A 70,379-nucleotide genomic window follows, 5' to 3' on the forward strand; every position below is an offset into this window, starting at 1 on the left:
TCAATCCAAGTCCAAGTGAACCGAGGGTTGATTATGTTGTTGTTTGGTTTTGGAGCGAGATATGAAGGACCATGGGCCTTGCAGAGCCATGGTGCTGCCTGTTGCAGGGCTCTTCATATTTAGATATATTTGGACTTATATGTGTGCTCCCGCTTAGGCAAAGCATATAGTCTTGGTTTTGCGTGGTGCCTTGGCACACGACGCCCGTAAGGCTCGCCATGTATCAAACATATGACATCCCCACGTGGTGCCTTATTGGTCTACCACGTGGGTGGAGTTTTGGTGATGTGGCACCTATGGGGCTTGCGGGCTTGATACAAGTACCCACAACAATACTATGAATTTAAGCAAAAATAAGTAAAGGAAAATGAAATAAATATAGAAAACATAATTAGAAACTAAAACAAATAAATTTGATTGCAAAGAGATCTCAGAAAAAGATCTAGTCTCAATGGAGATTGCAAGAGAGAGAGAGATGTCCGTTTGCTTTTTTAACCTCAATCATTGAGTTCCAAAAGCTATGAATTGTTTTCTACAGATTTCATTGCAAACAAACAAAGCAAAACACATGAAAAATTCAAGAAAGGCACTCACACAAATTACAATACTATGAATTTAAACGAAAATAAGTTAGGAAAACAAAACAAAATATAAAAAAAAAAAAAATTAGAAACTAAGAAAAAAAATTAATTGCAAAAAGATCTCAGAGAAAGACATAGTCTCGATATATCGAGAGATGTTCATTTTCTTTTTTAACCTCAATCATTGAGATCCAAAAGTTATGAATTCTTTTCTCCAGATTTCATTGCAAACAAACGAAGCAAAACACACACACACACACACACAAAACAATTGGAGAACCGCACCGATATAAATTACAATACTATGAATTTAAACAAAAATAAGTAAAAGGATATGAAACAAAATATAGAAAACAGAATTAAAAACTAAAACAAATAAATTTGATTGTAAAGAGATCTCGAAAAAAGATTTAGTCTCAATGGAGATTGCGAGAGAGAGAGAGAAAGATGTTCATTTTCTTTTTTAACCTTAACCATTGAGATCCAAAAGCTATGAATTGTTTTCTTCGGATTTTATTGAAAAAAAAAATGAAAATCAAGCAATAAATAAAACAGAAAAAAGGAAAAAATTATAAAAGAATAATGAAAATATTGAATAAAGAATTGTGAGACATGAATAATAACTACAAAAGTCCTGTAATGTAGACAAAATTACCAAGTAACAAAATTAGAAAACCATCACTGGTAAATTTGGTATGGGTTGATCTCATTGTATTTGCTTGAATTTTCTTCGCAAACTAGATGAGGGGCTAACTAGAGCTACACACTCCTATGCCAATTCCGTAAGACCGGCATGTGATACTTGACCAAGACTAGTAGAACCTCTAGGGCCTTTACCAATGTGTCCTACAGTTGCCATGATACGTTTAGATCTAACTGCTTAACGTAAAAAAAAAAAGTTTTTTATCAGCCCCCCAAAGATAATAAGATAAGTAAACTCAACTTGTGCCATAATATGCCTATTTTCTCAAACTACAAGAAAACAGTCAAACCACCTAACATCTATAGACTTCAATACAAAAATAAATAAAACAAACCTAATATGACTATATGGTACAATATTTTAAAAATCATTAATATGGGATTCCAAAAACAAAAAAACTTACATTCAATTCTAGTTTTGTTCTTTTTTTGCCCTAATTTTTCTCTTTAATCCCAAATTAACACAAGCCTGTAAGCAATAGACATCGGAATAGCAAGTACCAAATCATATAATCCATGAATATACACAATAACAAACACAAATAGATACGAAAGCGCAAAAAAACGAAGGATCAAAAAGGGAATAAGGCAGAGAGGGACTGATCAACTTCTGGAACACAAAAAAGATGAAAAGACTTCACGGAAATATATAGGGCAGGGGAACTTCTATTTCCACACACTACTTCCTCTCTTTCCACACACTTAATGATCATTTTTTTTAATTATATTTTTGACCTAAAATTAAATTACCAAAATATCCCTTTCCCAAAACCCTAACTCTAACTCTCTCAAACCATCAGTTTCTACCATCACCATCCATGGTCGCTGCCTCTCCCCTCCTCCACTCTTCATGTCGCCTCTTCCTACCACTGCGACCCTCCTTTGCCTAAGAAAAAAATTAGCGCACCACTGTGATCTCCCTTCGCCTTCATTGCCCACCACCGTGATCTTTTTTTGCCTTTGTCTCTCTCCGCCGCCTCCACTTTCTGCCCCCTTCGTGACTGTGAGAGAGAGAAAGAGAGAGAAAGATCGATCCCAAGGGGAGAGGTTTGAGGTAGCGATGGTGGTGCCGGTAAGAGTCCTACTTCGCGATTAAGAGAGAGAGGAAATCAGAGATTGATTTCGGCGATGGTCACGGAAGTGGCGCCGGTGAGTGGAGGGAGTGGTGGGGGTAACAACTGGAAGTGAAAGGGAGTAAAAGAGATGCTGCCAGTGGTGGCAAAAGCGCTGGTGGCTTTTTAGGGTTAGGGTTTCAAGAATAAAGATGGTAAGGGTATTTTTGGTATGGTAGGATGTGTATTGAGTGAAAGTTGATAATTTAAATTTATTTAGTATGTGTATTGAGAAAAGACGTGAAAAGAGAGGAAGTAGTGTGTGAAAATAGAATTTCCCGTAGGGCAGGGTATGGTAGGGTTTCCACCGCTTTAGAACGTTTAGATTAAATTACAAATACTGCCTTCATAGGACTATTTGGCATGATCTTAAAAAATATGTACTTTTTATCTTTTTATTTTTTTAAGTCATATTATTTTTCTATTTTTTTATAAAAAATTAAAAAATATATTTATTTAAATCATCTCAAATATCCTCTTAACATACGATTTATCTCCTTTAATTTTTAAAATTTATGTTTTGTCTCTTGAATTTATAATTTTATAATAATGGCTCCTTTTACTATTAATGATGTGGAAAAATTATTTCACTTAATAATTCATGTACTTTTAGAACAGTTAAAAATTTTAATTTTTTAATTATTTTTATTAAATAAAAAATTCTAATAAAAGAGTATTTGTAATTTTTCAAATTATAATAGGTAATCTACATTTTAAGCAAATCTTAAAAGATGTATTTGTAATTTATCCTAACATTTATTATATTATTTTCAAATATCTCATTTATATCCAAATCTGTATCCGATCCAATGTTCTTAATATGCTTAATTGTCATTAATTGACAAGTTTTTTTTTTTAATAAAAGGATTAATCACATTTTGGGACAATTAAAATAAAATATAAAAAAAATACTTTAGCCTTGTAAAAATATAAATTTCAAAATTTTAATTTTGTAATTTAAACTCTTATATTTTAATTTATTTTCAATCTAAATCATTCACTTATTTTCATTAAATAAAACCGATGGAAATAAATATTTTAGTTATTAAACTCAATGCAACTATTCATAAAATGTCTAAAATATCATTTTCATTGAGTTTAATGACTAAAATACTTTTTTCCTATTGATTTTACTTAAGGAAATTAGAAAAATGATTTACATTGAAAACAAAACAAATTTGTAGGGTTTAAAATGATAAAATTTAAAATTCAGGGTTTAGTTTATTATAAAGCTCAAATTTTAAGATTTTCTTTGTAATTTCCCCTTACATTTTTGGGCAAACTACACTAACGGTCTCTATAATTTGGAGTTTGTGTCACTTTGATCCATGACTTTTCAATTATGACACATTTGACCTGAATTTTTAATCTTATTCTAAATAAGGACAATTGAATATGTCATTACTCAATTTCAAGGGTAAAGTCATCAATTTGATAAAATATGAACTAATTTGACAAAAATAAATGTCAAAAAAATGTTTTTGAATTTTTAAAAATTATTTCTACCCACCAAAGATAAAATTATGTAAAATTGATAAATCTTTTACACATTTATTTTTTATTTTTATCAAATTAATTTTTATTATTTGTTTGGATGATGATCATGTAATGGATGGTTGTTTTTATTTTCATTAAATTAGTTTCCATTTTTTTAAAACTCAAATAAGGCGACAGCTTTAATATCATTATTAAATCAACCCATTAAATCAAAAAATTTAAAACTAAAAATATTTCATATATTAAATATATTAATTACGCATTAAAAGTCTAACAACCACATATTACATGGTCATCATCCAAACATGTAATAAAAATTAATTTGATAAAATAAATAAATGCGTTACATAATTTTAACTTTGGTGGGTAGAAATAATTTTTAAAAATTTAAAAATAATTTTTTGACATTTATTTTTGTCAAATTAGTTTATATTTTATCAAATTGATGAATTTGCCCTTAAAATTGAGCAATGGTATCTTCAATTATCCTTATTTTGAACAAAATTCAAAATTCATGGCCAAATTGTCACAATTGAAAAGTCAATAACCAAAGTGATACAAACTCCAAACTATAGGGACTGTTAGTATAATTTATCCTACATTTTTTACCCTTTTAAATTTCAATGTTGTCCCTATAATTTTAATTTGAACAATTTGGTCTCTATACATTAAATTCAATTTTCATTTAGTCCTTCTACCTAAATTAAAGGTTAAAATTAATAATTTTAGAATACTTACCAATTTTTTAAAATGTACCCGTGGAAGTGTAGTTTCACTTTGATTCTTCCGCCAAAATTGAAAATTAAATATTAAAATTAATAATTTTCGGATACTAATTATTATTAGGATTAATTACCTAAAAGTCCTATCTACATATTTAGCAGTAGCTTAGGTCCTGTTAAAAAGTTTTTGAACCAATAAGTCTCATTTACAGGTAAAAAGATTGTCACAACCCAAACCCGCCCCTATGGGTTAGGTATCGTAACCGGCCAGTAATCCGTGATTACCAAAGGCCTGCTTAACAGTAATGACAGTAATACAGAGTAGAGAGGCTGGCGGAAGCCAAAATAGTAAATAAAGATGTCCAATGAACTGTGACATTCTGTATGCAAAAAGACTTTTATAAACAAGTCACATTCGTAACCAAAACACATTAACATATCAGATATACATACATACAAGTTAGGGATTCAATCCCTATGCCATAACTGTACAGTAGGAGTCTATAACATCTATTACAAAACAGAAACAGAAGGGTGAATCTGGACACCCCAAAACAGCCGTGGCTTGGACGGACTTGGAATCTCGAGGTGAGGCACATAGGTTGGCTTGACAAAACAAGAGCTAACCCGACGCTCCTAGCTCCGATCTGGTGCCTGGACACCTACATATATATATGTATACATATATAAACAGTGAGCTAAAGTCCAGTAAATAACAGTTATGTAAAGAGGTTAAGAATGAATGTCCTTCCAGTAATTAAACAGTCATATCAGTCACTTAGAAACCATAGCAGTCATATGTGGTACATCCAATAGCAAAACAGTACAGTAGGTCCTAACAAACTGAACAGTCAGTTGGTAGCCATCATAACAGTAACAGTAGTGGTTCCAAACATAGAAACCGACATAGATCTCTGTGTCAGTAGCAGTAACAGTAAATTGCTATAGATGCCACAAATACAGTTCACAAATAGGACAAATATTCATTCATTAAACAATAACGTTTCAGTAAGCAGAACAATTAATCATTCAGAAAATAATCATAATTGAACATATCTTTACAATATTGTTACTCACAGAGCACTGGGCTATAAACAGCTAGTGGGCGATGCCAACCCTACACAGTTACAGAACGAACACACACTAAGTTACACACTCGGGAATCAACAACTTAGTCCCTATCTTGACTCGGTGTGGTTCTACATCAATATCCTCATTAAGATGCCTTAAACATGGCCTAGGAATGCCTAGGATGAAAAGAGGATGCAAGGATGCACTTTAAAACACTTTTCAAAATTTGCTGAAACATGGGTCCACACTCGAGCGTGGTTTCTACGCTTGAGCGGACATGCAGACAAAGGAGCTCTGCTCGAGCGTGACTTCCTACGCTCGAGCGGACTGCAAACTTCACGAAAAGTATTGGATGCATGCAATTCACTCTCGACGGACGCTCGAGCGTGAGACTCAGGTCCTCGCTCGAGCGTGAACTTTCTCGCTCGAGCGGACTGTAAAACACATGAACTTCTGGGCATATGCATTTCACGCTCAAGCGTGACTCCTACGCTCGAGCGGAAGTGCATGTACTCAGAGTGCACGCTCGAGCGTGAAGTCCTACGCTCGAGCGTGGGTCCAAAATCTGGAATTTCCAGATTGAACCTCAAGCATGAAATTCAACTTTTAAAGCTTCAAATTCGACCCCCTTGGGCTAATTTTCTGGAAAACTCTTGGAAACTCATAGTATAACATGTCTTTGATGATCAATTTGTAAAATCAAGCCCAAAGGTAAGCAAATTGACCACAAATTCAAAGGAAACTTGAAGAACGATGCAAAAATCATACATGCATGAGTTCTCATGAACTCTAGTGTTTCAAAACAAGATCAAAAGCAATGTTGAGCTCAAAATCATGATGAATTCATGGACTATAACATAAACATGAACATGCATGTGGAAATTCATGAAAAACAACCTCAAAATTCAAGAATATATACATGCATGCATGGATTAAACCTCAATTCAACACTTTAAACCAATATTTGACTCTAACCTCCCTTAATCCCATGAACCATGCAAGAATAACTCAAATGTACAAATGAGAGGATGAAGTCTCTACCTTAGGTCTTGAATTCAAAGTACATAAGCTCAATTTTGCAAATTCCCCTCAAATCTTCTAAGTCTCCAAGCTAAACTCTTGATGAACTCAATTTCTTCTACTCTCCCTCTCTCCCTCGGTTTAGTCTAAGAAAGTGGCTGAAAAAATGATGTATAAAGGTGCCAAACAATGTTGTAGAAAATGGCCACTCAATGGCAATTTGGTATTAACGCAATCTAATATAATTTAACATTATTCAATCTAATTTAATCATTCCAAATCGGATTTTAATTAAACCTACCATAAAATCACATAAATTCTAATTAGCATAAAACACTAATCAGTTTCTGATTCGTCCGCCGATAAGGCCTTCAATTTGCAATTCGAAATTAAAACGTGAACAGATCATATAATGACAAACAGATAGAAATGCAATTAATGCAACACACTCATGCAATCAGTTCAGAATTTCAGCTTAATCAGTCACTTATCATGCTCAATCACAGATTAACACTAATCAGAGGTGAGGGTTGTCACAAAGACGTTTTTCCCTTTAAACCAAACAAGTGTATATATAATAGGATTGCCAAACATCCATTGTTGTCTTCATTCTCTCTCTCTCTTACTTTTACACCCACTCCCCAACAACAACCACCAAACATCCCCTTCTCTCTCATTTGTCTTCTCTTTTTTTTTTCTTTCTCCATCGCAAATGGTTCGAAAGATTCAATCACGACAACTCACGATCTTTGTATATCTACAATTGTAGCAACCACAACAAAATTTCCCTTTGCACTCTTGGAATTCCCTTTGGTTGGTTTCTCTTAAACCCAACAAAACCATCCGAATAACCCGTCAACATTCGATGCTTCTAATCTCAAGAAATCTGTGCCTCCCGAATATTTGAAATTCATCAGCAATTTGGAAAATGAGATCCTTAATGTTTCTATGGAGAAAGAGACGATGATGCTTGAAGTGATGAGGGCCCAAGCCATGATTAACATTCTTCAATCGCGTATTGATCTTTTGAACAAGGAAAACGAGGACTTGAGAATCTCCCTCATTTGTCTTCTCTCTTTTTTTCTTTTTTCTTTTTTTTGGTTTCAGACTCTCTCTCTCTCTCTGTGTCATATAAAAAATGGAGCCAAAATACATTCGAAGTGGTCAAATCATAATTTTGTGCTCTCTCTCATATTCTTTCCCAAGGACCATTTCAATGGCTTTCGAAGAACAAAGCAGCCCCCAGGTTGAGAATGTTTGTAGGTAAGAACTGAGACATTCTCAGTTCCAAAACTGAGAATGTTCTCAATTTAAAATTGATAATGATTTTAGTTTACAAAAACATCTAGTAAAATTGAGAAAATTTTCAATTTTTCTGTGTTAAAACTAAGAATATTATCATTTTTTCAATTTTAAACTGATAATATTCTCAATTTTAAAACTATAAAAAATTGAGAAATTTTTCAGTTTACACATATTGAAATCATGAAGCAATGAAGACTTCTGTTTTTTCAGTTTTTGCATTTACTTCTATATGTGGTCCATGGTGGAACAGTGCTTTTTGGTTATGTGCTATTCTACTAGTTAATAAACTCCTTTATGACATGCGACCTGTATTTAGTCCTTCTGTTTTAATTGAGATGATTAGACCTGACGGCTCATCCACAATCTCTGTATTAAGTGGTGAATCTCTATCTACTAAGTTGGCTCATGGAAAAAGTGGTCAACGGCACCGGCGAAGAAGGCGTCGTCGATGTTGGTGACAATGATACCATGGCGGTGGCAGGCGGTGAGGTTGATGTGACAACCCTCACCACTGATTACTGATAATCCTACTGATTACTGTTAAACTGAGACTGATTATAATAATTGACTGAATTAACTGAAATCACTAAACTGATTGATTGATTGTGCTAGTTTGAATGCATATCTATCTGTTGACTGTTAAATTATTTATTCATGTTTTATGCTTTAAACTGCAAATTGAAGGCCTTATCGACGACCGAATCTGAAATTGATTGATGATTTATGATAATTAGAATTTGTGTGATTTTATGGTGTATTTATCTGAAATGTGATTTGGTATGATTTAATTAGATTAAATAAGGATAAATTGCAATAGTTGGCTTAATTACCAATTTGCCATCCTAGTGGGCCACTTGCTAGACACTTATGAAACTTGGTCATATACATTGCATATCATTTCTTCAGCCCTTTTGTGAGCTATAGCCGACTAGAGAGAGAGAGTGAGAGGAAAAGAGTGATTTCAACAAATTTAGCTTGGTGACTTGAAGAAATTTAAGGTTGATTGCATAATTGAGCTTCTAGTCTTGTGATTGGAGACCTAAGGTAGAGAATTCAACCTCTTTTTGATGTATTTGTGTGTTGTCATGCATGATCCTTGAGAAATTAGAGATTCTAGCTAAGAGTTGGTTCATAATGTTGAATTGAAGCTCATTTCATGCATGCATGCCTATATTGATGAGTTTAAAGTTGTTTTCATGAAAAATTGTCACATGCATGTTCATGTTAATGTTAAGGACCATGAGTTCAACATGTTTTAGAAAGAATTGGCTCATTTGAGCAAGTATTTGAAGCTTTGAATTGGGTTAAATTCATGCATGTACATGTTTATCATGTTCTTGAAAGTTTGGTTTGAAATTGAGTTTAATTGAACTACCTTTGGGCTTTGATTTCTCAAATTGACCTTTGAAACATGTTATACTATGGGTTTTGAAGTATTTTCCAGAAAATTAGCCCAAAAGGATCGAATTTGGTATATTAAAACTTGGTTTTGAACTTGAGGTTCGAATCTAGAATTTCCAGAATTTGGACTTCCGCTCGAGCGGGGTTACTGGCGCTCGAGCAGGAAAATTATGTTCCCAGTACTTTACACTGTTTTACAGTCCGCTCGAGCGGGGAGTTGTGTCACACACTCGAGCGTATTTTTTCACACATCCAGTATTTTTTCACACATCCATATTGTGTTATGAGCTGCGTGTTCAGAATAAGCAGTATGCCGATACGAGCTGTGTGTTCAAAGTGAACAGAATACTGTGTTGACTGTTTCACTATTTCAAGCTAGAATGGTGATCAGAAGTGCTCTCCCTGAGTACCATTCCCCGCGAGAGTAAAACGGTTTACCGCCACTCACTCCATGAGGTGCTTTCCAAAGTGCCGCTTTGTTTGCTTATTGCATTCCTTAAACATCACGCTCCGCATTGCTTGCAACATGTATCGTATCATCACACTTATTGCATTTATTTGCATCTTGTGTTATCTCTTATTGTTTATCCTTTTACGCTGAGCAGCGTTTAGGATCGTTGTCCCCCGGGACTCAACTTAGGTTGCGTGGAACACGCTCCCGAGTTGTTTACCTCTTCTCATGGTTTCAGCGTGGTTAGAGTGTTCTTTTCCTCACACGATTTCAGCGTGCTTGGAATTTATCCCAGGTTGCATTGTAGACGCGCTGGGTGGGTTGTCTTTGGACCTCCTCTCACGATTTCAGCGTGATTGGAGCCTCCCCTTCCTTACACAATTTCAGCGTGTTTGGAATTTATCTCAGGTTGCGTCGTACGCGCACCTGGGCAGTTGTTGTTTGGACCTCCTCTCACGATTTCAGCATGGTTAGAGTGTTCTTTTCCTCACACGATTTCAGCGTGTTTGGAATTTATCCCAGGTTGCGTTGTAGACGCGCTGGGCGGGTTGTCTTTGGACCTCCTCTCACGATTTCGGCGTGGTTTGAGTGTCCCGTTCCTCACACGATTTCAGCGTGTTTGGATTTTATCTCTGGTTGCGTTGTGTGCGCGCTTGAGTAATTGTTGTTGGACCTCTTCTCACGTTTTCAGCATGGTTAGAGTGTTCCGTTCCTCACACGATTTTAGCGTGTTTGGAATTTATCCCAGGTTGCGTTGTAGACGCACTGGGCGAGTTGTTTTTGGAGCCTCCCCTTCCTCACACGATTTCAGCGTGTTTGGAATTTATCTTAGGTTGCATGGAACGCGCTCCTGATTGATTTTCTTTGTTCTTCCTCCACTCACAAGTCCAGCGTGGTTGGCGTGTGTTCACCCTTTCTATTACATCACATCTATTACATCGTATCTATTTTACTGTCTGGTCTAGGAGACCTTAAATCCTTCGGTCTAAGGAGACCTTAAATCCTGCATCTTTATTCGCACTGTCTTGTGCACTCCCGGGTCTAGGAGACCTTAAATCCTCTAAAGGTGCAATTCCTTTGGTGTTTGTCGTGCCCGAACGACTTCCAGTGGTCTGGTATAGCCACCTGCCTGTGTTAACAGTGAGTTCCTAGGAGATCAACTGAAACGGTGGAAACTAGAGTTCGAATGACTCTTGCCTAGAATGCAAAGGTTCGGGATTTCCGAGACTAAAGTCTGGTTTAAATACCCAGAGGTATATCCTCGGCTTGAAATCTGTATGACAGCCCCATAGATTGAGATAGCATGTGTATGCGCCTCAATTCTGGATACTGAACCAACCTAGTCTGTCACCCTGTTGGAGAATAAGGAAAGCTGCGACCATAGTCAGGGAGAAAAGTAGTACCTATGGCTCAATCAAGAAGAAGCGAGAGATCCCCAGCAGCATGAGGCACGATATTGCATGTACGGTTCATTTGAAGCTAGTGCAACCAGACGAATCGCACAGGTATTGTATCTTCTCCGTGTGAAACGTGGCGAGAATCGAACAATTCTCCGTATTCTTAACTGCATGAAATGTAGTTGTTGCTTTGCATTCTTGCTTAAAACTGTTGCATCTATTGTGAATATGTGCTTCATTACAGCTTGCTGCATTTGCATGATCATTGAGATACCTTCGGCTTCTTGCATTGTCGTTTGCATTTTGCCCCTGCCTGCGGGCATGCCTGCGGGCACATCTCTGTTTGTCTTGCCTGTTTGTCTAAGTCTTCGGCCTTGTCAAAAATGGGTCGTCTCTGGGCTTTGACATTCACTTCCGTCACTAATGACTTCTGAGTTCTGTCAAAGAGGGGCAACTGTAGACACCCCATTTTTGAACGACCTTAAGACTCAGACGTCACTGATTGAACGCTCGGTGATATTGCATATTGCGCTCGTTCAGAAGTTTCAGAGTCCCGGCTGCAAGCCTTGCCTCCGGACTTCCGGACTCTTTCGTGTCTTGCCTTGGTTTGCGAACTAGGCTCTGTTTTCTCTGTTTTCTCTTTCCGAAGTGAGGGAGAGGTCTCGTAGACCATCTCTCAGTGGCCGTAGGCTACGTTTCGCGGTCGTAGGCCATTTTTCCCGTTTGAAGCCCGGTTTCCAGTTTTTCAGAGCCGTCAGCCGTGTGCCTCAGTTCGGGATAGCTTAACCACCTCCGTTTGCTCCGGTTTTTGGCATACATCTTATTTCCTCCCTTTTGAGGGACACTGGGGTCCGAGAGACCAACTTCGTGGTCAAACGCCACCTCCGGTGCTTAACAGTCAGTTTTTGAGGCCCCGGGCCGCGCATTTCGGTTCCTTGAACCTCCGTTTTGCATCCGTTTTGGTCCATTTTTGGTGGAGACCTTATTTTCATTGTTAGGAAGCTTGTAGGAGGGTGGGAGGCCAACAATTGTTCTGAAAAGCCAGCTTTATTTCTTCATCCCTCTCCGACGCCCGTTTTCCTCACTTGAAAGCCAATGTTGACCACCTCGGGGCCACTTTCTTGAACCCTAAACCCCATATTTGTGTTGTACACAATATTTGGTGGCCGATCAGTAATTGTGCCTGACCCTTTTGAACCCCTCTAAAAAGTGGGCTTTTCTCTCTCCTGGTTCACTTTCTCTGGGTTTTGACTACATAGTTGTGTTGTGCACACATGGGAGGCCACCTTTTTGAGGTGGCCGACCAGCAATTGTCATTGACCCTTTTGACCCTTGGTCGGCCGGCCATGGGAGGTGGCCGGCCGGCCCCCTGAACCTTCTGAACCTGGCCGGCCATGACCCTCTCACCTGGTTCCTTACAGCTGCACCCTCTGTTTCCCCCCAGATCCTGTATCCGATGGGGGGTCTTTTGGGGGGAAATTTCAATTTGATTTTCCCCCCCTTTTTTTCCTCCACTCCTTTCCCTATAAAACCAGCACTTCCAGCTACATCTTAAGGGTTACAAAATTGGTTTTGAGCCTTTGCCTACAACTCTCACTCTCTCTCTACTTCAACCCTCTAAACCCTAAAAGCCTTGCACCATTTACACTACAACAAATAACACAAGACCTCCACACTCCATTCCAGCAACTTGAGGCTGTTTTTCAGAGGATAGGAGCACCATTTCTTGGTCCAAAAGCTGCTGTGTTGCTGCTCTACAAAGGTGAGTCTTCTTCCTCCATTTTCTAGCTTTTTCTTGGTTCATTTACAAGCCATACTTGCTAGCTTTTTTGGGCTCCGACCCAAACTGTAAATAGTCATATTTTGAGCCCCTTTTCATGTTTGATCAAGGATCTCCTACTGTTTGAGGCCAGCAGCTATCACTTGCCTCTTTAACTCTCTTTTAGGCCTATTTTTGCATAGTATTTTAGGCTTATTTGTGAGCTGTTTTGGACTTTGCCATAAACTGTGAAATATCTTATTTTGAGCCTCTCTTCAACATTGTTGAAGGGCTCTCCTCTATTTGAGGCCAGAAGCTATCACTTGCCTCTTTAACTCTCTTTTAGGCCTATTTTTGCATAGTATTTTAGGCTTATTTGTGAGCTGTTTTGGACTTTTCCATAAACTGTGAAACATCTTGTTTTCAGCCCCTCTTCAACATTGTTGAAGGGCTCTCCTCTGTTTGAGGCCAGAAGCTATCACTTGCCTCTTTAACTCTCTTTTAGGCCTATTTTTGCATAGTATTTTAAGCTCATTTGTGAGCTGTTTTAGACTTTGCCATAAACTGTGAAATATCTTTTTTTGAGCCCCTCTTCAACTTTGTTGAAGGGCTCTCCTCTGTTTGATAACAGAAGCTACCACTTGTCTCTTTACCCCTCTTTTAGGCCTTTTCTTGCATGATAGTTTGGCCTTATTTGTGATTATTTTCGTGGCTTAATATAAACTGTAAAGTGCCTTGTTTTGAGTCTCTCTTCAACTTTGTTGAAGTGCTCTTTGTCATTTGGGGCCAGCTGCTGTCCCTTTGTGTTTAATCTCTCTTTTAGGGCCATTTTTGCATGATAGATTAGCCCTATTTGTGTTCATTTTTTAGACTTGTTATAAACTGCAAATATGCATGTTTTGGGACTGTCTTGCATCTGTCTTCATGCTTCATGATCAAATAATGCATGCTTTGTATAGCTGTAAGTCATTCCATGTGCCTAGTTTCGAATTTTGGGGTTCATTCCATGCATCGGGTGCCATGTTTCCATGTTTCGGGGCTGTTTTGTATCATATTTCAGCGCTGAAATTCGCATGTTTGCATATCATGTTCCATGCCTTGCCATGCTTTGGGTAGAGTGGCATTTGATGCCTTAGGCTCGGTCCTCGGTTTGCGTGTATGCATGCGCATATTTCGAGAGTCTCTTTTTCATCTAATGGCTACTGATGTGAGTGTGGCTGAGGTCCACTCATGTTGGTGTAAGTCCATTATGCATTATGTATGCCATTTCATTTCATAGCATTGCGTATGCAAGGTTGTATGTTAGAGCATTGTGTATGCCTCGTTACATCGTGCATTGTGTGTGCCATTTCATAGCATTGCGTATGCTAGGTTACATGTTAGGATTGCATTCATGCATGTCATGCATATTGCATTGTGCTTGGGATAGGAGTTAGCCCAAGCACGGGAAACGAGGGACGTTTCGTACTCCGAGTGACGGAACGTGTCTCAATTCCCGGTCGCCGACACTCCGGATTACCCATGATGGAGTCTAGACCTTGTTGTGTCCATATGTGCATTCATTTCATATTGAGTCATGCAATTCGACTTCTCGGCTATCATGCATCGAGATGCGTGATTGGTGGCACGAGGATCAAGGACTACACTCCCCGAAGAGTAGTCGTGCATATATATGTGAAAATACTTTGCCATGCCCCTTTGTTGCTCTCTGTTGCAGCAAATCAGAAATCGGCAGCCTTCCGGAGCTTAGCACGCATTCCAAGAAACAATTGCAAACAGAGGCAAACCGGGACATCACAAGGGATTTTTCGACAAAGGCAACCGGAGCATGCATCATTCATCATCCGGAGCAGATGTGAGGCAGTCCCTGGCTTGCATGCCAATTTATTGCTTTCCTAATTTAATTTGTTAATTAATTAGGTTTTTGTACATATTTGGACTGTAATTATTCATTTGGGACTGTATATTATTTATTCGGACCCTCTGCGCGAGGGCAATGTTGTAATAAGTGTGCATGTGTGTGATGCATGTCTTCCAACCCCACGTCTTTCTCCCTTTTATTTACCCGCTTATGATGGTTAGATTAGGGCATGTTTCAATTAGCATACAGTATGATAGCATGTTTGCATTCATTCATCTGTCTTGCCTGCACCGGGCTCGGCGCATCATACTAACTGCATTTGTATTTCAATTCCAAGTTGAATACATGTTAGCTGTAGCATCATCATATGCCATGTTTAGAATAGCTGAGCCTGCTATAGTTGCATTTTTGCATGTGTTGTATTAGGCATTTCTGTATAATTAGGATCATACATGGATTTCTAATTAGCTTCTGTTTTGGCTTGGAGTACTCAGTAAGTTTTATGCTTTAGCATCCTTGCATGCGTGTGAGTGACTGCCATGATAGCATGCTTACCATGAGGCTAATTGCTTATGTGATATATCTGCCTGAATGCCTGTGGGTGAAGGTTGGGTTATTTGGATTGGAACAATTCGTTGACTGTGAGTTTTTTTAAGCCCACTAGATAGTGGCAAAATCATGTTTTTCTAAGCCCACCCGAGGGTGGCAAATCCACGTCTTAGCCTACTTGCGGGTAGCACCATCAAACCATTTTCAAAATAAACAAACATGAAACGTTTTGTTCCAATTCAGGCGATCGAGTATATACTTGTATGCTGTGCGCATCACATAGTAAATCTAGGCTAATAACCGGAATAAGAACGCATAAAGTTTTCAAAACTAGATATCATGGTTAGTAGAGACCGATCTTTGATCGGGTGAGCGGGGGTGCTCACGAAGTGACCTTCCCCAATCGTACCCAAGTTCCCGAGCCAAGGCAACTTTGGTGATGACGGACACGTGGCCTTAGGCAACGAGTCAGGGTTTCCTAAATTTCCCCAAAATAAAACATTTAGGTGGCGACTCTGTATCTGGAAAAGCAGTCCATGTTTGGCACTTCTTTCAAAAAAATATGTTTTCTCAAAACGATTTACCGGATTTGGACTATTTGGTTCAAATTAAGAACCGTGACAATTTGAGAGTCTGAACTGTAGTGACCCACAGACGAACAGAACGGGACTCGTCCTCCCGGGGCGTTCGGGGACGTCTACACTCATTGGGCATTGTCTATTTACTGTTTTGGCTTCCGTCATGCCTCTGTACTCTGTATTATTGTTTGACTGTTAAGCAGGCCTTCGGTAATCACGAATTACTGGCCGGTTACGATGCTAAACCCATAAGGGCGGGTTTGGGTTGTAACAGAGTGGTATCAGAGCGATACTTAAACCACGAGTTATACCGCACACACGTGTCCAAATGAGCTTAGGGCATTACATGAGGATGATAAGTGTGTGTGGCTAAGACATGAATATAACTGTTAATGTGATAATCTATCGAAGTATGCAACTGCCTATGTTTATAATTGCTATAACTGCCTATAGTGAGATGGACAATGCAAGGAATGTTGATGAAACTGAATCCTCTGAGGAAAGAATGGCAAGGTTGGAGAGAATGGTGGAATTACTAACTGAAAGATTAGAGTAACAACAGAACCAACAGCCCCCACCTCCTCTAGTACAACCAGAGCCACCTGTTAATGATGATATCATAGCTCTGACACAGAAATTTAGTAAGATGAAACCACCATCCTTTCAAGGAGGCCTCGAACCGCTAAAAGCTGAAGCTTGGGTTCTTGAAACAGAGAAATTGTTTGAAGTTTTTCCATGTTCTGAAGCACATAAAGTGTTGGAAGCACATAAAGTGTTGCTAGCTACCTTCACCTTACAAGAAGAAGCTAGAAGGTGGTGGATGTTGATCCGTGATACAAATACTGTCATGACCTGTGCTCAATTTAAGGAGTCCTTCTTCAAAAAGTACTTCCCACAGTGTGTCAGGGACAGAAAGGTGACCGAGTTTGAACAACCAAAACAAGGCGCCATGTCCGTAGGAGAGTATGAAACAAAGTTCACCGAACTTGCTAGATATGCACCACACATGGTGCACACTGACTACAAGAAGGCCAGGAAGTTTGAAGGCGGCCTCAATGTAGAAATCCTTGACAGGATCAATGTACTGAAATTACTGAAATATGTGGATGTCCTTGACCGAGCCATTATGGCCGAAGCAAATATTGAAGCACTGAAACAGACTGACTCACCCGCAACTGAGTGGCACGGGAAGAAATGGGGTTTTAAATTCAAGAAAGGCAGAAACAACCCACTGAACAAAAAGCAAAACTCAGGGTTAACCACCAGTTCCAGTCAGGGAAGTGGTTCCATACCGCCCTGTTCTAAATGTGGTAAGAAACACAAAGGGGTTTGTTATAAATTATCAGGTGCTTATTACAGGTGTGGCAAGGTGGGCCACATGGTCAAAGACTGCCCTTCGACTCCTCAGGGCAGTAGTAAAGCCACACCTAGCACAGCAGCATCAACAGTTGTACCAAAACCCAACCCTAAAGCGACTGGAAAAGAGCCTATGAGGCAAGGCCGAGTGTTCGAACTCGTACCGGGAGACGTACAAAATACCGAGACCGTCGTGTCAGGTATCCTCTCTATTTGTACTCAAAATGCTTATATACTGATTGATTCGGGGTCTACGCATTCATATGTATCGCATGCTTTTTCGCGAAAATTGAATAGGCCATTGGAACCCATGAGTTACTTGTTAGCTGTATCTTCACCTGTTGGGGGATCTATCACTTGTGCTTATATGTACCCTGCATGTGAAATCATTGTTGGAGAGGTACATTTGTATATTGATTTACTGCCATTGAATATAGATCATTTTGATGTGATATTGGGAATGGATTAGTTAACAAAATACCATGCTACCATAGATTGTGTAACAAAACAAGTTGTTTTCCGTCCACCCGGACTGCCTGAATTTGTGTTTAACGGAGTAGGGGTAGTACCTCCCCCTTATCTGATTTCATCTATGAAAGCTTGTAACTGATTAGAAAGAGGTGTAAAGGGTACCTATGTTCTGTATTGGCTGTACCTACTGATAATAATACTGACGTGAACAATATTCCTATAGTCAGAGAATTTTCAGATATATTCCCAGATGATCTGCCAGGGGATTTTATTGACAGGGAGATTGAGTTCACCGTTGATGTGATTCCGGGTACACAGCCAGTATCTAAAGCTCATTACTGAATGGCTCCGACTGAACTGAAAGAATTGAAAGTGCAACTGCAAGAACTATTAGATAAGAAGTTTATCAGGCCCAGTACTTCTCTATGGGGTGCACCTGTCTTATTTGTGAAAAAGAAAGACGGCTCACTGAGACTTTATATTGACTACCGCGAACTGAACAAGGTAACTGTGAAAAATAAATATCCATTGCCGCGTATTGATGACTTATTTGATTAGTTACAGGGTACTCAAGTGTTCTCTAAGATTGATCTCAGATCCGGATATCACCAGCTGAAAGTTAAACCAGAGGACATTGACAAAACTGCTTTTCGAATGAGGTATGGACATTACGAATTCCTAGTTATGCCTTTCGGAGTTACCAATGCACCTGCTGCATTTATGGACCTTATGAACAGAATTTTTAAACCATTCCTCGATGACTTTATTGTTGTATTTATAGACGACATTCTGATTTATTCTAAAAGTAGAGAAGAACATGAACATCATCTGAGACTTGCCTTACAGACCCTAAGAGAACAGAAACTGTATGCAAAATTGAGTAAATGTGAATTTTGGCTTGATCACGTTATGTTTTTGGGACATGTTATTAGTAGAGATGGCATTTTAGTTGACCCATAGAAAGTTGAAGCCATGGTAAATTGGCCTAGACCAACAAATGTGACAGAAGTCCGAAACTTTTTGGGATTAGCTGGGTATTACAGAAGATTTGTCAAAGACTTCTCCAAAATTGCCTTACCACTGACACAGTTGACTCAGAAGGGGATATCATTTGACTGAACTGGCCAAAGGGAATCAACATTCCAAGAGTTGAAAACTTGACTTGTGACTGCACCGATTCTTGCCCTACCTTCAGGTACGGATGGTTTTACCATTTTTAGTGATGTTTCTCATAAGGGTTTGGGATGTGTTTTAATGCAGAATGGGAGAGTTATTGCCTATGCTTCCCGACAACTGAGACCGCATGAAAAGAACTACCCGACCCATGATTTAGAACTTGCTGCAGTAGTGTTTGCACTGAAAATCTGACGTCACTACCTTTATGGGGCGACATTGGAGGTGTATACAGACCACAAGAGTTTGAAATACTTCTTCACACAGAAAGAACTGAATATGAGGCAACGTAAATGGTTAGAACTGATAAAAGACTATGATTTACAAATTTTGTACCATCTGGGGAAAGCTAACACCGTCGCCGATGCATTGAGCCGGAAATCGATTGGAAACTTAGCCTGTTTACTCACCGGATAGAAAGAGTTACTTTGTGACCTTGAGAAATCTGAAATTGAGATTGTTTTGCAAGAACAAGGTGGAATAATGGCTGTTATTTCTGCTCAACCGGCACTGATTGAAGAGATTAAAGAGAAACAGCAACAGGATGACTTCTTGAAGAAGATCATCGAAGAACGAGAATCCAAACCGAGGCCGGATTTCAAATTTGAGAATAATGTGTTGAAATTCCAAAGAAGACTGTGTGTACCGAATGATTCTAAACTGAAAAGAAGAGTTCTGCAAGAGGGCCACAATTCAAAATTGTCTATCCATCTAGGGAATACGAAAATATACCAAGACTTGAAATTGAATTTCTGGTGGCCGGGAATGAAGAAAGAAATTGCTGATTTTGTATCAAAATGTCTTCATTGCTAACAAGTTAAAGCTGAACATCAACGACCCGCAGGCTTACTGCAACCCTTACCGATATCGGAGTGGAAATGGGAACATATTACTATGGATTTCATCGTTGGTTTACCTCGCTCCAGTAAAGGTATGGACTCAATTTGGGTTATTGTTGATAGACTGACTAAATCTGCTCACTTCTTACCTGTCAAAATAATTTATAATGCGGACAAATTGGCTATACTCTACATTGATGAAATTGTTAGATTGCATGGAGTGCCTGTGTCCATTGTTTCTGATAGGGACTCGAAGTTTACATCGAGATTCTAGCAAAGTCTGCAAACTGCATTGGGTACTGAACTGAGACTGAGTAGTGCCTACCATCCTCAGACAGATGGTCAGTGAGGAAGAACCATCCAAACTCTAGAGGATTTACTGCGAATGTGTGTTCTTGATTTCCAGGGAAATTGGGAAAGTCATCTATCATTAGCTGAATTCGCCTACAATAACAATTTTCACTCAAGCATTGGTATGGCTCCTTTCGAGGCATTGTATGGCAGAAAATGTCGATCTCCTATCTGCTGGGCAGAAATTGGAGATAAGCCTTTACTTGGGCCCAAGATTGTGCAAGAAATGACTGAAAAAGTGAAACTGATACAACAGAGACTGAAAACTGCACAGAGCAGACAGAAAATTTATGCAGATGTCCGAAGGCGAGACAAAGAATATGAAGTAGGTGATCACGTTTTTGTAAAAGTGACACCGATGAAGGGCCAGACTCGTTTTGGAGTTAAAGGCAAGCTAGCGCCGCGATATGTCGGACCGTATGAGATTATTGAAAAAATCAATCCGGTGGCGTATCAGGTAGCACTTCCTCCTGAAATGGAGCATATGCATAACGTCTTCCACATTTCTATGTTGAGGGATTACCTCTGGGATCCTTTCCACGTGATTGAGCCTACCCGTGTAGTGCTAAGTGATGACTACACTTATAAAGAACGGCCCATTCAGATTGTGAATAGACGGATCAAGAAGTTGAGAAACAAAGAGATCCCGTTAGTGAAAGTTGACTGGCAAAACCATGGTGGCGTATATGCCACTTGGGAAAGGGAAGATGACATGGCCAAGAGATATCCTGAATTGTTCCCACTGAATCCTGTTTTCTTCCAGAATGTAGGTAATTCGAGTTTGGAAGACCAAACTCTTTATAAGGAGGGGAGACTATGACAACCCTCACCACTGATTACTGATAATCTTACTGATTACTGTTAAACTGAGGCTGATTATGATAATTGACTGAATTAACTGAAATCACTAAACTGATTGATTGATTGATTGTGCTAGTTTGAATGCATATCTATCTGTTGACTGTTAAATTATCTGTTCATGTTTTATGCTTTAAACTGCAAATTAAAGGCCTTATCGACGGCCGAATCTGAAATTGATTGATGGTTTATGATAATTAGAATTTATGTGATTTTATGGTGTATTTATCCGAAATGTGATTTGGTATGATTTAATTAGATTAAATAAGGATAAATTGCAATAGTTGGCTTAATTACCAATTTGCCATCCTAGTGGGTCACTTGCTAGACATTTATCAGACTTGGTCATATACATTGCATATCATTTCTCAGCCCTTTTGTGAGCTATAGCCGACTAGAGAGAGAGAGTGATAGGAAAAGAGTGATTTCAACAAATTTAGCTTGGTGACTTGAAGAAATTTAAGGTTGATTGCATAATTGAGCTTCTAGTCTTGTGATTGGAGACCTAAGGTAGAGAATTCTACCTCTCTTTGATGTATTTGTGTGTTGTCTTGCATGATCCTTGAGAAATTAGAGATTCTAGCTAAGAGTTGGTTCATAATGTTGAATTGAAGCTCATTTCATGCATGCATGCCTATATTGATGAGTTTAAAGTTGTTTTCATGGAAAATTGTCACATGCATGTTCATGTTAATGTTAAGGACCATGAGTTCAGCATGTTTTGGAAAGAATTGGCTCATTTGAGCAAGTATTTGAAGCTTTGAATTGGGTTAAATTCATGCATGTACATGTTTATCATGTTCTTGAAAGTTTGGTTTGAAATTGAGTTTAATTGAACTACCTTTGGGCTTTGATTTCTCAAATTGACCTTTGAAACATGTTATACTATGGGTTTTAAAGTGTTTTCCAGAAAATTAGCCCAAAAGGATCGAATTTGGTACATTAAAACTTGGTTTTGAACTTGAGATTCGAATCTGGAATTTCCAGAATTTGGACTTCCGCTCGAGCGGGGTTACTGGCGCTCGAGCAGGAAAATCGTGTTTCCAATACTTTACACTATTTTACAGTCCGCTCGAGCGGGGAGTTGTGTCACACGCTCGAGCGGGTATTGAGCGCCTAATCGAGCGTGATTTTCACACATCCAGTACTTTTACTGTAGCTTGCAATACGCTCGAGCGTATTTATTCACGCTCGAGCGGAGACCTTTATCTGCATGTCCGCTCGAGCAAGTATGTACACGCTTGAGCAGGACCTCTGTTTTCTGAAAATCCTGAAAATATTTTTAAAGTGCATCTTTGCATCCTCATTCCATTCTAGGCATTCCTAGGCCTAGTTTAAGGCATCTTAATGAGGATATTGTTGTAGAACCACACCGAGTCAAGATAGGGATTAAGTTACTATTTTCCCAACTGTGTAGCTTAGTGTGTGTTCACTCTGTAACTGTGTAGGGTTGGCATCTGGAGACACGCTCTAGCTTATCTGTAGCCCAGAACTCTGTGAGTAACAATGTTGTAAAGACATGTTCGAAAATGAATATTTTCTGAATGATTAACTGAACTGTTTTCTGAACTGTTTACTGTTAACTGAATGAATGTTTGTCCTCTATTCTGAACTGTATTGTGGCATCCTTAGCAACTACTGTTACTGTTACTGCTACTGTTATAGAGATCTCTGTCGATTCCCATGTTTGGAACCATTACTGATGGCCATCATTGACTGTTCGGTCTTTCAAGACCTACTGTTTACTGTAATGTTCTGCTAACGGATGTACCACATATGACTGTTATGACTGAATGACTGATACACTGAATCAATTGACTGTTTTCAATACTGAAAGGACATTCATTCTTAACCTCTTTACGCATTATGTTATTCACTGGGCTTTAGCTCACTACTCATATATATATGTAGGTGTACAGGCACCAGACCGTTGCTAGAAACGTCAGGGTAAACTCCAGTTTTGTCAAGCCAACCTTTGTGCCTCACTTCGAGGTTCCTAATCTGTTCAAGCTGAGGTTGCTTGGGGAGTTTTAGATTTTCCCTTTTTGTTTATGATCTGTATAGACTGAATGTTACTGTACTGTACTGTTCTAATAGGGATTAAGTCCCTGTCTTGAATGATTGTATATATCGTACATACTGTTTTGTTTCAGAATGTGAATCTATATGAAAAGTCTTTTTGCATACAGACCGCCACAGCTCATTGGGTATTGTCTATTTACTGTTTTGGCTTCCGCCATGCCCTTGTACTCTGTATTATTATTTGACTATTAAGCAGGCCTTCGGTAATCACGGATTACTGGCCGGTTACGGTGCTAAACCCATAGGGGCGGGTTTGGGTCGTGACAGTCGACGTGGTCGAGGTCGCCGCTGGAGCCGACGACGCACTGGACGAAGGGGAAGGAGGAGTCATACGGAGGAGACCAGAGACTGGGTTTGTGGGGAGGAGAGAGAGAGAGAGAGAGAGAGAGAAAGAAAGTGTCTGTTTGGTTGTTGTTGTTGTTGTTGGGGAGTGGGTGTAAAAGTAAAAGAGAGAGAATGAAGACAGCAATTGTTTGGTAGCGAGGAGGTCTTGGAAGGGTAAATTGATCTATTAAAAATTAATGGGACTTGAAGGAGTAAGTAATTTTATATAGGAGTTAATAGATTATAAGTTTACAAAATGGGACTTATATGTAAATGTCCCTTATTTTTATAAGTGGACACATAGAAAAAATTAACAGATTTTAGACCAAATAATCAAATTGAAATTAACTTAAAACAATAGAAACTAAAGTAAAATTTGAGTCAAATTATATGGCTGAAAAGAATAATCCAAAACAAAATTATAATTTGGCATATCATTTCTTAAATAATTAATTAAAATTCAATTTTGAAAAAAATGATAATATAAAAATAAATATAAAACAAAAAATAATTTAAAATTAAATAAATTATAACAAATTAATTGTGTATTTTATGTTTTCAATAATAAATACGTATTTAATTGGAAGGAATTAAAAAAAAAAGTTAAATTACAAAAATGACATTTACAATGAAATGTAAGTACATTTCATAATTTTAGTTTGCTTATGATATAGTAAATTACATTTGTTAATTTACCAATTATTCCATTATTCATTTTGTAAAAATTCAATCAATCAAAATTAATTTAAATCAAAAATTAAATTGGAGTATAAAATAGAAAAAAAAATTTTAAAAAAAAACTCTATTATTATTCTAATCTTTGAGTCCTAAATAAGCCTTTCGAAATAAGCCAATGACGCCAAAAGTTTTACTGGAGAAAGAAGTCAAACATGAGATTTTAAAAAAAGCAATTCCTCAAATCTCAAACTTCATCCACCAGTTAAAACCCTTGGGGTTACTCCTCTTAGTATTTGCTAACCACATTCACCTAATGGTTTTTTTCAGAAGCGTAACCAGTTTAACATTTGGTTAACCTAAAGCCATTCTTTTGATTTGACACTATTTTAAATTTTTAGTTTTAAATGTTTCATATTTGAAAATTTTAAAAACTAATATATTAAATAAATAAATAAAAGATTTAATTTATCGACTCTTTTGAGAAGTGTCAAAAAAGTCAATTTATTGATTTATTTAGGTCATATCAGGCGTGTTTGGTTTGGTTTTGAAGATAAATTTTCAAAAACGATTTTGGGGAAAGAGTTTAGAAATTTTTTTGATTTGTTTAGTTGTATATTTTGGAAATAGTTTTGGAGTATGGGAGTTTGGGGTGATTTGATGTTTTGTTGTAATTGAGTAGATGTGTGTGAGAGAAAAAGTGATTGAGAATGAAAGATGAGAGATAAGAGAGAAACAGTAATTAATTGATGTGTAGGAAAGAGAAAATGATTTGGAAAATTTTTTTTCAAAATCACTAAACTAAACAAAATTTTGATTTTTTTTTTAAAATTTATTTCTCAAAAGCAAACTAGACAAGGCCATCATTTTTTATACGTCTTTCGTAACAAATAAAAAAAGGGGTTTGGCTTTTTTCTTAGTCCGTGATCAGATTGGAAGGTATTGTTGGGTCCGTGGGGACCCATCGCGGATCTCGTTTTGATATTTGAACTGTTAATATGTAGAATTCGTCGAATACTATATACCTATAAAAAAATCACGTTAATCAGATAACGACAGCTATGTGATCGAATCGGTTTTGTATTAAAAAAAATGGACGGTGAAAAAATAAACGGTTGACAAAAATCTGATCTGATGAAATAGTTATCGATATCTGATCAACGTGAGTTTTTATAGTCATATAGTACTTGACGAGTTCTATACATTGAACGGTTCGGATTATCAAAATGGGACTCGTGGTGGACCCCCATGCGCCTAACAACACCCACACACTCCAATCTGATCACGGACTGGAGGGGAGCCAATCCCTAAAAAAAAGCAACTTTTTTAGCACTTCCCAAAACAACCAACAACAAAACTATTAGCTAGGGCTAAGTTTTTTTTTTGGTTGTTTATTTTGAAAAGTTTAATTATATTATATATTTTGTGAAATTCAATCAATTAAAATTAACTTAAATAAAAAATTATTGAAGAACAAAATAGAAAACACAAAAAAAGAAATATCAGTAACCTCAATCTTCGTGCCACCCCATAAATGAAACTTGATTTCGCCAAACAAAACTTTTACATCTGTCCACACTCCCTTTTTTTTTTTTTGATAATTAGGTGCCCGAACTAGTTTACGCGCACCTCAACTAATTTTGCAGGACCAATCCCACCACTCACTTACGAGAGTCCTATTTAAAGTCATAGCAAACACCCTATATGGATTGATCCTAAAAAACTTATTGCAGCTAGTAAGCATTGAACTTGAGATACGGAGAGAGCACACCCCTAAATCTCAAGTTGTGTCCACTATACCAACTCCTTTGAGGTTTTTTCCACACTTCCGTTGGTAGTATCGGTTGCATTCGAATCCTCTAGAGTCTATTCTCTATAGACCACCTTGCAGCCCTAAAAAATGACTTTGTTTTGGTTATTGAATAAAAGAAAAAAGAAACAGAAGCATGAAAGATAAGAGAGAGAGCAAATGGAGAAACGAAGAGAGAGAGAGAGAGTCAATGACCCAGCCCATAGCCACCATCGCCGTTTTCCACTAGTGACAACCGTCCATCGGCCATTGTTGTTTGCCAAAACAAAGAAATCTTCTGAGAAAAATGTCGATCCTTAGCCATTGTTGTCTATCGAAACTTTCTTTTCAATGGAGAATCACTAACATGCACAATCAACACCTTATTTTTTTAAAACCCTAACCTGCAAAATTTGAAAACCCCAAACTACAGCCCTAATTTTTTAATTTAAAATTTAATTCTCAATTAAAACCTTAATTTTTAATTACCATTCGTTGGCGCTGCTTAGCCTCTGAGACTTGATTCTGTTTCGCTTTACTCTCTCTCCTCTTTCGTGCTTCTACTTCTTTTTTCTTTTCTTTTCTTTTTTTTTTCAATAATTGAAAGGACATCGTTTTTTAGGACCGCATGATGGAGGGTGGAGAATAGACTCTAGAGGATGCGGATGCATATTGGTTGACCACATTCAATCATTTTTCTCGAGATTAGGCCAATTCACCCTTTACTGATCTTACAACCAATTCTCTTGATTTGACTCTTACACTATAAATTATTTTTATTTTTGATGTTGTTTAAATATTTCATATTAAAAAAAAATTAAAACTAATACACTAAACAAAATAATAGATGGAAAAGTAAAGAATTGTTTGGGATGATCTAAATAAGTGTATTTTTTGACTTTTTATGAAATATGGATTGGGTTTGGGTTGGGTTTGAAGTGATGTGTTAGAGAAGTGATATGACTTAAATAAGATGATATGACTTAAATAGGATAGTGACTTTTTGATTTTTTATCTTTTTTAAGACATACCAAACTTGGCCTAAATTATGTAAATAGTCCCTATAATTCATATGATGTGTTAATTTGGTCTTAATAATTTTAATTTACTCGATTTTGTCCCCTAATTTAACGAATTGTGTCATTTTAGTCTAATAAATAACTGTAGTTAAGTTAATTTAATAGAAGGTCAAACAATGTGTCAATTTGGTCCATGTACTTTACACGATGTGTCAATTTGGTTCCTGTAGTTTTAATTTACTCAATTTTCACAGAGATTAAATTGACACATTGTGAAAAATACAGAGTCTAAATTGACACATTATTTGACTTTCCGTTAAATTAACTTAACAACCGTTATTTATTGGATTAAAATGACCCAATCTATTAAATTAAAAGATAAAATCGAACAAATTAAAATTACGTGAACCAAATTAACACATCGTATAAACTACATAAACGATTTACCTAATTTTCCCTAGATGGAATTTGTATATATAACAACTTAACTAGCACATCCAATGAGCCCGTGTGCCTGGCAGAAAATGTGTCAAACCATTCTAATTACTAGACTTAAGCCCCGTTTGGTAGAGTTGTGAGAAAGTGATTGTAAATTATATCTTAACAGATTATAACTTACAGCTGTGAGCATAAGCTGGTACCCTGTTTGGTGTAACTGTGAGATTATAGATTTAAGTAGCAGAATAGTGTTTGGTAAATAAACTGTAAAATAGGTTTTTCTGTATAATTGACCTTTTTGCCCTTATATGATATACAAGTGATAATTTTGTCAATTTTTTTTTCAATTTTAATTTAAAAAAATTATTTCATTAATAAAAGTTAATATAATTAGTATTAATTAATATCAACTAATATAAAAATTGATACACTTGATAAAAATGTAATGGAAATATTATTGTAATAATTTTTTTCCATTATAAATTAATTAGTATCAATTAATTGCTTAATCAGTATCAATTAATACTAAAATTATTAATTAGTATCAATTAGTTTCTTAATTAGTCTGAATTAATACTAAAATTATTAATTAGTATCAATTAAGATTAATAATTAATTTTTATTAGTATCAAATAATATTAATAATCAACAATTGTTATTAATTTGTATCAATTAATAATTAATTCATAACAAAAATATACAATAATCAACAATTATTATTAAATTTTCTGATTCTGTTTTTATTAAATTTTTTTATTACAATTAATAATATAACAATTGTTATTTTTTTAATTTATTATTCTTTTTCATTACAATTAAATTGTGTAATTTATTTAATGGATATAAATTGCACAATTTATTTCAATATTAATAAATAATTTTTATTATTATTTTGTTTAATTTATTTTTTTTATTTTTATTTCAATTTATTTTCTTTAATTTATTTTGTTCAATATTATTTTTATTATTTTGTTTTTAATTATTATTTTTGTTTAATTTATTTAATTTTTTTTCCCTTCTCTTCCTTCCTGAGCCATCCGTACGCCGCCAGTGGCTGCAACCCTAGCCACCTCCACGATTTGGAACGGCAGAGAGAGAGTGTTGTCGCTCGTCACCGTTCACCCGCCTGAACAACGCCGGAGATCTTCATTTTCATCAACGAGAGAAAGACGACGCTCACCACCGCACTTCCAAACCCTATCTTCATCTTCATCTGCCGTCGTCACCATTCGCGATCTGGAACTGGTTCGTAAGAAACAGACAGAGAGAGAGAAAGAAAGACGACGGCAAATCTCCATCAGATCGAGTGAGACAACCCAGATTGCAACCAAACCCTATTGACCCAACCATGCGCAGAGAGAGGGAATGAGATTGCAGATCGAGAGAGACAACCCAAACCTTCATCAGATCAAGTGAGATGGTAGAGATTGCAGATCAGATCAAGTGAGATTGCAGATCAGATTAAGTGAGATTACAAATTGAGCAACCCAGATCTTCATCTTCATCGAGAAAGAGAAAGAGAGAGAGAGCACAACGCCGGAAATTGCCCCCACACGCCGAAAATCGTCAATCACTCTTTGAGATGAGTGAACAGTGTTTTCATTGTTGTTTATATAGTGGCATTTTCATAAATAATGGAGATTAGGAGGGGCATTTAAGTCATTTCACCCCCCAATAGAGCAACTGCGCGCTTAAGCTCAAATAATAATTATCCCCTGACCAACTTCTCAAATAAGTTGAAAATTAGTTTTATTTAAGCTATAAGTTGGTCAAATAAGCTGAACCAAACACATGTTTTTATCTTAAATTAAGTTAAAAGCTGAAATAAACTGCTTATAAGTTCTACCAAACGGGGCCTTAAGTGTTGATATTTGCAAGGTTTGATAGTTTGGGCAGTATGGCTATCTGACCTATATTGGGGGTTGTTTGAGATGTTAGTTTTTCGGTAAAATTGTTAAAAAATTAAAACGTTTAATTACATTATTTTTTAGGACAAATTTCACTTTATCTCCTGTGGTTTGGACCGGGTGTAAATTACCCCCTTACATTTAGAAATCACTACATAACCCCCATGTGATTTATAGACCAAAATGCACCATTAGTTTTTCTATCTAAGATAATGGGCTGTGGGAGTCACACGCCTATATAGAGAGTTTGTCTACTTTTAGAACGAAAATGCCCTTTATACATCTTCAAATTTATCAAAGAATGTCATTGTTGAACTCTCTCTTCGTTCACCATCTTCTTCTTCTTCTTCTTCTTCTTCTTCTTCTTCTCTCTCTCTCTCTCTCTCTCTCTCTCTCTCTCTCTCTCTCTTATTTATTTTTATTTTTTATAATGTTTCCCAATCAAATATATATATATATATATATATGTATGTATATACACATTGAACTCTCTCTTTCTTTACCCTCATCTTCATCTTCTTCTTCTTCTCTCTTTTTTTATTTTTATTTTATATACATAATGTTTCCCAACCAAAGATATATATATATATATATATGTACGTATATACACAGTGAATATATATATGCACAGTGAATCAAAGAATATAATTTTAAATTTGTGATTCAAAATTCTCTATGTATTATTAAATTCTGTTGAATGTTGCAGCCTTTTCTCCCTACAAAATTGTTTTAACAATTATGTAATGTTGTGACCGGTGGTAGGAAATTCTCTTTGGATTTGATAATGGGAAAGGAACCCAATTCGTGCTTTTCGGTCAACCAATACTCACCGAGAAACAGATCTCTCTAAGCTGCTCTAGAAATAGTTCCTCAGATGGGAATGCAGATAAGTTTGCAAATATTTCCAATGGTTCTGGTTCTACACTTCATCAACCAAAGCAGCAATCTTCTTGTGAAGGGATTCAAAAGATAATCATCGAGACATAGAACCCAGCTTAGAAATTGGTTATTGTAAATGTCACAACCCAAACCTGCCCCTATAGGTTTAGCGTCTTAACTAGCCAATAATCTTTGTATTACCAAAGGCCTCTTAACAGAATAACATATAATTAGGGACTGCGGAAACAAATATACAAAATGTATATAGTCCATAGAGCTGTGTAGACATATATGGGACAAAAATTTTAAATCTTTTACAAATATACGTGACGTTATAATGCAGGCCTTCGTGACATCCAATACAAAAGTAGCCAAAAGGGACTTAGCCCAATATACACATAACAGAAAACTTGTTCATATTTCAAAGAAGACAAGGCCTTAAACATATGCTATTTAGACTTGACTTGCTCACAAAAGGGAACCTTCTTGGAGGCGCAATGGCTGGCAGACAAAACAGAATCTTAGGCCATCAACTCTGGACCTGGTCACGTGCTTGCTCACCTACATACATAATAACAAATAGTAAGCTGGTGCTCAGTGAATAATAACAAAGTAAAGGGTTTTAATGAATGATGTTTATCACAGAGTCAGAAACTTAGAGTTTATATCAGAAATAGATTTTTATCAGAAACAGAGTCTTATGCATATTCAGATTTCAAATCAAAACAGGTTCATATACATGTTCAGTCGTCAAAGTAGAAACTGATTCATATACGTAGTTGCATTCATATTCAAAGTTCGTATATTTCTCATCATAGTACGTGGCGCATCCATTAGTGTTAACAAATCTGATGACCCATAAAGGGAAGGTCGTAAAGGGCATTCCGATGACTCATGTGCACAGAGACGTTTTTGATAACCCACAAAGGAACTGCTATAAAGGCATTCCGATAATCCATAAAGGGACGGCCAAAAGGTACTTCGATGACTCTTGTGCATAGAGACGTTTCCGATGACCCATAATTGGGACGGCCATAACGGCATTCCGATGACCCACAAAAGGGATACATATAATATGATGCTAAGGGTGCCATGACTACATTTCAGAAACTTGGACAATCATTCATTCATAAAAACACATAACATTTCAGAAAACTAATCATTTCATATCATCAGAAAATAATTAAAGTCAAACATAAATTTACAAAGTTATTACTTACAATGGTTTGTGTTGTCACTAAGTCTCCAACGTCCACCTAAACAAAACACATAACAAAAGCACAATTGAAGCACTATTTCATTTTAATTCAATTTTCTATATGTGTTTCTAGCTTATTTCATGATTATGTGAGTCCAAATGATGCCTAAGAACACTTGGAGTGGCATGAGGATGCAAATGTGCACTTAAAATAGTTAGTCGAAAGTTGCTAAAAACAGGGTCTTCGTTCGAGCGCAACTTCCTTCGCTTGAGTGAGGGTTCAAAAATAAGGGTGGTTGCTCGAGCGTAGCTTCCGTTGCTTAAACGGTCTGCAAACTTGGCAAAAGTACTGGTTGCATGAAATTCCCGCTCGACGGTCGCTCGAGCAGAAGACTAAGTAAAAGGGTCCTCGCTCGAGCGCCACTTTGGTCGCTCGAGCGACTTGTAAAATTTTGTAAAACTTCTGGGAGCTCGATTTTCAGGCTCAAGTGACACTATCCTTGCTCGAGCGAACAGTGCAAATTCTGGAATTTCCAGAACTGTCTTTAAGCTTCAAAACCACAAATCATGTTCTTTTGGGCCAAAACTTAAGAAAACTTGTCTTAACTTGAAAAACATTGGGAATTAAAGATCATCTCATGAAATCAAGGCTCATAAGCTTGATAATTGAGCAAATTCAAACTTGAATTGCGAAAACATAACATGAACATGACATGGATGGAGCGATTTGAGCCCCAAGTTTTCAAATCGTGAGCAAATGAGATGTTTAGGTCAAAAACCTATTGGGTTCCTTAAACAAAACTCAAATATGGACATGCATATGGAAATTCTTAAGAATCAACTTACCAAATTATGAGAATTATGCATGCATGCATGATATACTCCTAAAGTCACCTATTTAAGCTCAATTCGTGCCTTCCTATAAGATTTCTTTTGAATTCAAGAGTTGGCTAACTTAATTACATTATCAAAAGCTTGAGTTCTCACCTAAACTTCTCAATTAAGCTTCAAGTTGACCAATTCTTGAGTGTTCAAACTAATCCTCCTTAGTTAGCAATTCTTCCTTCTCTTAGCTTTGATCTCAATTTCCTTCTTTTTCCCACACACACTCTCTCTCTCTCTCTCACGTTTTTGACATCAAGGATAAGGAAATGACTGTGTTTATATTATCCTAGAGTCATTCTTGGCTTTATATAGGCTTGCCTAATAATGGTTAATTAAGGCTAATCAAGTGGGCATCAAATTAATCTAATTTAATCGTTCCGGATCGAAATCCAATTGAATCTACCATAATGTTCTAAAAATTCCAAATAACACATATACCAAGTCAATTTCGTGATCGGATGCCATTAAGGCCTTCGATTCGCAAAATATAACAGATATTCCTACAATAAACAGATATAAATACAAATAATGCAATACACAAGCAATTAATGCAAACTTTCACCTTATTAAGCTTTCTTAATCATGGATTATACGTTAATCATGGGTCGGGATTGTTACAGTAAGGTATTTATGGAATCAAAGGAAATTGGTCATGTATATATATATAAAGTTTGAGCAATGAAGATGAGGATGAAGATGAAAAGAGAGAGAGAGAGAGAGAGAGAGAGAGAGAGAGAGAGAGAGAGAGAGAAGAACAAGTTGAAGACAAGTATATAATTGTCAATTTACAACTTCTATTAACAGAAGTTAGTATGCATTTTAGTCCATAAATCACGTGGGGGTTATGTGGTGATTTTCGAATGTCAGGGATAATTCGCACCCGGCCCAAACCACAGAGGGTAAAATGAAGTTTGCCCTATTTTTTATATCCTTTTATAATAAATTAAAAAATCAATTAAAATAATCATATCCCAAACAAATTTTAAGAATGAAATTTAAATATAAAAAATGGAGATAAAAGTAAAAATAATTATTTTTAAAAATAATGATACTACACACTAATTAATATATCAATTAATATATTACTTTAAAACTATAAATCTTAGCAATTATACAAATTATAAACTGGTAGACTTTTAAAAAGGCAAACTTCACTTTATTCCCTATGGTTTGGGCCATGTGCGGATTACCCTCCTGACGTTTGAATATCACCACATAACCCCCATGTGGTTAATAAAGTGATGTGCACGGTTAGCTTTCTCATCCATTCTAACAGGCCGTGCATGACACGCCTAATATGCAAATGGGCATAAAAATATGATTTTTCCTCCGAATTGAATAACTAAAATGCCCTCATCTTTATCATCAATTTCCAAAACCTACCCTCATCTTTATCATCAATATCTAGATATTTATTTTTCAAAACACAACACATCTCTCTCTCAATTTCACATCTTCTTCCTCCAATTCAAGACCAAGAACAATGAATAAAAATTATAGTACTTTTGAAAATCAAAACCCCTTAAAAACCCAAAACAAAAACTTAAATTAATTTAATCAATATAATTTCTATCAAAAATTAATGTATATATATATATATATAATCTGTAGCTATATATACGTATATATATAATCTTCATCATTTTACATGTATATATACTGTAGCTATATATATATATATAATCTTCTTTGAATTTGGCTTGGACGTTTATTGTGCTTCGTTGACGATGATGCTCACCAAAAGCATCATCAGCCCAATACAATTCAACATTTTAGCTGAGTACAAACTTACCCAAAAAAGAAAAAAACTTTTTCTTAAAGAATCCAAATCAAAAGAGAATTAAAAATCCATTTCCACAAATTCCAAGCCCCCATTCTCTGAATGAATATCATTAAAAATTACAAATTAGAAAATAAATTTCTCAGCCAAATCCATTGGAAACAGTAAGAGAAAAAAAAAAAAACTTCTTAGATCTGTAGGTTTTTTTTTCTTGAGCTCATTCTTTCTGGTATGAACTGAATAAATATGTTCGCCATTGATTCTGATATACACCAGTGATCCTTCTCTCTTTTGCTCTTCTCAAATGCACATTGGTGAATAAGAAATGTTAAACAAAAGTTATATATATAAAGGCAAAATAGTCTTTTTACTTCTGATGTTAACGGTGTTAAGTGTACACATTACTCCATTAACCACAAAAGAAATTATAAGATAGGGTAAATTACATTGACACCCCATGAGGTTTATATTTATTACAGTTCTCCCCTCACCTTTTGAAAATTACATCTCCCCCTTGAGGTTTAAAGTTTCATTACAGATTCACCCCTTAACAATTTAATTTTTTTAAATAACAATTTTGCCCTAACTAGGTAAATTACATTAACACCCCTCACATTTTAGAAATTACAATCCCCTCCCTAAGGTTTAAAGTAGCATTACCAATTGCCCCCTTAGTTAGTATTAGTTGGAAAAAAAATTCATTGAAAAAAAAAATTAATTGGAAAAAAAATTATTTGAAAAAAAATTAATTGAAAAAAATTTTGTTAGTAAAAATTTTAAATTTCTGTTTAAAAACCAACGTAAGCTCATTTTTTGAATTTATGTTTTTTCCTCAAATTTATAAACTGAGATAACCGTTTATAAACCAAAAACATTATCAAACAAGTTTTTATGACAGTTTTTAAAATTTTTGTAAATATAAATTAAAAACTGAAAACAAAATGGTTACCAAACAGGTTTCAAATGATAAAAATGTCGTAAAATTAACAAATAATTAAATAAGTTACCAACGTAAGAAGTGACTTATCAAAAAATTCTTAGGTTATGTATGGTTTGATTTTTAGAAAAAAAAAATTAAAAATTAAAAATTAATTTGGTTGAGAAATAAAAAATAAAAAAATAATTATCATTTTTATATAATTTTTATCTTTCGAGTGGTTAAAAATATTTTTTTACAAATTAAAATGAAACAACCATACGTATGTATATAACCTGCCCAAAAATTAAAATGATAATTATTTTTTACCCTTAAATGATAATTATTTTTTATTTTTTATTTCTTAACCAAATTAATTTTTAATTTAAAAAAAAAATCTAAAAATCAAACCATACATAGCTTAAGAATTTTTTGATAAGTCATTTCTTACGTTAGTAACTTATTTAATTATTTGTTAATTTTACGACATTTTTATCATTTGAGATCTGTTTGGTAACCATTTCATTTTTGGTTTTCAATTTATATTTACAAAAGTTTTAAAAATTGTCATAAAAACTTGTTTGATAATTTTTTTTGTTTATAAATGATTGTCTCAGTTTGTAAATTTGAAGAAAAAACGTAAATTCAAAAAATGAGTTTACATTGGTTTTTAAATAAAAATTAAAAAATTTTACTAACAATTTTTTTTTCAATTAATTTTTTTCCAATTAAATTTTTTTTTTCATTGAATTTTTTTTCCAACTAATACTAACCGAGGGGTAATTGGTAATGTTACTTTAAATTTTAGAGAAAGGATTGTAATTTCTAAAATAACAGTGCTAGGAACCCCCAGTGGGGGGTGACCCCCAGCACCCTCATCTCCACGTGAGGCTCTCTCACAGCAAGACTAAAAAAAAAAAAAAAATTGAGCCAATCAAAAAACAGTAGAGGTGGTGGGGGCCACCCCCACCGGGGGTCCAAGATATTTTTCTTTCTAAAATGTGAGAGATGTCAATGTAATTTATTTAATGAAGGCAAAATTAATATTTAAAAATAAATAAATTATTAAAGAAAAAATCTGTAACGAAACTTTAAATCTCAAAAAAAAATATAATTTTTAAAAAATAAAAAGAGAATTATAAGAAATATAAACTTTAAGAAGTGTCAGTCTAATTTACCCGATAAGATAATATTCAAACGTGAAAAAATAATCTACACATGATTCAAACGATAAGAGATAAAGTGAAGTGTGTCCCTTTTAAAATTGAATAATGACTTGGACCCCTTTTTTTCCCACCTCCTTGACCCCCTCTTCACTTGATTGGTTACTTTTTCTTTTTTTCTTTTTTTTTATTCTTTCTCTTCCAATCACTACCTGCCACGTGTATGTGGAGATGGTAGGGGTGGTGATTGGAGGGAGTCTCAATCATCACCCAAACAAAAAAAAAAAAAAAAAAAAAAATTTTTTGGCCAACCAGTGGACGACACGCACGACCCCCGAACAACTCCACTGGGGTCGGAAGCTTTATTGAAAGAATAGAGAATAATGAAAAATGAGTCAGACCCCCTTTGTAGAGGATCCCCATAACCCCTTTACTGATCTATACCATTCATAATGTGTGAGGTCCACTCATATATGTGTAGGATTCACATCAAAAATGGTGTAAATCAGAAAGGGGATTGTAAGGGTCCTCCACAAAAGGTCTCTATCATTGCTGGAGAATAATATGCGCACGAATTGGTGTGTAGGAATGATGATGAGCATTGTTTTCAGCGAAGAAAAATGCTTGGGAGCACTAATTAGTGCTCCCACTAATTAGGTGGCAGTGGGTCCCGCCATTAATGATGTGATGTTTTGGTCTTGGAGTTGTATTTTTTTTTTTTTTACTTTTTTAATACATTAATACTATTAGTGGTGGTGTTTTTAGTGAGATGAATCATTGTTGTTCAGCGAATGGCAGAGTCCACGTCACTGGGGGTCTGAAGCACTTCTCTTATTCTTTAAGAGCATCTCCAACCCACTAGGCATATAATACTTGTTAGTTAAAATGCCTAGTATAACTCATTTTTTTCAACTCCAATGCACTAGGCATATGATTAGGCATTTTAGCTCAACTTATATGCACTAGCTACATGTAGCTAGCTTTCAAGGCTAGGCAAAATGAGTTTAATCATTAGGATCATTTCCCTCCATCTTTGTTGCTGATGTGGCATTTTCTAAAATTAATAGTATTTAGATAAAGGGTAATGCTAGGGACACCAAATTTTCTACCAAACAAATGACCAAATGTCTCACATGGGTGTGGGGTCCGCAATTTTGTGGGCCCCACACCCATGTGAGACATTTGGTCATTTATTTGGTAAAAAATTTGGGACCTCTAGCATTTTCCTTTAGATAAATAGCTAAAATAAAGAGCATGGTTGGAGTAGAAATATGAAATAGTTGATAGGCAAAATAAAATATATACTTTATAGTAATATTTAGGCCAAGTTTGGGTACTTCCAAAAAAGCCAAAAAGTCAAAAAGTTACTCAAAAAGTTAAAAAGTTAACACTATTCACCAAAAGCCAACAATTACGGCTACACAACTCCCAATTCAAATTTTTCCTTACAAATCAATTTTTACAATTTTTTATTACACATTTTTCAATAAAAAGTCAAAAAGTTAACCCAAACATTCATATTTTCAACCTCAATTTTTTAATCTAAAAAAACAAAAAATACACTTTTTTAATCTTCTCAAACTTAGCCTTAGATAGGAAAAATGCCTATTACCATTGGAGATGCTAGAAGGAAGGAAGCCGAAAGTCGCCGTCCACATTTTACTCTCTCTCTCCCCAACGAAACCACCATTAATGGCTGCTTCAATCATCACAACAACCTTTCACGTAAAACCAACCCAATCTGTAAAGATATCTACATCACCATATCTATCAAAATTCACAAAACCCAGAACAACAACCAAAATAAAGGTCTCTCTCACCCCAGTTGCAACTCTTTCCGATCCATTTGTCCTCCAAATCGCAGAAACCCTAGAAGACTCTCTATCTTCCACCTCCACTTCTTCACCACCATCCCCTCTTCAAAAGCTCAGAGACACCTCTTCACAGTCCCTCCTTTCAACCCCATGGCCGTCCCGCAAAGACGAGCCCTTCCGATTCACTGACACTTCCTTCGTAAAACTCTCTCAGATTCAACCCATTTCACACCCACCTCAATCTTTCAATTCTTTGGGTGTTTCCACAGATACCCATTTGCCCACCCTCACAATTGTTGATGGGTTCAATGTAAATTCTCTATCCCAATTACAGAATTTGCCTAATGGAGTGTTTGTTGGTAGTTTATCTAGCCTCAATTCAGAGGCTATAATGAAAAGGGTGTCTGAATTTGAGTCCAGTTTTGAAGGAGACTTGTTTTGGTCTCTTAATGGAGTTGGTGCTCCGGATTTGATTGTTGTGTATGTTCCAGAGGAGTGTAGAGTAGAGAGTCCTTTGCATTTGAGGTATTATTCGATTGAAGGGGGCGATAGCGGATCGAAGAAGTTGCCCATTTCGAACCCGAGGGTTTTGGTGTTGGTGGAGAAGGGAGGGGAGATTGGAATAGTTGAGGAGTATGTAGGAGGTGATGGGGAGAAGTGTTATTGGGCAAATTCAGTTACAGAAGTTGTGATTGGAGAAGGGGGAAAGGTTAGTCATTCTTACATTCAAAGCCAGTCTTTGAATGCTGCACATTTCAAGTGGACTTCGGTTCGGCAGGTACCTTTGTTAAATTGTTTGAGTTCTCATCATTATGGGCGGTATCATATTCTGTGACAAATTATGCAGGCATAATGTTAGTCTATATTTGCTTACTTTAGTTATATTTTCATGGTAATTCTAATCAAATTAGGCAAATCAAAGTCTTCCCCTTTTTTCCCTTGCATAGAATAAACAAAATTTACTCGTGCCAATGTTTAATTGCCAATTGGGGACTGCAAGTAGCAACCCTTAACTGTGTACAGTTCTATGGCCCTTTTTTTTGTTTTTTTGGTATTGTATTTGCTGAACAATTCCGCAGGAAAGATGTAAAAGATACAAATATTTTGTTGCTGGTTATCCAAAAATTATTTGTGGAACATTGGTTATTTTTCAACCTATTTCCGTCTTCAACAATTATGCACAACAATTTTTTAGTCTGATTTCCTTTGGAATGGTTACACTTCTATTGCGGTTACCCATAAGCTTTGCAGAGAATAATGTAAGATAGTTTTGAATCAACTCTGCCTGCCTAGGTTAACCTATGTGGTGCTTAGGCTTCAGCTAAGGCATGTTGAGGCAACCTCGAAGGAGTCTCTTAGGTGCACTGCACCTTCCTTTCTTGCCCGTGCAAACTGTCCGCCCAAGTACTCCCATCTCTACTCATTGTGATACACTTAGTCATTAATGAGCAGGGAATAGGCTTGTGTAACAAGAAACTTTATAGTTAGACCGGATGTGGGACTTCCCTCAGCTTGGCAGAGTGGTCCTCCACCCAAGAGGACTGTCCCTTTGGGTTGGTTCTCCAAGCGTACCTTAATGCTCTCACACCAAACTAGGTCAGGAGTAGGGCCTAGGGACCTCCTTGGGATTGTTGTCACGGTCATGAGGCACTCAAGCTGCACAAGATCACTGGGGTCTTATGGATTGACGGCTAGAATTAAATGTTCATCAAGATTCCTTGTCCTTTCCTCCCTCAATGGGCTTGCACCTTGACCAGTCTTAGAAACATAAAGATCTCCACAATGACAATCCCAAACTAAGACAAAGACATGTAGTGCGCTCTGTATTTTGTACCTCTTTATACCTAAGGAATACTCTTGACCACCTCTACAATCCTTCTGGCATTTGACAATTTGCACTACTGCAACTTGATATATTTTTGGACTGCTTAGACCTTTGCATTGAATAGGATGGTGATATGTGATTCTTGTGTAAATATAGTGTTCTGATTTGGAGTTGCAAGGAAAAAGAAATTGTAGTTGAAAAGATTAGGGCTCTTTCGTAGGGATGCTCTTTTTGACAATGTAATCAAAGGTCTTATTGGAATACTTTGCAAATTTCACGAGGACTAATCTTAAGAAGTTGGTGATACCTGCCTGATCAAGTTATCACTTAGATGGTTAGCATGTTGTATTGGAAACAATGCATATTGAGTTCTGGTTGCTCTATTATACTTCCTTGCATTCTTATCTTATTTTATTTTGATATTTTAGGGAACCATTAGTTGGTTAAGGTGATATTCAAGAAACTTCAGTGTATCAACTCCTGCCAACCGAGGGAAATATTTTTGATGGAATGTAACTTGATTTGTGTGATCCCAATCTTGTCATGTCAATTGTTATGCCTGTTCTGCATCTTCCTGATTTTTATAGGCAATGAATTTATCTAGCAACAGTAGATGTACAACCTCCAAAGAAATACATTAAAGGGTTGAACCTAACTTTACCATTTGCAGGAATCAGCAAGCTCCTACGAGCTCATAGAGGTAAGCACCGGAGGGAAGTTGAGCAGACACAATCTTAATGTTCAGCAAGTTGGCCCAGACACGGTAACAGAGTTATCAACTTTTCACCTGTCTGTCGGTGATCAAACACAAGATCTGCATAGTAGACTTGTGTTGGACCACCCACGAGGGTTTTCTCGGCAACTTCACAAGTGTATTGTGGCTCATTCTCTTGGACAAGCTGTATTTGATGGGAATATCAAGGTCAACAGGTAATTGTGTTTACTTGCATTTTTTGCAGTGCTTGCCATCATGTCATTTATATGCTAGTGTCCGTCATTGGTTATGCGATTACGCTATCCTCATCACTGGTGTTAAATGTGTGTATCTTTCATTTTGAATTAACGGGCCAGTTCTTTATACATCTAGGGTGGGTTTGGGGTTTTCTTTTTTTTTAAAAGGAAAACCTGATATGTTTGGGAAGTTGCTTTTTTGTGAGTGGGAAAGTTGAGTTAGTCCTTTACTTTTTTAGCTGATGACCAAACATTTTTAACTTAGCCCAATCAGGGTCTTAGTAAATGCCTTTGGCTATTTGGAGTAAACTAACAGCTTTTTAGTAGTTTTTGTTTGTTTGTTTGTTTTTTTTTTTTTTTTTCTCATTTGGGGTAAGCTTAAAAGATGGCATCAATGTTTCACAAGTGTAATTCATCGTGCAGATATGCACAGCAGACAGATGCTGGGCAACTTACAAGAAGCCTTCTTCTTGAGCCTCGTGCAACCGTAAATGTCAAGCCCAATCTCCAGATCATTGCCGATGATGTAAGGTGCTCCCACGGAGCTGCAATAAGTGACCTAGAAGAAGACCAACTGTTCTACTTCCAGGCTCGTGGAGTTGACTTGGGGACAGCTAGAAGAGCTCTCATCTTCTCTTTTGGAGCTGACGTGATTGAGCGTTTGCCTTACGCTTTCCTCCAAAAGAAAGTTGAAAGTCAGATCAAAGAGTTGCTTGATCCTACACTCAAAAGTTCGCTGTGAGAGAGGATAGATTGTGTAGAAATCTGAATTTGTTCTGTAAATTATCACTATTTTACAGAAGAAAAGTGTGTTCCTATTAGAATTAAAGGAAGTTTTGTGATATTGAAAGTGAATTGTGCTTAATGTGCCTCCCTTCCTCCCTCTCTAACAAGAACCAAAAGGGGGGGGGGGGGATGGGTTAACATTTGTTTGTAAAAGTTCGCTCTCTTCCCAAACCTAACAATTGTAATTACTGTTATTTTGTAATTTTCTTGTTGATTCTGCATCTTGAAATGAATTTGACCTTCATAAACTATTTTAACAATTAGAGCTTGAACAAGCATGTGTTTTCTTTGAACAAACTTGATTATCTAGTTTCAGATACTCCATTGACTACGTAAGAATAAAATAAAATCTAATATCTCAACTTTTTAGTTTGTAAAGAGATGGATTCCAACACGGTGCGATTTCAAATTTCACATTTCTTACATGACCTATTATGATTGCCAAGATCAAAACTAAACAGAGATGTAAGATAAATTGTAATATTAGTTAATTAAAAAAATTTTATTTTTGGAGAAAATAGTTAATTAAGATTAAATATATAAAAACCCTTGTTATACGGAAGGTGACTGTTATTTTTGTAAAGTATAGACAAAGCCAATCCCGAGCATTCATAGCCTCATATCATTTTTACCAACTAAACATGATTTATGAGAGGTATAATGAATCACCTATGAAGAAAGGGGTAAAATAGAGATTTGGGTGGTAAAAAAGGGGATAACAATGAGAAAATATTAATGGACAAGCCTATATACTAGAAAATTTACTCAAAAACATGAATGATGTGGATTTAGTTTTGTTGTCCTGAGCCCATCTCATGAATAAATTTGAGCTTTAGATTTCAAATTCTAGATAAATTTTGAGTTCTGTTTTCTAGATTTGCAGATCCACAGAAAATATGTAAGGGGAGATACATAGAAGGATTAGAAAATGATACGGTAACTGATCCAGTGGTTCATGAGATTCAAAATTTTGAAAATTACATTTCACTCTTTGAAATTTTTAATTTCATACCAAGTGACTACTTTTATTAATACAGTAATGATTCAGACCCCCACAAAACATCACATCCACAATCTCCACTCACTTGTGATTGGTCCAAGTAAGAAAGAAAAAAAAATAAAATAAAATAATACAACCACAGCATTAGTCTACATTACCGTGGGGGTGGTGAGGGTCTCCCCAAAAGGAGGTCCCAAACATTTTCCTTATTAATAATCATAAAGTTGATTAACAAATTTTAATAATGTCTAAATTTATTTTTATTAATAATTCAAGTAATTTTATTATTGTATGAAAGAACATATGAAAATTTTATTTTTTTAGTTATTTTTGTTAAAAAATTAACAAATTTTTATAATTTTTTAAATCAATAGGACAATCCATAATTTAAGCAAATCATAAAGGTATGTAATTGACCAGGGAAAAAATAATAATAAAAAATAAAAAATTGAGAAAGTAAATAAACAAAAAAAAAAATTGGGTAAGATCCACCGAAGTGGGTAGCCTTAACCGGATGTGTGGTAACAGGTAAGCTCGAAAGCTGTTCCCGTCCCTGTCAGGGGAGATGCCAACCATCTCTCCTTTCTACGAACACGGTATGTTTATTTCCCTTCTTGATATATAACCATTGACAAACTCATGTTTAGAACCGATGTGGGATTCAAGCATAAGCTCTTTTATCCTAAGTTCTTCTAGGGTTTTTGGGATAAGGTCCTCAAAAATTATCCGAAACGACCAAAACTCAAGAGATTTCATCAACTAAACCTCTCTCTCCCCATGGCTACAACTCTCTCCACAGCTCCATATCTCCATTGCAACATACCATACACTTCAGACACAAAGCTAAGAAGAAGATTCACCATTTCATGTGCTTCCTCCAAATCTCCTCCAAAGCCTCCGCCGCCAGAATTGGATGAGCCACCCCAACAAAACCCATCTCTCTCCGACCAACTCAGGCCTATCTCCACCACCCTCCTCTCCGACCACCCCACCAAAACCCACCTCAAATCAAACCCCAAATCCACTTGGGTCAACCCCACTCGCCCTAAACCCTCTGTTCTCTCCCTCCACCGCCACAAAAGACCTCATCAGTACTCTCACACCCCTCAATTCAGAGACCTCAAGCTCTTTGCCCAGAAGCTCAATGACTCTGACACCACCTCTGGAGCTGCTTTCTTGGCTGTTCTTGAAGAAATCCCACACCCTCCCAACAGTGAAAATTCCCTCTTGCTTCTCAACAGCTTGAGGCCATGGCAGAAGACTCTTCTTTTCTTCAATTGGGTCAAGACCCAGAACTTGTTTCCTGTAGAAACTATCTTCTACAATGTCACAATGAAGTCTTTGAGGTTTGGTAAGCAGTTTCAACTCTTAGAAGACCTTGCAAATGAGATGATTAACAATGAGGTTGAGCTTGATAACATTACTTATTCTACTATAATCACTTGTGCCAAAAAGTGCAACATGTTTGACAAGGCTGTGGAGTGGTTCGAGAAGATGTACAAGACTGGTTTGATGCCTGATGAGATCACATACTCTGCCATTTTAGATGTGTATGCTAAGTTGGGGAAGGTTGAGGAGGTGATGAGTTTGTACGAGAGAGGGCGGGCGAACGGGTGGAAACCCGACCCAATTGCTTTTTCTGTGTTGGGGAAGATGTTTGGTGAAGTTGGGGATATTGATGGCATTAACTATGTGTTGCAAGAAATGAGGTCAATTGGGGTGAAGCCTAACTTGGTTGTGTACAACACATTGTTGGAAGCAATGGGTAAGGCTAAGAAGCCCGGCTTGGCTAGGAGTTTATTTGAGGAAATGGTTGATTCCGGTGTCACTCCAAATGAGAAAACACTAACCGCGCTTGTGAAGATTTATGGCAAGGCAAGGTGGGCACGAGATGCTTTGGAGTTATGGGAGAGAATGAAGTCGAACGCGTGGCCAATTGATTTCTTTTTGTACAACACATTGTTGAGTATGTGTGCAGATCTAGGGTTGGAGGAGGACGCAGAGAGGTTGTTTGAGGAGATGAAGGGATTGGAGCATTGTAGGCCCAATAGTTGGAGTTACGCTGCGATGCTCAATATCTATGGCAGTGGTGGGAATGTGGATAAGGCAATGAAGGTGTTCGATGAAATGTCTGAGTTGGGTGTTGAGCTGAATGTAATGGGATGTACTTGTTTGATGCAATGCTTGGGGAGGGCTAAGAGAATTGATGACTTGGTTAGAGTCTTTGAGGCCTCAATGGAGAGAGGTGTCAAGCCAGATGATAGGTTGTGTGGTTGCTTGTTGTCTGTTGTGTCCTACTGCAAGGAGAGTGAAGATGTAAACAAAGTACTTGCTTGTTTACAGAAAGCAAATCCGGAATTGGTTGCCTTCATCAAATTGCTCAAGGAAGAGAAAACTGGTTTCGATACCCTCAAAGAGGAGTTCAAAAGCGTACTTAACAAAACAACAGTTGATGCACGAAGGCCCTTCTGTAATTGCTTAATTGATATATGTCGAAATTGGAATCTCCATGAGAGAGCCCATGAGCTTCTTTATGTAGGGACCGTGTATGGTTTGTACCCAGGATTACATACCAAGACATCAGAGGAATGGTGCTTGAATGTTCGGTCACTGTCAGTTGGTGCAGCCCAGACAGCATTTGAAGAATGGATGGGGACTATAATGAAAATCGTTCAGAGCCATGCGGCATTACCAGAGTTATTTTATGCCAACACTGGTGCAGGAACTCACAAGTTTGCTCAAGGACTGGCTAGCGAGTTTGAATCACATGCTGAGAAACTTGGTGCACCGTTTAGGCAGAGTGAAGAGAGAGCTGGGTTTTTTGTGGCAACTAGAGAAGATATAGTATCATGGGTACAATCTAGGGTTTAATCTCTTCTTGTTACCGCGTAAATCAAGAGTTGAGTGTATCACATTTGCAATTAGGGTTTTGATTTCTGTGTAACTGCACAGATTGATAGACCACGTGTGTAATTACAGAAGCAACAAAATTTGATAAAAATTTCCAACTCATGTAAACCGCATTTGGCGGGAAATTCACCAACAAAATTACAGATGCTCATCTTTGACAAGGAAACTAAACCCCAACCGAATTACAGCCACATTTTTTTTTCTTTTTGCTATAAAAAGAAACAAAGAGACAGAAATGAAAGAAAAGAGCCTCCACCAATGCAAAATCTTTAGAAAAAAGAAAAGAAAGGGATGTATCCTTTTTCTAAAGATCAGTTCCCATCAACCCCCATCAACAAAGATCAGTTCCCATCAACCCCCATCAACAAAATTCCTATCTTTCCATCCTAAAACCTATATTTTGGCATGAACTTTGAGTTGATGAAATATCTAACATTAGCCTTTGCCATGATCCTGTGGGGTTCCCCCTTTTTAACTGTATGCTTGCAGAGCGAAAGAGTCCTCCCATTGACCGATGAAAAGAAGGTCAGCTTTGGAGCTTCCAAACCACTGGTGAATACCTCGGCTCAAAGGATCAGAGCTGCAACTTCACTTGAATGCGAACGATGTCACCACCAATTTTGAGATATTTGACAGATTGAAGGTTTTACGGGTATTTTCCTGAGGACTTCCAAATTCTTCCTTCAAGTGATATCACCATCACTGTAACATCATCATGGTATTTTCTGCGATCACCTTGGGGGATGTCCAGCAATTCATGGAAACCCATTCCTGCATGCCCAAATAAAAACTAGGTCTAAAAACGAAGACTTGAGAAAACATGTGGAAGAACATTATGTAATTGCGTCAATTGAAAAATGTGAGTTGAATACAACACAAAAATAACTATGTCAAGCTGTGAAAACCGTTATAAACTACAATAAGAGTTATATAAAAATAATAATTTCATAACCAAAAGTAACCAACTTCAAGCCCTGGAGTCTTCTCACAGAGAAATTCACAAGGAAACCGTTTCACATTAACCAGAAATGTAAAGTCAAAACAAGAAGATACTACCTCAGAGTTTAGTTTTCAACAAAATAGTAGATGAAGGATATCAGGTACATTATGTAACCCAAAAAATATATATATATATATTAAAAATAGATAACAGGGTGCATAATGAATTAAAGCATTCTAGTAAAGCATTGCTGCTCCAAAGGTTATGTAATACCAGAATAAACAAAATCTGATCCATCACATTTTTAGAACCATGTCTACGACCTGAACTCTCTCAACAATTGGAATCCCATCTCAGTGCCCCAAAAAGAGGGGATGGGGGGGAATAGAAAAAACATATCAAAAAAGCATTCTCTTCCACAATCAGTCAGGCATTTTTGCAGAGTCATGGCTCCCAGAGTTCTGAAAATTCAATTAGAAGGCAAAGACCTGTTGAACAAGTGGGTTGAAGATAGTTGCTAAAAAACTTCAGTTGAAGAGTGGGGATTGAAACTTCAATTAGGGCACAAATGAAACCATTTAGGATGGTGACCATCTAGCGATTACGGATTCTTCCACTGACGTAAAACATATTAGGAAACTTGAACCTAAAACTACCAACAACAGGAATTGTGGTGGGTTTTGTTTTGGAAAGCTTCTAGAGCTAGTGTAAGACAGAGAAGAAACTATTTAGGGTTTACAGTAGGACTTTATTGAAATTAGCCTTGATTTCCAAAATTACAAGCATCACTTAGAGAAAGAAGAAGATACCCTAACAAATATCACTTAGAATTCGCTAGAAATAACCACTTAAGATAAGATTAAACAAAGTACACCCAAAGCTACAAAAGCTTCACAAAATTTCTCTAAAACACAATTCTTGTGAATAGCAAGATTACATATGGATTTGTAAGTCACTAGTGGGTGCTACAGTCCAAATTTCTGCGTGCATGGGGAATTCAATGATCATTCGATTACTCCAGTTTAACAGCGGAACAGTTAATCCTGAATTTAAGGGATCAAACATTATATTGGAATGTCCATCTCTTCCCAGTATACCAAATAAAACATTGGAATACATTTGAGATACAATTGCCGGTCCATTGAACTAATACGTGATTTAGGGGAACCCCATGAATCATTAGTAATTAGATATGGTGACACAGCTTTGAGTCCAAAGCATCACAAACAACAAGCACTTTATAAAACCAATTCAAAGAAGATAGAAAAACAGACTCTTCCTCTTGAACTTAGACTAGCATCTATATCTGTAGTTGGTGTGTGTTTCTTCACAAACAAATCCAGACAAACCAGAAGCGGCTATAACTTTGTGCGTTGAACAAATAATTTGATGACAAATAGCAACAGAAGTGACTTGTGTAGATCTTTTAAGAAATTTTTTTCACTAAACTCATGCACGATAGGACAAATTATGGAAAACTTTGAAAGAATAATTGCATGACAATTTGAGCGAGGGGGGAAGCCCAGCAATCAATCTCTTAAAAATCCAAGCGAAAGACCAATATAGTTGGGGGCAACAAAATAAGAATCACTTGAGGACTGACGATATATCAACTCGATAAACCACAGACTGTCTGTAAACTTAAAATATTGGGAATCTATACCCACTATGTAACTAATAATCATGCCTCGGTAACCAAAAAAAATGTAGAAGCCAATGTAGATAGTTTCAAATTTAAAATATCTACTTGATTAGATATGCTTGTCCAACATTAGTCTTGTGTACATCCTATCCTACAAATTTTGCAGATACCAATTCTCAGGGTCAGGTTTGTACATCTCTTTCAAATAACCTAACTGATTAAGAATAAGCATACCAGAAAAACTGATGGATATAACACGCAAACACAAGAAGCTCAACAAATGTAACAAGGAAATTACCAGCTTTCTTGGCTGCGCGCAAAAGTAGCTCCTCTATTAGGTGCTGTGCAGGATCTCCATCTGGATACTTCTCCATAAAACTCTCAACATCAGAAACCACTTCCTGATTACTCAAGTACTGATATAAGCCGTCAGATGAGAGGACTAAAAATTGATCTCTTGGACACAGTTTATGGTGACAAAGAGAAGGTGAACAAGATATGTACGGTGCAGTACCAATATACTCATTCCGAAACATTTCCAATAATGGATCGTTCCACTTGGGCTGCACCAACATGCAAGTCAAAAAGATCATTAAGCCTCTATATTCCAGGCAAAAAATGTATTATAAGCATTGCAATGAACTCATTTCGTCAAATGAATGAACACAGGTGGTTGCAATGTGTGAATCCACCATATGCACGACAATAATTATTACATTTCAGCATATCATCAACACACCAACTTGATGGTTTCAATGCACATGGTTCAACTAATTACCAAAGTTTTCATGTGATATGCAGTGATTCCAATTTTATTAGCTGGGAGCTTTTGTATCATTTAATTTTTTTTTTATTTCATTGTCAGGCAACCCTATTTTGTCATAGCAGAAATTCTTTACACATATAACAATAACAGAAATCATCAACAAACCTGTTTAAGAAACCCAGCCCCGAATGCACGGGTAACTTTAAGACGGCCTTTTACTCTATCATTGACAATACAATGGCTGTCATCTGGGTGTTCACTCTTGATTCTAATAACTTCCTGCAATAGTTCATGTGAAGAAAGACAATTCTTTAAAAATCTGAGCTGATTTGCATCAAGGACACAACAGAAAAATTAATAAAAGCAAATTATCATCATCAAACAGACGAAATCTAGACTAACCAACTAAGAAACAACAGGACAAAGCAGCACGTCTGAATAATAACATGTTCCACAAGTAAACAAACACATGGGAGTGAAATAAATAATATATTTCTTTTTTCTTTTTCTTTTTTTAATTTTAATGCCTTTGAATGGAATATTGACCAAAGAATTACAGCGAAAACATACTCAGATAATCGTACCAAAGAAAGAAAAAATTAGTGAAAGTATAAAATTGAGGTTGTGATTTCTCTTCATAGTCACAGACTTACGACTCTACTCACCTAATGTTATAAATAGGATCCCATATCATAGCTAGCCTTCAACTGGGTTAAATGTCAATATTAGGGTCAATTGCTATTGGTAATGGGTCCTTAGATGTCATGCTAACCTCTCACAAATGTAAACTGGGAAGCACAAACACTCCAAAATGGTGGTTATGTTAGTGTCTGACACCGACATGGCATAGACACTCATCTCTACGTATCAGACAAGCATGTCCACCTGTCGGACACGTGATGTGGTGTGCTAATTTTGTAATTATTATTTTTTTTGCAAGAAACTTTGGAAACACGCTATAGACATGCGTGTCCTATCTCTAGACACGTCTCGTGACACCTTTGTGAATTTTTTTATAATTTTGGAAAGTTGATTTAGGGTCAAAGTAAAATATATGAAGAAAAAAAAAATGAAAGTGAAAAAACAAAACAACAAAGAACAGAAATACACCCATATATACATTGATGTCTCTCATATCTCTATGCCCTAAATTTATATTAAAACTTAATATAATTGGAAAATAAAAATATATAGAATATATTTATACAAAGAAGTCAAATGTGAATGTGATGGTCCTCTCTAAGAGAAACACACATCCACGATCTCATCCCTTTTTTTCTCCAAGTCACAAGCTAAAGATCAAACTAACAAAGTCTCGAGATGTTTCACCACACATGGTAAACTCATTATGTGTATTGAGGAAATTACCCTAAGACAACATTGTCCTCTTGACCAACCAAGCCACATGCCCCCAAAGTTCCCCGTATATATGGCAGATCAAGGCATGAGACGGCACATGTTTGACCATATCTAACACTTCCTATAGACAATCAAATACCAATCTCTGCAGACAGCATGAACATAACCTTGCAAATGCAAAAAGTCTATGATGGGCAATGAAATAGTCTTCAACACCTTGTAATAATGACTAAATATAGGTGTCAAATACTGTTACAGAATTTAGGCTAGGTTGCCAATTCCTGTGAGACAAAACCCAGAGTTCATACAATCTGCTCCGGCTTGGTTATGTCATATATGGATAGCTAGGTTAGTTCAAGTGTCTGAAGGAATGCAGCTTTGTTGACAGGCACATTCAATGTCAGCTTCGCTTCATTATTCACTTCACACAACTATATTTGCATAACTCTAGGACATGTGGTTTTAAAATTGCACAAATTGACTTAGTTTGGTCCCCTTTTTTCATACATCGAAAATCTATGAAACACGGACACGGACACACGACATGACACGGATACGACACGAACACGTTGACACGCTAATTTTCAAAAAATGCAGGACACGATACGTGGGGGACACGCGTAAAATATATAATTTTATATATTTATTATATGTTATATATATGAATACATCATTCAAAAATAATAAAAAATGTAATATGACATTAATTCTTATAAATTTATATGATTTTTGTTTTATTATTGTAATTTTAGTTGTTTTGTTCAAACTTATAATTAATTTCATGTGTCTAATCGATGCACATGTATTTAAGCGATAGATATGTGTATCCTCCAAGTGTCCAAAGAGTGTCGGACACATATCGGTGAAGTGTCCAAAGAGTGTCGGTGTTCAACACAAACACGTCATATTCTTAGAAGTGTCTGTACTTCTTAGTCAAAAATTGACTTTTAATCTACAAAGAAAATATTTTTTTGCTAAAGCCTGATGAAAGCGCATGCTTGAGTGCACTAGTGCAAGGTCTGCAAAGATCTTGAGAGAAAAATGAGGGGGGAAACAAAAAACAAAAGCAAAAACAAAGGGCATTTGAGTATAAAGCTTAATTTCATGATAAACCTTCAAAAGCCATTCAAAACAATGTTTATCTTCTTTTTTTTTGGTGCATCAGAAACGTAAAACAATGTTTATCAATCACACTATTCATCTTATGAAAATGTTCTAGATTGCATTTTATGCATAAAACCCACACATACTTGCTTGACACATGCAAGTTACAACTATTGGCCGTCTAGTCGCAAGGAGAGGAGATCAGAGCGAGAAGTGTTACTGGACTACCTGATCAAAAGAGTGTGTGAGGTGTTCAAAGCCACGCGGAGAAAGAGCAAGCGAGAAGCTTTGCAGAAAGCTACAGACAGAAGTTGGCTGGGATTTCGTTTGTAAGTACTTTACTCTTGAGTCTTGTAAACTTTTGATAGATAGTATATTTGTTTTAGTAAATTGTCTGTGTCCACTATCTTATTGCGATTTGTGTGTGAATGTCTTTTATCTTTATATACATTGATTATTAATTGGCATAAACAATTATTAAACTAGATTGAACCAAACATTGGTCTTGCTAATCAATAAACATTGGACTTAACTTTAATTGGTAAAATGTTCATTAGGGAGTATTCACCTCCATCTAGACACAAACAGGTTTGTCTCAATGTTTTCAAAGTCAGTATCTCTCTTAATCCTCTAATTTGGTCTATAAATGCAGGGCCATAAACAAAGAATGACATGCTCAAAGAGGAGAAAATCCTCCAAGACTTGCATTTTCCAAATATATCACGTAGCTAGGGTTGGGAAACAAGGTGCATATTTCTATCTTTCTTCTCTCGAAGGTCCTAGCAGAATTTCAATTTTGTGCATAACCCTAAGGGGCCAAATTACTTAAAACACCGCCTCTTTAAAGCCCATTCAGCAAGTTCACTGATCAAATATGCTAGCTTTGGAATTTATGAAGGTCAGTACGTAATATTTTACCAACCATAGATTTTGGGATTTCTAACCATACCATATCTTCTCATGTAAATCACTATGAGAAATTTATGGAGTTCCAACGCCCCTTATGAGTAACAGATGTTGCTTGGACGATAATACTTATGATGCAAATCCAACCAAAAAAAACTTCAAAGAGAAAACTGAAAAAATATCTTCTCCATCCTTGCAAGCAGAAAACAAAGAAGAAAAGGAGAATTTTTTTTTAAAGAATCAATTGATCACATCTTCATTCATCATGAAAAGGCATATTTAAAACCTCTAAGTACTATAGAGTGGCTGACGTCCAATGAGAATCTCACTTGGAGACATTCCCCTTGTTGCAATTCTCTTTTCCAAGACTTTGAGGGCAACTGTGGCTAATAACATATTCTTTAAAATGATCAAATGTCAAATTAAGCATCAATTTAAACAACGGTAAATAATCTATCCCAGTTGTAAACCTACATACGCAACTTCCATCAAGGAGACATCCAACATCAAGAAATGCATACTGCTAGACAAAGGAAGCTTGGTAGGAAGCTTCCTCAAATTATCCTCATTCTTTTGCATTAGGAAAATGACAAAGTGGGTGGGGTCAAACGACGAAAATTGCAAGTAGCATAGGACCAAGGAAAAGGAGGTTTCCTCATGCTTACGGAGGCATTACAAGAGATAAAGTATGAATACTTGTTTCACTTGCATGTGAACAAGCTTCAGGAGTAGAATTTTTTGGGAAAGTTCAGGAGCAGAATTCAGCAGCAGTATGGAAAGGTTTGCCTTTCTTCCAAAGCTAGTCAACTATTAAGTAGAAATATAAAATGTGTGTGGAACCATTTAAGGTTTTGTAAAACAACTCGCCTGCAAACAAAATGGTTTGTGAGCAGGACAACAGCTGTTCTAACATATCTTTGAACATGAAAGACGTGCTTGGATTGGGTAACATCAAACACCTTGTCAAGTTTTCATGAAACCCTTTCATCCACAGTTCATATAATGAGGCAGTAGATCACAAGAAACTGAAAGCTTATTATGTAAGGTATGCAATTCCCAGGATTTCAATATGCAAATCAAATGAAAGAAAATTCAGCGAGAAGAAAGCTATGAGAAGGCTGAAATAAGAACCTAGTTATATGTATACCCACAATATTACCCTCAACATGTCAAGATGCATTGCTGGCAACAAATTTGAAAACCGTTATAACTCAAGTTCTTAAGAGATTTGAATTATACAATTAAGAGATATGGCAAACCATGACATAATATGGCAGAAGCCCATAAGGAAATAGTAAAGGATTCACGGAATTTCCACCAGAATAGATATAGATAGCTAGGAAAAATGGTAAGACTCCTCCCTCCTACCTCTAATTACGAGAATCAAATGATCTATTTCATCCAAAGAACTAACAATGGCAGTGTCTCAACAGCTCCATAAACAGTCAATTCAGAGAAACAGAATGAACTCTCCTAAAGATTTCTAAAGCTAACACGTTCCCAAAACATTTTAAGGTTTTAAACAAATAATAGATTGATTCCCATCAAAGTTACCTTGTTTTTATGGTAAGAAACAAGTTTAAAAAGAAGACCTCAATCCCAAATGTAAATAAAGATTGCTAATGCATATGCATAGTCTCCAACTTCCACTGAATTCTCCAAATAATAAGCAGGTGATTTTGCCATGTTTTATATCCATACAAATTTTATTGATCCAATGTTTTGTGCCCCTAAGATATATTTCAACACAGAAGCCATTGAGCAGTTGAGAAATTTTGATTTAAATTACCGAAGTTAGTACTTCATAAAAAAAAAATTAAAAAAAAATTAGACATTTTATTCTGCATTGCCAAAGTTTACGTTCAAGGCCAAGTTAGGACTAGACCTACCAAATTACCAGTAAAGTCTACAACGAACAATATATTCCACAGCACTTCAAGAAGCTAATTTGATATCAAGTCCATATGGATGGAGATGGCAGTACTGTAAAAAATAATACATAAAAAAGAAAACTTGAACAAATTTAAAATCTTCCAAAATCAACACTTACTTCTTCAATGCTTGTGCTGTGATCAGTAGACAACTGCAATGCAGTTAACCTCATAACTTGATTAGGAGCTTCATTTGCCACATTATTCACCCTCTCACCATCGTCTGTGGACTCCTCAACTATGTCCTCCGCATTTGACCCATTATTAACAAGGCCCTTCGACCCCGTGCTAGTACTAATTTCTTCAGGCTCCAATTGTGCCACAATAGCCCTACTATCTCCAACATTCATCACATACACATCCTCATCTCTCATCAGCACAGCCAATAAACACGAACCCATCAAGGCAAGCTCTGGATTCTGATCAAGAACCTTATCTGTCATATCCAAATACGCAAGCTCAGTCACATCAAGAGCCCGTGACATTGCGCTCAAAACCAATTCATGATCAATAGGACCAATTTTTCGCTTCCTACCACTTTTGCTAGTTCTCTCCTCCTCCTCCTCCTCAACTCTATTCTCAGCTTCAGTTTTCTCTTTGGCCTCCAGCCCAAATCTCCATGGAAACAACTTCTTACTGTCCTTGTGATGCTTAATCAACCCATGTTTCAATTTTGTTAACAACAGTGACCGTCTACTCACAGCCGAGCCAGCATTGCTCACGCTAAGCGCATCGTCCACCGAAAATGCAAATCTATCCGAACCAGATAGATCAAGTCCGTCTTCCGGGTCATCTTCGGCAAGAAATTCCCATAATCGTCTCCGTCTAACCTCAATTTCAGATTGAAATGTTACTTTCTTTACTGATCCTCGATCCGATTGAGATAAATCAGATTCATTTCCACAAATTTCAACTTCCCCACAATTCAAAATCTCTCCACCACTACTACCTGTTAATGGGATTGTAATTGTACTCTCTTGTGGACAAGCTTCCTCAGAATCCCAAAACAGACCTTCTAGTTCTTTGTACAGAGCTTTATACAGATTACCCATCAAGAATTCAGGAGCATCAGGGCCGTTAAACCCATCATAAATCCCAACAAACAACCACCCATGTTCTTCCGATACAACCACATGTACCCGATCCTCACCTGCCTTCCCTAAAGCCCACTGAACATTACTCTCTCTCTTCGTCTCCGACTCACCTCCCTCTCCGGCGACCTCTTTCCGGCCGACGAAGTTCCTCACCGGCACAACCCACGGCCTCTTCTTCTCCGAAAAATTCCTCGAAAAGGCCTTTCGAATTCCCGTTATACCCTTCTTCCTCCTCTTTTTTACGTAAACGCCACCGAGCGGCGCCGAGAAGGGCACACCGCCGCCGTCCGAACCGCCGGCCGACGGTTCGAGCGGTCCGGAGAGGGCGCCACGCTCGATCGGACCGGACATGAAGAACGCCCTCTCCATCGGACCGGACGGTTCGCCGCCGCGAGGAATCGGTTGGAGCGGCAAAGCACTAAACGACGACGTGCAATCGAACCCATTCACAATACTGGACTTCACACCACCACCAACAGAGTCAGTGGCATCGTCGTAAATATTGTCGAGTTGAAGGACTGTTCGGGGAGTCGAAGTGTTCGCGCTCACCGAGGCGCCGGAGATGGCTTTGAAGACGGGTTCGGGTAAACCGGGCGGTCTGGACTTACCCGGGACCGGTTCGTGAGAGGGAGAGAAGCGGAGGGAGTGAGTCGGAGAGAGAAAACGATCGGAGGGAGTAGGAGAGAGGAAGCGAGCGGAGGAGCGGACGTAGCAGAAGGAGTGACCTAGGGTTTCGTCGAGCGGTTCGGAGGAGGTGAAGATCAGGTCCCGGTTGTTGGAGTCGGCCCGGTTCGCCGCCGGATTGAAGCAAGGGAAGAGTTGCGAGAACCCACTTCCCATCACATTTGATTCAAAAACTCAGCATCAGAGAGAGAGAGAGAGAAATGATTTACTGGTAGAGAGGGAAAATGTAGAGAGAGACAGAGAGAGAGAGAGAGAGGGGTGGGACTGGTTTTGTTTTTATAATGTTTGTTGATGAAGTAAAAAAGGAGGAGACGACTTATTACTTGTTTTGTTTTTGTTTTTTTTGGAGAGAGAAAATTGATAGTGATACATATAAAGAGAGAGAAATTAAGAGGAATTATTCGGTCTTCTAAAAACTTCAATTAAAGTCGCATATTTTTTTAATTTTAGCGATTGTTTTATTTAATATATAAAAGAAAAAAATAGATATAAAATTAATAGAATTACAAATACATATCATGAGAATATGGAGCAAAACTATGTGATAATATTCGAGAGAGAAAGTGATGAGTGAGTCCCAAGTGAGAATTGTGTAATTGAGATTGAATTTATTTAGTGTAGGATCGATGTTTAGAATAAATATAAACAATTCAAGATAATTTCTAGAGAGTTAAGTTTGAGTTTATAATATTACTGTCCTTTTAGTATTTTGTCTTTAAATTTTGAAAATATTAGATAAAAAAATCATGATTTAACCCTTGTAATAAAATAAATTTTAAATTTTTATTCTTATTAATTTAAATGATAAGTTTTTGATTTATTTTTAATCTTGTTAGTTTAAATGATAAATTTTTTTATTTATTTTTAATCTAAACTATTTATTTATTTTCATTAAAATCAATAAAAAATAAATATTTTAGTCAAATAAATAAGATAAAATTAATATTTTATTTTATTATAAGGGTGAAATCCTTAAAAAAAATTACAATTGTCGCCTAAAATTTTATGTCAACATTTTTATTTTTCATTTGTGTTAATTTTATTTTTTATCAAAATAGATAAGATATAAATGACAAAAAAATTAAAAAAATATTTTACACATTTACCAACATTAAACAGTGCATAAAGGCCCTGTTTGATTGGGGGAAATAAAGATTGGGATTGGATATTATATCCGGTGGGGTCCATATATCCCATGTTTGCAATTTTTTTTTGAAGGGGATATAATATCCGGTGGGATTGTATATCCCCCAAAAGTGGAGGATATACAATACCACACCCCCCCATTATATCATATCCCCTTGGTGGGGATATGATGTAAAAAGTCCAATTTACCCTTTTTTCTATCTAACATAATATAATTTAATATATTTTTTTGAATTTAATATAATATAAGTATTGAATTTAATTTAATATTATTGAATTTAATATAATATAAATATTATTGAATTTAATATAATATAATATTATTGAATTTAATTTAATATAATATAATTTAATATAAAATTTTGAATTTAATATAATATAATATTATTTAATTTAATATAATATAATTATTGAATTTAATTTAATATAAATATTATTGAATTTAATTTACTTTAATATAATATTATTTAATTTAATACAAATTTTGAATATAATATAATATTATTTAATTTAATTTAAGTTAATATAATATTATTGAATTGAATTTAATATAATATAATTTAATATAAAATTTTGAATTTAATATAATATAATTATTGAATTTAATTTAATATAAATATTATTGAATTTAATTTACTTTAATATAATATTATTTAATTTAATATAATATAATTATTGAATTTAATTTAATATAAATATTATTGAATTTAATTTAATTTAATTTAATATTATTTAAGTTAAACCAAATTTTGAATATAATATAATATAATATAATATTATTTAATTTAATTTAATATAATATAATATTATTTAATTTAATATAATATAATTATTGAATTTAATTTAATATAAATATTATTGAATTTAATTTAATTTAATTTAATATTATTTAAGTTAAACCAAATTTTGAATATAATATAATATAATATAATATTATTTAATTTAATTTAATTTAATATAATATTATTGAATTTAATTTAATATAATATAATATTACGAGGGCAATCTTGAAAATTACTTGTTATATCCCACAATATATTTTGTAAAACAAACATGCATAACATATATCCAATCTTATATATCAAGTCAACAAACATGACTTGGGGATATACTATCCAATACTTATATCCTATTCATTATATATCCTGACTAAATCCCACATCATATTATATCCTCCATTTTATATCCAACGAAACAAACGGGGAGAATTGGTTAGCCTTTGCCAAAATAAATTACCAATTATTCTATTAATTGTTCCCATTTGAGTGGTTAGCAATTTAGTTTATAATTGTAACAAATCTCCATTTTTATTTTTTAAGTCCCTGTAAAATATCTAAAAAATAATAATTTAAAAAAAATTCAAAAAAGTTGATAAATTTTTTTAAAAAAAACTAGTTTCTTTTTATTTTTTATATTTTCTTAATTTTTAGAAAAATATTTTACTTTTCTAATTTGTTTAGTTAAATATAATTTAAATATTTAATTTTTGTAAAAATAATTAAAATTTTACCAAAAATTAAAAAAAAAAATTAAAAATCTCTCTCTAGGCTTTTCTATTTTTTTTCATTTTTCTTTTGATTTCTTTCTTTCTTTATTATTATTATTTTTTTATTGAGTTGTTCCGTTGCTGTGCTGGTGTTTGTTGGTTCTCCGTTGACGATTGACACCTGGCGTTTTCGTACTGTTACGGTTATCAAACCCATTTAGAAAATGTTGGAGGTCTCAAATTTTCTACCAAATAAATGATCAAATGTCTCACATGGGTGTGGGACCCACAAAATTGCGGACCCCACACTCATGTGAGATATTTGGTCATTTGTTTAGTAAAAAATTTGATGTCCCTAGCATTACCTATCAAATTTTTTAAAGTTCTACTTGAAATTCATAATATTTTGTTAAATATTCTATTAAACCTTTTATATGGGTGTATGAGCTATATATGTGAATTTGTGTCACTCTTATTTCATGTAAATTTTTTAAATATGTTATTAAATAAATTATCAAATACTTAGATAACCGTTCACATAGTATTTTTTTAAAAAAAAAAAAGAGACGAGTCCACGTCATCTGCCAGATGGGCATTTCAGGGGCAGCCAGAGGCGCAACCTAGTTGGACACTTTTGGATATATTTTTTGTGAAATTACGAATGAGTCCTTGAATGTTTCTCAAAAGCGAAGTTATATATGAGCACTTTCACAAATTCAAAAAAAACTATCAAAATTTTATTCTTAAAAATATAATAATGTGTGGTATAAATTCATTTTAGAGGTAACTATTTAAGAATTATCTAGATCATTTATCAAAATTTTAAGTTTAAATTTTAATTTCTTTAAATTTTTTTAGTGAACCTGTTTAATGCAATTTATTATAAGTTAAAATATAAATAATTACAATATAAAAGTCGAAAGCATTTTTTCTCAATTTTTAGATAATCAATTTATTTATATTATTTATTCCTAATAGATAATAAATATAAATGCACAAATACAAATTTTCAATTTAAAAAAAAACTATAAAAATCATTTAAATAGTAATAAACACATAGGTCAACCGATAGAAAAAGGGGGGTTGAAATAGTTTTGTCCTGTCCTCTTGAGGCCTGACTCAAGGCCCTCAGAGCCCAAGCCCATCTTTTAAGAATCTTTCCAGTGTTTCAGGCTATTTGACTATTTTACCCTCAGTTCAAAAATAAAAAAATAAAAAATGTTTTTTAAAAGAATTCTAGAAACAGCCTATTTTTAAGAAATAATTTTAAATTTTTTCTGAATTTTTTTAAAACTATTTTGCTTTGAAAATTAAAGCAATATAAAAATGATGATATTTATGAACTTTTTAGTTATTTTGTTTTCAAAAACACATAAATGAAAAACAAAAAAATTTGAAACAATAATAGATAGGGTACTTACATGTAGTCCTAATAAGTATACTTAGGTCTCGTTTGGGAATAAGTTAATTTAGTAATTTTTTGGTTATTTGGCTAAAATATGAGCTAAAAAAATTAGTATGTTTGGGATAACTTTTTGAATTTTTACGAAAAGATGTGTCAAAAGTAGAGAGAAAAGAGAATCTTTGACTTTTTTGTATAGATTGTTGACTTTTTGGCTAATTTAGTAACTTTTTCGCTTTTTGGCTAAAAGGGAGAGTTCCCAAACGAGGCCTTATTGTTTAATAAGTCTTATGAAAAAAATTTGTCATAAAAAAAGTCACTAATTATAAATTTTAGCGATAATTTATAAAAATCATCACAAAAAAAAAATTACTAATTGTCAATTTTTAGCGACATATAAAAAATTGTCACAAAAAATTTATTTTTAGTAACAATTTTACTAAAACTTATTTTCAATAGAACATAATAAAAATTAAATTAAATTATTAAAACTTATTAATAGTTTACTTTAATAAATAGGCCTAGCTGGCTGCCAAATGTACTTAATTGCTGGCATAATTATTTACAGTAAATTTTTCATAACTAAATGCAATGCACCCATATTATGGTCTATTCCATTAATTTTGTGCTCCAAGTAAGCACTGGTTTGGCATGTAGGTTGCGTGCGTGGGTGGATGGGGTTAAAATAGTTACAAAAAAATAAAATATATTTTTTAATTTAAATTAAAAAATATCATATTCAAATTATAATTATTTTTATTTTTATTTTTTTTTATAAAAGTTAAAAAGTTCATTTCCAAACGAGATTTTTTAGCCCCAGACTAGGGGTTATTTGGGGTATTCTAAATAAGTGTACTTTTTGTCTTTTTAAACTAAAAAATTGAGGAAGAAAATATGGATGTTTGGGTTAACTTTTTGACTTTTTATGAAAAATGGGTAATAAAAAATTGTAAAAATTGATTTGTAGGGAAAAATTAGGATTGAGAGTTGTGCAGTCAGAATTATTGACTTTTTGTGAATAGTGTTAACTTTTTAACTTTTTGAGTAACTTTTTGACTTTTTTACAATATGCCAAACTTGACCTAATAGTCAAAAAGCCAAAAAACCAATCCACATCCCAAACAAAACCTTAATTATACTAATCCACATACTCACCATTTTTTCAAGCTAGGACATAGGGGTGGGCGCGGATCGATTGCGGCCACGAAACCTCCAATCCGTCATCCGTCCACCAAATTAGCGGATTGGAGAAAATCAATCCGCATCCGTCTGCCAATCCAGCGGATGCGGATTTGACGGATTAGCGGATGGATGCGAATCGGTTTGGCGGTTTGAAATTTTATAAATTTTCAACATTAAAAAAAAAACAAAAAAAAAACGTTTGAATTATGCCCATTGTATTTCAATCCATAAGTCAAACAGGTTGCATTCAAACAGGTTGCATTACTGAGGAGAGTGAATTGTGTATTTTTGCATTATGTATTTCAGTGTATTTCAGTCAATCCATGGTCTACAGCATGGGCTTATGAAATCAGAGGATATGGATGCAATCAACATGACTCAGCAAGAAAAGGTTCTTTTACTACTACCATCAAACCCCCATTTTCTTTAATATTCCAATACATAAATCAATCAAAACTATCTATGACCTCTAATTAAAGGTTTTTTTAATGATTCATACTATAGGATGCACTGGAAATAAGGTCATACCTCCATGATCGTGCTCTGATTCAATATGGAGATAAGCTTGAGTCCTTTGGGAAATCTCTTCAGGAACTTCTTGAGTTAAGTACCGATGAAATTTCTTCTCAGCTTGGTGTGAAGAAAGTCCACATTGCCCGTTTCAGAGAAAAAGGAACCAGTAATTCTTCTGCACCAGATCCTTTGCAGCAGCCACCCCAGGCTCTCACTTCAAGCAGAAAAACCTCCAAAACTTCTAGTAACAATAGCATTCACAAGGGTGAGTTGAGTTTATTCAATTTCTGTCAACTGTAGAAAAATATAATATATCTATTTCTGTATCTAAGGGAAAGAATAAATGTTGTAATGCAGCTTATGGGGCTTGAATCCAAGGGGCACCAGAGTAATCAACTGGCCTTGACTCAAGGAGAGAAGAAGACCAAACACAGATATAAAATCACAGACAGACACAGATAGAAATCACACAGACACAGAACTGTAACAAAACAAAAAAAAAATTAAAAAAATAAAAACAGTTAGAGATTCAGGAGAAGAAGACAAGAAGAGGAAAGATGAAGACAAAAACAGAACTCACCACCACTACCATGCTCAACGATCCTCTTTCAGTCGAAGAAAGGGGTAGGCCCTAACCGTTAGGGTTTTAATCTGAGATTCTCAAAAAATGGAGTTAAAAAAAAAGAAGCAGATCTTCGATCGGCGATGGAGAAGATCGTCGAATGATGAGAAAGTCGCCATCGGTAGATGGGTAGGTAGGGTAAGGTTTTGGGGGGAGAGAGAAAGAGAGAAGAAAGAGAGAGTACTGTCGAATAAGAAGAAAGGGTTAGGTCTTTTGATGATGAGATCAGAAAAGAAGGGGCGGAGGGGGCGTACAAAAAATATAAAAAAAAATGTAAAAAATTTGGAGACAAAACGGCGGGTCAGGTTACACGGATATAATGGCGGGCCATCCGCCACTCGACTCGAATCCACCATAATGTAAAATCTTAACCCGCATCCGTCCGCCAGGTACCACGCATCCACCCATTTGGCGTCGAGTCGGGTCGTGTCTGGCGGGTCGGTGGATCCGTTGCCCAGCCCTATTAGGACATAGTTAAACTAAAATATTAAATCTTTAAATTAAACGATATCGTTTTGACAGTTTTGAGCCATTTGAGTCAAAAAAATTGTGGCCCTCTACCATTGCCCTTTACTCGTAATGATATGTTAAAAAAATTGATATTTGTGATAAATTAAAAGTTGACATGTATTATGTCATGTCATTGTGAGTCTAGTTAAATGATTTTTTTTTTTTTGTGATGCTACATGCACCAATTAGTGTACTAACTAGTGTATCAATACTAGTTATGACATTATTATTGACCTCACTCATTATACAAATTACAAATATAAAAAATCTCTTAAATTATACTATATCATCAATTAGTAACCTAGTTAGTACAGTAATTAGTACATATAACATTATTCTTTTTTTTTTTAAGCAACGCTAAGAATTCCAAATATTTTATCAAAATTTTAGGGGCAAATTACATATACCCCCTCGAGGTTTAGCAAAATTACAGATACCCCTTGAGGTTTGAGAAATTACGGATACCCCCCTAAAGGTTATATTTACATGACAAATTAGGGGGCAATTTGTTATGAAAATATAAATCTCAAGGGACAATTTATTATGAAAATATAAACTTCAAGAGGATATCTGTGATTTCTTAAACCTCAAGGGATATCTGTAATTTAACTAAATCTCGAGAGATGTATATATAATTTGCCCAAATTTTTAGTAAATAGTCACATATGTGTAGTACTCGTACCCATATAGAACCCACACTCATGTAAGTGTCTGATAGAATTTTTAATAGAATATTTAATATCTCTAACATCTTATTTTTTATTTTTTATGAGTTTCAAACATTTTTTATAATAGAACTAATATCTTAGTTCAGTGATGATATAAGAGTTATTATGAAATGTGGGGTGAACCTAAAATTTTAGTTTAACAAGAGCAAAATTTTACTTAAAACCATTGACGAATTCTTTTCCATAGTTTATCAACAAATATTTTCCTAATTTAATCTTACTTACCAAAAAATTTCTAATTTAAACACAATAAATCCTAATTTTTAACAAATTTAGATGTAACAAAACTGGATATCAAATCACTATCAGTTAACAAAATTTAGAAAAGCAACAAACTGAGCAATTAAACACAATTTGAAGCTACCTAACATATTAAAAACACAATTTTACACAGTATATTTACTGTCAGTATCAAAAACAAGAATATATAAAAGTATGATTTAAAATGATAAATTCTTGTGTATATTTCAATTTTGTATAGCTTTCATCTAAGAAGTACGGAAACTTCTAAAAAGGCAGCGTGTCGGTGTCATGTCCGTGTCGGACAATTTCTCAACACATGTTCAACATTCATCCAAATGTGTCCTATTTAAAAAAAAAAATTAAATTAAATTAAACTTAGACACTTGAAAAACACACGTGTCCATTTCTTAAACGTACGTGTCCATTGATTAGATTGATTAGACACACACGAAACTAATTATAAATTTAAACAAAATAACTTAGAATAGGATGATAAAAGAAAATTAATGTCAATTTATAGGATTTAGTGTTATTTATTTATTGTTTTAGAATGATATATATGACATATAATAAATATATAAAATTACATATACCGTGCATGCCCTCCACGTGTCGTGTCGTGTCCTGCATTTATTGAAAATTATTATGTCGGCATGTCCGTGTCATATTCGTGTCTATACTTTGTATGCTATTATTCTCTTACTTTTTATGTTGTGTTGTAAAGCACAAATAATGGTATTGATAGATCGATTATAGTTATCTCTGACTTGTCCTTACTTGTTCTTAGATAGGTCTGACATTGGTAGATAGAATATAGTTCTCCCTAATATGCCCTGACTCGTCTTTAGATAGGTCTGCCTTTGATAGATCGAATATAGTTATCTGTAACTTGTCCTTACTCATCTTTAGATATGTCCGCCTTTAGTAGATTGAATATACTTATCTCTAACATGTCTTTACTCGGCCTTAGATAGATCCACCCTTGACAAATCGAGTACATTTATTCCTCACTTGTCCTCAGATAATTTTGCCCCTAGTAAATCAAATATAGGATTTGAATCCCATCAACTATATATATATAAACTAAAATTCCATTAAAGATGATATTAATAAATCTGCCGTCTTAAGAAATCCCTATTTTTAAAAACTTTTATAGGGTTATGTGGCTATTTAATCCTCCTTTTTTTCGATAGGTAAGGACTATTTAACCTTATTGTACACTCAATTTTTTTATTTTTTAAAAAGAAAATTAAAAGATTACTTTACCCTAAGCAATTTAAACCTTTCTCCTTGCATAAAGATAAATTATTAGGAACTTTCACTCTCATCTTACACAAATTTACTGTCCCACCCTATCTCAATGGCACATGATTCAGCAGAGTTTTTATTCAAAATTAAGTGCCTTAGTGCATATTTACTAAGGGACATTTAAGGGCTTATAAGCACACACATGAGATAAATTTGGTGGCCAAATAAATTTAATGTTTGCATAATTCATCAAAGTTGAACTCCTCTCCATGGCCAATGCAATGCATTCATGGTTTATTGCATTAATTTTGTGTCAAAAGTAGTTATCTCTTTTACAAGTAGAAAAACATTGATTCACATATTGTCCCACTATTCATTATTCAATCTAAGATTTGTGACAATGACATTATGTATAAATTTTTTATGTACAAATTATATTTGTATATCATTATCGTAATTTCATTTTTAAACGTAGAAAGTTTTAATCCAAATACAGCAAAATAAATTTAAAGGTAGCATAAAATATCCAAGTTCAACTCATTTTTATATCTAAGTCTGCAATCATCAAGGTGTATATCCGTTAATTTTATATCAAAAGTAGTTATACCTTACTTGAAGTACTAAAACACCAATCCACAATTCATAGTAGTTGTAGATATATAACTCATTTGGATCAATTTTTTATTGCCTTTTTAATCCTTTTTTTTTTTATACTTTTGATTGAAATCCGAAATTAAAGTTGGTAAAAAAAAATTTGAAAGCGAAATAAAAATATAATCCAACCAAATAAATATTCTTTCCTATAAAGGATTGAAGGGATTACATTACAATTTAGGTCTAGTTTAATTCCCTTTGAAGTTGACTTTTTAACTGGCTTTACTATGTATTAATAAATATTTTTTTCAGTTAACATTTATTTTTATTTCTTCTTTTTATGGGCTTTAAAGCTAGATTTGTGAACCTTTTAACAAAATTTAAAAGGAAAAAAATAAATTAAAAAGCCCAAAACAAATAAAACAACTTGGCATTTTTCACCAAATTCAACCCTAAACAATGCTGTCGTACTTTGCCTTCTAGAACAACATTAAGGGATTGTTTGGGATGATCTAATAAGTATACTTTTTGACTTTTTATGAAATATGAATTGGATTTGGGTTGGGTTTGAAGTGATGTGTTAGAGAGGTGATGCGATTTAAATAAGATGATGTGACTTAAATAGAATAGTGACTTTTCAACTTTTTGTCTTTTTCAAGACATGCCAAACTTGACCTAAATTTGAGTAAGAATTTATAGAATAAAAAAAAGAAGAGAGAGAAATGTGAATGAAGTAGAAAGTAAATTGTTGTAACTTTTTCTTTCACTTTTTTGTCCCATCTAAAAATCTAAAATTCAAACCCCCCCCCCCCCCCCAAAAAAAAAAAATTATAGTCTATAATTTAAAATCCATATACTTCCACAAATTTAATAACAATAAGTTCAAGATTCACTCTATTTTTTTTTTTTTGTTGGGGGAGGAAGATGTTATCTATTGAGAAGTATCTGATAATGAATGTAACTTAAGTCTGGTCTTTACTTTCTTAAATTGAAGATTGTTTTAGTTAATAAAGTGAATTAACACAACAATAGAAGTAAATCTATACTATCTATTCTTACTATATGTTAAGCAAAAGGAAATTTTAACCCCAAGGTTTGTGGGAGCTCCAATCTCCTAATTTTAATTTTTTAATTTTTTGATTTAAAAAAAAAAACCTCAACATTTATTGACTTCTCCCAACCCAACCTCAACATTTATTGATTTCTCCCAACCCACAATCCCTTTTGACTTCTCTCATAATTATTGCAACACCCTTTTCTATTTCTCCTATATACTATGGTTACATACAAAAATAAAAAATAAAAAGATAAGAATTTAGATATAGATCTCAAAAAGATATAACATCTAAATTTAAATTATGATTTAATAATATAATTATGTATTTTTTTATGTATATATATCAAAATTTTAAATCACTTAATAGGACAAATTAATCAATTTTTCAAAATTATTAATTTTTAATTTACAAAATAGATTAAAAAAAACTATTGACTGATTTATTTATTTAATAACAAAAATATTTCATAATCTCTCCCTCCTAATCTCTCTTACAAATTTTCAAAAAAAAAAAATGAAAACTTGCATTCATTTTCTCTTCCCCAAAAAATCAGATAATATATTCTATTAAAGTTGTAGATATCTACCTATATTTTATATATTGTATTATAACATAACCAAAAAAAACTAAAAAAAAAATCTTTAAAGTTTATCTAAATAAACTTTAAATAATAAAACTCACATGTCTATCACATATCTAACTTACATCATAACTTACCTACATAATAATAATTAAAAACAAATGGAAATCACAGATAAATTAAATTTAAAAAAAAAGATACCCACAACTCCATCTTAAATAAATTGAAAAAAAAATACCCGAATAGAAACCACACAAAAATAAAAATAAAAAGAAAATGATATATCTATTTATCTATCTATACTTCTATACTATATATTAAGCAAAAAGGAGTTTTTAACCCCAAGCCTTGTAGGAGCCCCAATCTCCCAATCTAAATTTCTTGATTTTTTGATTTAAAAAAAAAAACCTTAGCATTTATTAACTTCTCCTGTCCCGCAAGTTTTACTCTCATAATAACACTTTAATGTATTAAGAACAAGCATAATTTTTTTTTTTGAAATCCAACACATATGATTATTATCCCTTATAATAACACTTTAATGCATTAAGAACAAGTATAAAAAAAAATTCTTGAAAAGTCCAACACATATAATTATTATTAAAATATTAAACTTTAATATAATATAATAAAAAAAGAAGACATTTAATTCCTTAAAAAGTCCAATGCATATGATTATTATCAAAATATTAAACTTTAATATAATATAAAAAAGGGAAAAAAAAAAGACATTTTAAAAAAAAATGCATTTAAAAACCGCAATTCACATATATAAATAACTAGCATATCACCCGTGCTATGCACGGATTGTGTTTACAATTATCTATATATGTGAATTGTGATTTTTAATTTTTATTTTATTTTTTAAAATGTTTTCTTTTTTTCATTTTTTATATTATATTAAAATTTAATATTTTGATAATAATCATATGTGTTGGACTTTTCAAGGAATTAAATGTCTTTTTTTTTATTATATTATATTAATGTTTAATATTTTGATAATAATCATATTGTGTTTACAATTATCTATATATGTGAATTGTGATTTTTAAATTTTTTTTAAATGTCTTATTTTTTTCCTTTTTTATATTATATTAAAGTTTAATATTTTGATAATAATCATATGTGTTGGACTTTTTAAGAAATTAAATACATTTTTTTTATATTATATTATATTAAAGCTTAATATTTTGATAATAATCATATGTGTTGGACTTTTGAAGAAATTTTTTTTATGCTTGTTCTTAATGCATTAAAGTGTTATTATGAGAGATAATAATCATATGTGTTGGGACTTTTCAAGGAATTCATATGTGTTGAATTTCAAAGAATTTTTTTTTATGCTTATTCTTAATGCATTAAAGTGTTATGATGAGGGTAAGACTTGGGAGTTGGGAGAAGTTAATAAATGCTAAGATTTTTTTTTTAAATCAAAAAATCAAGAAATTTAGATTGTGAGATTGGAACACCCACAAGGCTTGGGGTTAAAAACCCCCTTTTGCTTAATATATAGTATAGATTGATTATAAATATATTAAGGAAAATGGAGTTTCTAAACCCCAAGTCTTATGGGAACTTCAATCTCTCAATCTTAATTTTCTAAATTTTTTGTTTAAAAAAAAACCTCAGTATTTATTGATTTGGTCAAAATCCCCTAATCAGCATTTATTAACTTTTACCAATACACATGCCTACATTTATTAATTTGGTTAAAATTCCCTCATTAGCATTTAATCCCCTTATACAAATAACTAGCCTATCACCCGTGCTATGCACGAGATAATTATAGATATTTATATTTGTTTTAGATTTTTTTTAATATATAAATTATGTTTTTTAAGATTTTTTTCTTATCACTAACCATAATGTATGAGAAAAGTTGAAAAATGTATTGCAATAACTATACACGAATTGTATCTATAATTATTTGTATGAGGGGATTTTAAATGCTGATCAGGAGATTTTGACCAAATCAATAATTGCAAGCATGTGGAAAGATATGTGGATTGAAAAAAGTTAATAAATACTAATCAGAGGATTTTGACCAAATCAATAAATGCTGAGTTTTTTTTTTAAATAAAAAATTTAAAAAATTCAGATTGTGATATTGAAGCTCCCATAGGTCTTGGGGGTTAAAAACTCCATTTTGCTTAATATATAAACTAGCATATCACCCGTGCTATGCACGGGATTAAATTTAAATAAAAAAAAAACCATTCATAGTTATGTTAAACATATTTTTAAATTGTTAGCATAAAATATATGTAATTTTAAAAGAAAATATTGACATTGCATAATTAAAGTAATAAAAATAAGAATTTATTACATTTGTTCGAAATTCACTGAATAAGTAAAACAAAAAAATAACTAAAATCTAAATTGTTGTGGGCCTTCCATCAGCATTCCTGCATTGTCAACATGATAGTTAGTATCATAATTAATGAACAATACATATATTCTGTATTTATAAAATGTTATAAAGTAAAAAAGTTAGGGAAAATCGGTTTAAGGTCCCTATCCAACTTTTAGTAATGGATTAGGTCCACAATGTGTTCTTTTGTAGCCTAAGGTCCCTCAATGTTATTTTAGAGTGTAAAATACCTGTCTTACCCTTGTTTATAATATACGTTGTTTTCAATTTGGCAGCTAAAGATCATATTGATATTTTGTGGGAGATTACGTGAGGATGAATTTGACGATTCAGATTTTTGTGGAGATTTTCTAGGGTTTTGTAGGTGTTGAAATCCTGTTCGTTGTTTGTAGGTGTTGAAATCCTGTACGAGTTGAAATCATGTTCGTTGTTTGTAGGTGTTGATTGATCGTGTAGGAGTTGAAATCTGGTTCATTGTGTTTGATTTGATTTCATGTGGAGTTGAAATAGATAAGTTTTCAATTTTTGATTTGATTTGATCGTGTAGGTGTTGAATTAGGTTTTTGTTTTTAGTTTTGATCAATGTGAGAGAGACGAACTCAGTGTTGTTCTTTTTGATTTTTGAAGTTAATTTTTCATTATCTATTATTGATGAATTTTCGATGGAGTTGATTTTGATTTTTGGAGTTGCTTTTTCATTCTCTGTCAACATGGTTATGAGTTCCTTTTTGGTGCTCTGTTTTTCTGCGTTTTGTGCTCTGTTTTTTGTTCACTTTGCATTTTTTGTGTAGTGCAGAGAAAATTGCAGGTTTGTTACTATAATTGAACTCAAATCACAGAGAAAATTGTAAACTTGTAGTGCAGTGAAAATCACA

At 34.7% G+C, this 70,379-nt stretch overlaps 3 protein-coding genes and 1 non-coding gene across 4 annotated transcripts; 2 read left to right on the forward strand and 2 right to left on the reverse strand.

Moving 5' to 3' along the window:
• Window positions 1-37,711: 37,711 nt before the first annotated feature.
• Window positions 37,712-41,745, forward strand: LOC114304355 (protein ABCI7, chloroplastic). The gene is made up of 3 exons (XM_028249512.2): window positions 37,712-38,701; window positions 40,419-40,678; window positions 41,123-41,745. The coding sequence occupies exons 1-3, from the start codon at window positions 37,730-37,732 to the stop codon at window positions 41,439-41,441; spliced, it is 1,551 nt and encodes a 516-aa protein (XP_028105313.2). The 5' UTR covers window positions 37,712-37,729; the 3' UTR covers window positions 41,442-41,745.
• A 1,132-nt stretch (window positions 41,746-42,877) lies between these two features.
• On the forward strand, window positions 42,878-45,561 carry LOC114304354 (pentatricopeptide (PPR) repeat-containing protein). Its single transcript, XM_028249511.2, has one exon. The coding sequence runs from the start codon at window positions 43,263-43,265 to the stop codon at window positions 45,354-45,356; it is 2,094 nt and encodes a 697-aa protein (XP_028105312.2). The 5' UTR covers window positions 42,878-43,262; the 3' UTR covers window positions 45,357-45,561.
• On the reverse strand, window positions 42,956-43,080 carry LOC114304357 (U6atac minor spliceosomal RNA). The gene has a single exon (XR_003644030.1). It is a non-coding gene; the product is annotated as a U6atac minor spliceosomal RNA (small nuclear RNA).
• On the reverse strand, window positions 45,476-56,129 carry LOC114304353 (protein phosphatase 2C 29). Its single transcript, XM_028249509.2, has 4 exons — window positions 54,163-56,129; window positions 48,909-49,022; window positions 48,276-48,540; window positions 45,476-46,166 (listed from the first exon to the last, which is right to left on the reverse strand). The coding sequence occupies exons 1-4, from the start codon at window positions 55,975-55,977 to the stop codon at window positions 46,042-46,044; spliced, it is 2,319 nt and encodes a 772-aa protein (XP_028105310.1). The 5' UTR covers window positions 55,978-56,129; the 3' UTR covers window positions 45,476-46,041.
• Window positions 56,130-70,379: the final 14,250 nt, after the last annotated feature.

The sequence above is a fragment of the Camellia sinensis genome, chromosome 13 (assembly GCF_055761805.1).
Source record: "Camellia sinensis isolate YWXY chromosome 13, ASM5576180v1, whole genome shotgun sequence".
In the NCBI taxonomy this organism is placed as follows: domain Eukaryota; kingdom Viridiplantae; phylum Streptophyta; class Magnoliopsida; order Ericales; family Theaceae; genus Camellia; species Camellia sinensis.

Bases quoted from the DNA above. Each gene is read 5' to 3' on its own strand.
- LOC114304355 (XM_028249512.2), top strand. From the start codon at position 37,730: ATGCTAGAAGGAAGGAAGCCGAAAGTCGCCGTCCACATTTTACTCTCT. The intron at 38,702-40,418 runs GTACCTTTGTTA...TACCATTTGCAG, and splicing joins AGTGGACTTCGGTTCGGCAG to GAATCAGCAAGCTCCTACGA. The intron at 40,679-41,122 runs GTAATTGTGTTT...TTCATCGTGCAG, and splicing joins GGGAATATCAAGGTCAACAG to ATATGCACAGCAGACAGATG.
- LOC114304354 (XM_028249511.2), top strand. From the start codon at position 43,263: ATGGCTACAACTCTCTCCACAGCTCCATATCTCCATTGCAACATACCA.
- LOC114304353 (XM_028249509.2), bottom strand. From the start codon at position 55,977: ATGGGAAGTGGGTTCTCGCAACTCTTCCCTTGCTTCAATCCGGCGGCG. The intron at 48,541-48,908 runs GTTTGTTGATGA...ATGTTGGTGCAG, and splicing joins GGGCTGGGTTTCTTAAACAG to CCCAAGTGGAACGATCCATT. The intron at 46,167-48,275 runs GTAATTTCCTTG...TTGGGCATGCAG, and splicing joins GCGCGCAGCCAAGAAAGCTG to GAATGGGTTTCCATGAATTG.